Source organism: Equus przewalskii, chromosome 12, assembly GCF_037783145.1.
Source record: "Equus przewalskii isolate Varuska chromosome 12, EquPr2, whole genome shotgun sequence".
In the NCBI taxonomy this organism is placed as follows: domain Eukaryota; kingdom Metazoa; phylum Chordata; class Mammalia; order Perissodactyla; family Equidae; genus Equus; species Equus przewalskii.
The window spans coordinates 7,365,762-7,437,850 of NC_091842.1; the positions used below are offsets into that span (position 1 = coordinate 7,365,762).

General features: G+C 40.3%; 1 protein-coding gene across 5 annotated transcripts; it reads left to right on the forward strand.

Annotated features, from left to right (window-relative positions):
• Positions 1-21,408: 21,408 nt before the first annotated feature.
• Positions 21,409-58,469, forward strand: LOC103566374 (cytochrome P450 3A12-like). 5 transcript variants are annotated; one of them, XM_070567613.1, is made up of 15 exons: positions 21,549-21,719; positions 25,442-25,535; positions 27,444-27,496; positions 28,081-28,180; positions 31,046-31,220; positions 31,906-32,070; positions 32,227-32,340; positions 32,603-32,691; positions 34,029-34,177; positions 38,835-38,962; positions 39,982-40,048; positions 43,531-43,691; positions 46,156-46,382; positions 55,567-55,729; positions 57,930-58,469. In XM_070567613.1, exons 7-15 carry the CDS (start codon positions 32,248-32,250, stop codon positions 58,023-58,025), a joined length of 1,173 nt encoding a protein of 390 aa, XP_070423714.1. In that variant the 5' UTR covers positions 21,549-21,719; positions 25,442-25,535; positions 27,444-27,496; positions 28,081-28,180; positions 31,046-31,220; positions 31,906-32,070; positions 32,227-32,247; the 3' UTR covers positions 58,026-58,469. The 5 variants fall into 5 exon arrangements, with proteins under 5 accessions (XP_008540986.1, XP_070423714.1, XP_070423711.1 ...); XM_070567610.1 differs by lacking the exon at positions 31,906-32,070; XM_008542764.2 differs by lacking the exons at positions 31,046-31,220; positions 31,906-32,070 and having other exon boundaries at positions 21,409-21,719.
• Positions 58,470-72,089: the final 13,620 nt, after the last annotated feature.

Here is a 72,089-nt window from a genome sequence, read left to right on the forward strand (position 1 = left end):
GTACCAGGGGTTTTACACCCATTGTCTCATTTAGTCTTCACTCAAGCCATGAAATATGCATCAAATGTTTTAAATTTATGATTATTATTATTTGAGGAATATTAGCCTTGAGCTAACTTATGCCACCAGTCCTCCTCTTTTTGCTGAAGAAGATTGGCCCTGAGCTAACATCCATGCCCATCTTCCTCTATTTTATTTGTGGGATGCCTGCTACAGCACGGCTTGAGAAGTGGTGCTAGGTCTGCACCTGGGATCTGAACCGGTGAACTCTGGGTTGCCAAAGTGGAGCATGTGAACTTAACCGCTACACCTTTGGGCCACCTTCACATTAAATCTTTTTTAGAGATAAGGATGCTGAGGTTCAGAAAGGTTAAACAGATTCCCCAGGGTCACACAGTTAACAAGGGTATAACCAGGATTTGAACCTATGTCTGTGTGACTCCTAAGCCACTCCTATTTCTACCCTTCCAGGCAGCTTCAGAGGAAAACTCCTGGGTGGGGGTCAGCAGACCTGAACACTGGGTTCATTTCTTCCTGCACATCAATGTGTGACCTTGGGTAGACCCCTTGGTTGTTCTTTGTCTAAATCCCATTTGCATTCCCACCTCAGGGTTTTCGCACAAACTATTCTTTTTGCGTGAGGTATTTTTTCTCTAGTTTCTCTCTGTTCAGGGGTTTGGAAGACCCCCCTCAAGTTCAATGATTTGCTTAAGCCCTCACTGAACTCAGTAAAGCTTTTATGCTCGTGGTTATGGTTTATTCCAACAAAAGGATACAGCTAAAAATCAGCAAAAGTAAAAGTCACATAGGATCCAAACTTCTAGTTTCCCTCCTCCCATGGAGGTGTAGAGACAGGCCTTATTTCTCCCAGCAATAATGTGTTGAGAGCACATGAGGTATTTTTCCAACAATGGAAGCTCATGCAAACCTTGCTGTTGAGGGGTTTTATTGATGGTTGGTCATATAAACATGGATTGCCCATATGGTTGACCTTGCTTATTCAGCCTTTGGCCCCTCCAAAGGTCAAACTGATACAGCATGGCCCATGACCCCTAACATTATGTGCATTGTTGGCATAAACTATCTGTTATGGCCCATGGTCTCCAGGTATAAAAAGACACTGTTATTCAGCAGCATATTCCAAGGGCTTAGAGTTTATCTCCCTGAAACTGGTCAGAGTCAGTCTTTTCTTTGGAATGTGCAGGGTTTGGACAGCTCAGCCCTGCTGACTTAACCCTTTACTGAACACTCTCATTGTTCTTTCTTGTAGTTCAAAACTGCACACAAACGTCACATCCTCAGAGTAGTTTCTGCTGACTAACTATCCTGAGCTACCCTCCAACACTTCCCATCATTTTGCCTTGGTTTATTTTCCTCATTGCTCCTCTGAATGTCATTTATTTTTTTTAATTATCATCTACCTCTTATTTCTTGAAAGTAAATTCTCAGAAATTCAAGACTTTGTTGATCATTTTTTATTCAAATTCCAAGAACAGAGATTGACAAAGAGCAGGCACTTAATACATAGTATTCGCTGAAGGAAGGAATCTGGACAACAATAGACTTATTTGTAATCTCTTTTCTAGCCTTAAACCACCACTAATCCAGTTAACTGATTCACATTTTTCTAACTAGATTTTGAGTTCTTATAAGGAGAGATGATTTTTCCTATGGTTATACTGCCCAAAAGTTCTCAAGGCTGTGCTAAGCAAGAGCAATGCTTGTTGCATGCATGACTTCTTCCTTCCTCGAAAGCCCCACTCTCCTCCTGCTCTCCTGGGGCTTTCACTCTCCCTGTTTTGCTAATATAACTTGAGAATCATAAGCTTACCTCACCTGTATTTGCTCCCACTATTTCGAGCTCTTTGGTAATAAGCTGACACTTCCTGAGATGAAAATCATGTCTCTCCCTTAAGAGATGTGGCTCTCTGATGAGGTAAGTCTAGCAGGAAGTTCAGAAGATGCCCACTGGAAGTGAATCTTATTTGAGGCCCTTTTTCTGCCACAGCAGGTTTGGACGACGCTTGTAGTAGTGCCCTGGGGCTTCCATAGCAAATTACCATAAGCTGGATGGCTCAAAACAACAGAAATTTCATTTGAGTGGCAAAGTCAATAGGGGATGGATCATCACTGGTCAAAGCCAAACATTGCCATTATCTGCTTTGCCAGTGATGTTTCTAGGAGAGAACATGTGACCTAGTTCTAGCCAATGAGACATAAAAGGAAATCTCAGGGCTTCTTGGAAATATTTTCCTCCATGAGAAGAGGGAAGTGTGTGAAGAGAGAACTCCTTGTACCCCTGCCTTCTCTTCCTATGTTTTCCCATTGTCATATGAAGATGTGATGCTCAAACCTGCAGGAGACATCTTGTAGCTAGCAGGGGAGATGCTCTGAGGATGACAGAGTTGAAAGATCAAAGGAGTTTTGCCTTTGATGACTTTCTTGCACCAATCTTGGCACTACCTACCTCCAGAATCTTTATTTTGGGAGATACTTCAATGTACTTATTGCTGCTTACGTCACTATTGTTTGTCTACTACTTGAAGCCAGAGGCATCCTTTCCAATATAATTGATATTTTGTATCTCTTCACATTTGCATGTATCCTTGAAATAAACTTTCTTCACCTGGGGTCACCAAAGTCTATCTTTGTTCTTTGCACCTTGAAAGAGACTAACTACCACATATGTTTCTCTGTGTGTGTGTGGTGGGGGGTATGCATGCAATCTATTCAAGTTAGCTCAAAGGATTGAAGTAATAGAAAGTAGCAGACTGTGTTTGTCCAGCTCTGTTGACTTAGCCCGCTAGCTTTACTTGTCCCTTCTTCTGGGAACCACTCCTCTCCTACTCCCATTCTGTGCATTATCAAGAGATTGAGCCCCCTCTCCTTCTTCAGGATCAGGCAAGTGAGCCAGGCCTGGCGAATCAGCATCAAAATGATCCAGTGAGGGGTGAGCAAGTGCCCAATTTAAACCACATACATATTTTATATTTTCTAGTAGCCATATTGGAACATAAAAAGGAAGAGAGAAATTTATTTTCATATTACATATTATTTAACACAATATATCCAAAAGACTATCATTTTAAACACGTGATCAACATAAAAGTTAACAATGAAATGTGTCACTTTTTTATACTAAATCTTCAAAATCCAGTAAATTCATATAACACTTTATAGCAAATCTCAATCCAGAGCAGCCACATTTCAAGTACTCTATAACCAGTGGCTGCTGTGTTGAACAATAAAGGGCTAGATTTACCTGGGGAAGGAAAAGAAGCCCTAAAGAGAGTTGAGATTAGATCTGAGAAAAGAAAAGTAATGGTCAGGGGCTCAAATGGCCCTGGACTTAATGTCAAGGGTTTTGGGGCAATAGGTGAAAGTGAATGGAGTAAAGAGACTTGTGTCCAGATTTTCACCGCTGTAAATACTGCTGTGAAGAATATTTTTATGCAGATAGCAGTATGGTCTGGAGCACTTGTTCTAGAGTCCAATGGCCTGGGTTTGAGTCACAATCCACATAGACAGGCTGCGTGATGTGGAGCAATTCCTTCATCTCTCTAGGCCTTAGTTTTCTCATCTGTCAAATACTAATAAGATCCACCTCACAGAGTTATTTGGGGATTCAATGAGTTAGACATGTAAGGCACTTTGAATAATTCCTGCTTTGTAGTACATGTTGGCCAAAGAGTGTTTTGTTCCTGCAGAACCATCCCTGAGGCTGCACTCCTGGTGAGGGTTACTGGAGCATAAGCATCTTTGTGACTTTCCACAGGGGAGGTCACATCAGGTTCAGGCATGGTGATTCTGTTTTTGAAAGCTCCAAACGTTCCTCCTCCTATTAAGTTGCATCTCAAGTGAGTGATGGATTCTGAAATAACAGTGAAATTTTAAATTTCCTGCGCATATGTGACTACCTTGGGACAGCTGAGCAGCCCACTCATTCAGAGTGAAGAGAGGAAATGCCCTCCCGGGAGAACTGGGTGTGCTGGGCATCAGTCACTCTCATAGGTAATAGGTTCTATGAAAGCAGCCTGAAATCATCTGGAGTATCTTGAATATTGTCCCTAGCATTCCAGAATTTTGATTCATTCAACCAACATTGAAGTTTTGAACTCCTAATGTGTTCCAGGCACTATTTCAGTGTTGAGGATACAAGTTCAAATTAGACAGACAGGGTTCCTGTCCTTGGGGGCTCACATCCTATGGGGAGAGAGACAGCCAACAAGAAGGTAAACACTGTAGTTATAGCACTTAAGCACCAAGAAGGAAATGAAGGAAGTGTTGAGATTGCAAGTAACAGGGGATCCAATTACCCCAGAAGGTCATTTAGGGCTTCTCTGAGGAGGAGGTATTTTAGGCTGAGACATGAAGAATTAGGTGCCTATCCCATGACCAGAGAGGGGACGAGTATTCCAGTGGTAGAAACAGCAAGTGCAAAGGCCCTGAGGCAGGTAAGACCTTGTTTTATTAGACAAGGACACAAGGCCCATGAGGCAGGATGGTGGTGGGTGATGGTGGTGGGTGATGGAGGTGGTGAAGGAGATGAAGCTGGAGTGGTGGGCAGGTACCTCGGAGCTAATGGTGGGAGTCTGACTTTTACTGAGTGCATTGGGAACCTACTGGAGGGTCGTTAGCAGGAGAGGGAGGCAATTTTTTTCCTTGTAGTGGCAGTATGGAGACTGGCTGACAGGGGGAAGAGTGGAGGTGAGGGGCTGGTTGAGTTATCACAGGCATTCAGGTGAAACATGATGCCACCATGAGCCAGGGTGATGGCCATGGAGGTGTTGGGACAAGACAACCAAGGATGCATTTTGTGGGAGAAATGGACAGACCTTGATGATGGACTGAAAGTGGCAGTGAGTGAGAGGGAGGAATCTGGCTTAAGCAGTTTGTCTTCACTCACAATGACTTTCGTTCTAGCCTGTTTCGTACATACCTCCCATTCTTTTGGGCATGCATGTCTGATCTCTTTGGGTGCTCCATGGGCTCGTTGTGAGAGGTGAGAGCCTAGAAGAGTAGAACTGCAGGCCAGACACGGGAAGTGGATTGCACACTTCACTTCTTAATGTGCTTATTTAGCAGCCTCTCAGTCTTGTTTGGGTAACCTGAGCTCTTGGTGATTCTGCTTGCTTTCCCTGATCCTCCAAGATGGTGTCAGGGTGTATGGGGAGGGAGTTAGGACTAATGGGAATAGGAAAGTGGGCCTCACACTCATGCCTTGCTTAGGGCCTTGCAGGCCTCCATGGTTGAGGTGGAGTTAAGCTGGGATCTGCCCTGTGGCTTCCACCCTGGAAGCACGGTCAACAGGCTGAAGGGAAGGTGGGGTGTTGAGATCCCTTATTCAGATGTCTCGGTGTAGGAGGAGGTTGCTGTGGAGAGTGAGCCCAAGTCTACACAGGAATGTCTGAAGTGGAACCATACAAGCAGAGCAAGGTTTGCAGAAGGCCCTGGTGTCCTCCCATGCTTGCTTATAGGCACCTTCTGTTCCAACTGTGGTGACAAAGCTCCAGAAGTCTCTCTACATGGGAAAGAGAAGGGATCTGTACCAACTTGCTAGGGCTGCCATAATGAAGGATGACAGACCGAGTTGATAAAAACAGCATAAATTTATTCTCTCACAATTCTAGAGGCTAGAATTCTAAGATCAAGGTGTCAGGTGGGTTGATTCCTTCTGAGGCCTCTCTGATTGGTTTTCCTATGGCTGTCTTCACATGGTCTTCCCTTTGTGCATGTTTCTGTCCTAATTTCCACTTCTTTAAGAATGCTAGTCATACTTGATTAGGACTCACCCATATGACCTCATTTAACCTTATTTACCGCTTTAAAGGCCTTGTCTCCAACTGCGCTTACCTTCTGAGGTGCTCTGGGTTAGGACTACGACATATAACTTTGGAGGGGACAGAATTCAGCATATAACAGGATCTGAAGAGAGAGCCTATGGGATAGAAGGTGGCTGTCACAGGTGAGTTAAGGGGACCTTCAGGAGGGTATGTGCCTCTCATCAAGGCTAGTGGAGGGTGGGGCTGGACCAGGGTTCCAGTGAGAAGGGCCCAGTCAGCAGGGATGACTCTCAGGCCTCATAGAACCAGGAATGTAGCAGTGACCCCTTGAGGACACTCTACACAACCAGAGCAGGGAGCAGTGTCACCTGCAAGGCCCAGGGTGAGAGAAGACTCTAAGCCAACTTTCTCACTCACATAAGTTATACCCAAACATCCCAACTTAATCCTGGGAGGACCAGGGGAATGAGGTGGATCAGAAAGACCAAACTCAGAAAAGCTCGTTACCCAAAGGAGACCAAGAAGTTGTTTTCCGGTAACAAGAAACTCTCCCTCTTCAATCCTACCCCAGTTAGAGTCTTATGGGGTTGAAGATAACAATTATGAAAAGTTAACAAGCTACATTTTCTTTGAGTATCTGTGTACATTTTCAAATGTGCTATATCTTTCATTTCTGCAGTTGGTATTATAATACCGATGATTGATGAACAAAGATGAAATGAAAGAAGCAGAGAGTTGGAAGGAGTCTCAGAGTTCGAGTTCAAGCCTTCAATTTCACAAATTTATCATTTAAGCCTCCTAATAGCCATCTGAGGAAGCTTAGACACAGAGAGGTTAATGACTTGTCCAGAGAGGTGGAAAAGACGGAGCCCTCCAAACTTGCAGCCTAAACCATTATGCTGCGCTGTTTCCAAATAACCTCATTAGTCCCACTGCTAGGATGGAACCCAAGGCCCCTAAAGGGCAGGGGTGGCCTTGAGGCTAGTGTTTGCCCCACTGGTGTTACCTCAGGGCCCATAACACTGCTGAGCAGGAAGCCTCTTTCCCAGGCTTCTGGTCAGATGCACAGACATTTCCTGAGTATCACTCTGGCTCAGGCATGAGACTACACTAAACTGGTGGGGAAACATCAGATCCATGAAAACATGGATTCAATATGGTGAGAGGTCAGGTCCAGTGCTTTGAGAGCTCCCAGCCCCATTTGGAGACAAGTGCTACAAACGGGGTTGGGAGGAGCTGACCCCTAATCTGAGACTTTTAAAATTTATTTAAAAAAATCAAATTTATAGATGTACATCCTTTAGAACATGGAACTGCCCTATAATCCTAGAAAGTTTATAAGAAAACTGGGAGTGCCTTGTCCTACCTGATCCCCACTCTGTTTTTCCCTCCAGAATCCACTTTCAACGTGTTTAGTAGTTTCTTATTGGTGTTTATTGCTGTGTCATTAAAAAAACAGGCTTATACTAATATTTCTTGATTACTCTGGAAGATGAAAGTTTAGGTTTCTGAAATCTGCAATTGTCTCACACCCACTTCTTGCCTCCCCAAAAGAGGGATGGAGATTGAATTCCTAATCAGTGTCTGCCTCAGTGTAACTTAAATACTTATTATGCACAGTTGAGCCACACACATTTCTAAACTTCCATTTTTGTTTTTGACAACTTTTCATTTTCCTTAGAGTCAAAAATTCCTTTTCTTGTAATTTGATGAGTTTTCTCTGTCCCTATCATCCATTTCTTGCTGGAAGCATAACTCTGCTCTCTGCGAGTTCAAGTAGTCCATGACTCTCTCCTTGCTTTTAGTCCAGGCTGCTTACTGTGGTGGTATCTGTAGGGTCATGGTCCCTTGCATTCCACTCACCTCTCTGAATTGCCTATTTCTCTTTCTTTGTTTTCTCCCTGGCTTTGGTAGAAGGCATCTTCTTGTAGCTTTCGGAGATATGTCTAATGTGAGTGAGGAAATCCATTTCTGATTTTACCTAAATTTAATTAATTTATATTTAAAGTTAACTAATCACATATAGCTGGGGCACCAGCATAGTGGATAATTCAGTGCATTGGCCTTTGGTTTTGGGAAATTTTCTTGAATTATTCCTCTATTTTTTCTGTTTTCTGTTCTCTGTTCTGAAAACCCTATTGTTCAGATGATGGAACTTCTGGAATAATTCTTAGATTTTCTTAGCTTTTATCTCTCCCATTTCAATCTCTTTATTTTAATTTTGGAATGACTTACTTAACTTCACCCTCCTACCTTTCTGTAGAATGCTACATTCTCTGTTATATTTTTTTACTTCTAAGAGTTCCTTTTTGCTCTGTTCTGATTTCACATGAGGACAGCTCTCAGACCACTGTGGGTGTTCTGAAGCTCCCTTCCTCTTCCCACATTGCTTCTGTTCTCTGTTTGTTTTGCTCATTCCCTTGAATTAAGGCTGGTCCTTACCTGTCTACTGGTATCTAAGAGTGCGTGGAATTTATCAATAGTGGGCTTTGGTGTAGAGCCATCTGGCTAAAGAACCCCAAAATATCAAGATCTGTAAATCCTTTGGGCTGTGCACTTTCTCATGGGGGAATGGTGCCCTGGAGGTAGAGAGTGATGGAAATCTCAGGATCCCTCCAATTTTTACTCCACCATCCTCATCCTCTTATCTGCCAGGAGTCCCCTACCCAGGGTCTGTTCAGTTCAACAGTACAGAGAATAGTCCCCCAGTCTTCTGTAGGGTAGGAGAAGGGCCCATAACAAAGTACCACAAACTGGGTGCTTAAAACAACAGAATTTTATTGCCTCACTGTTCTGGAGGCTAGAAGTCCAAGATCAAGGTGTTGGCAGAGTTAGTTCCTACTGGAGGCTCTGAGGGAGAATCTGCCATGCCTCTTCCAAGCTTCTGGTAGTTGCCAGCAATCCTTGGTATTCTTTGGCTTGTGGCAGCAGAACTCTGTTCTCTGCCTCATCTTCACTGAGCTGCCTTCCTTATGTGTGTCACTGTGTTTCTTCTTATAAGGACACCAGACATTGAATTAGAGCTACCACTCTCCACTCTTGCTTATATCTACTTGCTAGGTTCAAATATTTGGCGGCTCTTGTCTCCTCTCTGGGTGTCTTTGTCCTTGTGGATTTATGCCTCTTAAGAAAGCCCTTTAGTGCATTTTACTGGGACTTCATGCAGCTTCAGAGATAAACGCATGTTTTCATTCCACCATGCTTAATTTTCTGAAGGAATCCTAAAGATGAGGAGGTGTTTGAGAGAGAAAAGGCAGGTGGAACAGCCTGAGCAAAGATGTAGAGCACCAGGTGTGCAGAGACCTGCAAAGACTCCAGTCTGATGCAGCGTGGGGTCTGAGGTGAGGCACTGGGGGCCCAGCTGGGCATGGTCACCTTTTACTATGGAAACACAGGCAGCACCTGACTGCAGGTGGGATAAAATTCAGGAGCACCCTGAGTAAATGTGCAAAAGTGGCCCTCTGTAAGGAGATCATCAAGGAGGCTGTGGTTATTGTCTAGGTCAGAGATGATGCGGGTCTGATTAGGGCAGGGGGAATGGGGAGTGAGGAGAAGGGCAAAGTTTGAATGACATTTAAGGTCTTAAAAAATGTTGCTAGTTATCGTTTCCCAAAATTTTATAATGACAATTCTTAAATACAGAAACTGTGAACAGAAAGATGAAAGAAATTGTTAAGTAACACCTAATTACCTACCATCTAGACCGAACAATTAGAATTTTGCTTTGTTTGCTTTATCACCTTCTCCACCCCTCTATCCATCAATGACCTGTTTTACCTGTTTTACATTTCGATGTAAGTTACAGAATGATAGCACTTCACCCCTAAACACTGCAGCACACATTTCATTCACTAGAGGAATCCTAGAGTGTAAGTAAAATTAACCTACTGATCCCATCTTTATTTAAAACTTTGCTATTTGGTCCCTCATAGATGTTTTTACATTAATATTGATTTTTAAAAATATTAATTATAGTATAATTTATCATGATTACTGAGATTTTTGGTAATTTTGTGCGCAAGAGGAATGCCTCACTCTTCTCGCCCTAGTCCTGGCCCTACCTGGAAGTCCTGATGGAATTTTATAAACACACTACGTCTGTGAAGAGGGAATTAGTTCTCCCTGCTCTTGTTTTTCGTTCCTTTGAGACTTGCCTTTTCTCTGCCTACAAAGTGTTCAACTTGGGAACTGTTTATAAACAGATTGTGCCCAAGGCTGGGATGAGGAAAGTGGGAGGGATTTCTACCAAGACAGTCTTCGAGATCCTACAGGGGTGGGGAAAGGGGAGACTGGTGGTCCTGCTCGGGACCCTGTGCTCACGCAGCTAGATAGACACCAACAGCCACAATTAGAATCAAGAAAATTGTCTCTAAATGTTTGTGACCTCTGTGGCTTCTATACAGCAGGTGGTAAAAAAGAGCTATATAAATACATGCAATATATAAATACCAGCCATAAGGAAAAAGGCAAACAGTCCACACTCAGTAAATTCTCCACTTTTCAGTTGTTTTTTCAACTGATTGAACTCACATGTCCTCTTCTCGATAAAAGAAAATACATTACACAATTTGTGGTTACTCTATAACTCTTGTCCTCTCCCAGCCACTAGTTGAGTTCATGAGTTCACATTGAGAGAACATTTCTGGAAAGCCTGCTGAGGGTCATGTACCTGGTTGGGAAATGTCACATTTCAAAGCCACCAGGAGCCAGACCTGCAGATCTACGCCCCAAGCCCTGGGTCATGGGCCAGAGATGGTCTGGTCTGGGCTCCTTTGGAAGGAAAGATGTAATTATTAATGCTCCTTTTATAGATTAGGCAACTGAGGCTAATCATGTTTACCTGACTCAAACAGGGCCTGCATGTCAGTCAAATTCTGTGGATCCTTACCTGCCTGCTGTCTACACAACAGAGAGCACAGATGTCCCTGGAGTCCGTAGAGAGCTCAGGGGCCAGCTGGGCCAGATTTCCAGCCAGATCTTTTCTTTGTCCCCTTCTAGCTCTGTCACGTTCTCTCAGATTCTTAACCATGTGGTTGCACAAAGTCAAAATCCCAGAAATTTAACTACTTTACAAGCACTACGATGGCTATAAGAAAAAAGGAAATGATAAGTTTTGGTGATGATGTGGGGAAATTGGAATCCTTGGACATTGCTGGTGGGCATATAAAATGGTGCAGCCACTGTAGAAAGCAGTTTGGCAGCTCCTCAAAAAGTTAAGCATAGAATTATCCTATGACCCAGCAATTCCACTCCTGGCTATACACCTAAGAGAATGGAAAACAGTTTCTCAAATAAATACATGTACTACATGTTCGTAGTACTACTAATCAAAATAATTAGAAGGTGGAAACAACGCAAATCAGTGGATGAATGTTTAAAGAAACTGTGGCACATGCGTACAGTAGAATATTACTCAGCCATGACAGAGATGAAGTACTGACACATGCTCCAACAGGGATGAACATTGAAAACACTATCCAGATACAAAGGCCACATATTACATGGTTCCATTTATACAAAACATCTAGAATGGGTAAATCCAAGAAGGTAGAATGTAGATTGGAGGTTACTAGGGGGCTGGGGAGAGGAGGAAAGAGAGGGGAGAAACTGCTTAATGGGCATGGGATTTTATTTGGTGGAATGGAAATGCATTGGAACTGGATAGATTTGGTGGTTGCAAAACATTGTAAATGTACGAAATGACACCGAATTGCTCTCTTTAAAATGGTTAATTATATGTTATGTAATTTTACATCAATAAATTGTTTAAACTCCCAGAAATGTACCCTAACAACTACAAGACAGATCACTCTGGTGCCTGCCATGCTTAGTGGCTTTTTCCAGACGCCTTGCATAGCCTCCAGCCTCCTTCTGACTGGTTCAGGGACAATCTCTGTTGGCCCTGCAAACAGAGGCTCCCTAGTTTGGCCTGTGAGCTGAATAATTCCTTTTAGCAGTAATAAAAGTTGACTGTATTTAGACACTGTGCTTTGCAACCAAGAAATGAAAAATACACTCAACAATGATAATGATGGTAAGCTGGGCCACTCTCACAGACCGAAATGCCCTCTCTCCCTGTCTTCTTCTGGCCAAAGTTTCCTATGTCCATGATGTGCAAGCCAAGAGTCAACTTCTCTGGGAAGCTCTCTCATCCTCACCAATAAGTGGCTCCAGATCCCACTTATCTCTGCCTTCACCGAGCTCCAGATGCCTTTGGAGGTATCTGCTCACAGTGGAGCATCCCATCTGGGTCCTCTGTGTAAGCACCCTTTGTGACAGTCTTGTTCACACTTTGCCCCTATGGTCTATCATAGCACCAGTACAGTCAAGACCCAATTCAGACTGATGGAGAGGGCCCCATGGCCTTGTAGACCACTGTATGATGGGTCAGAACAGGGCATCTTGTGGTAGAGTTCAGGAGTGGGCTGAACTTGGCTGGACTGGGCCGCCGGAAAAGTCACGGGGCTAGTTGGGCACAACGCTGACCCCTTGGAACTGCATGCAAAAATGACGAGTGTTTGTTTATTTTCTGGGTTTAGATGGTGCATTATTTCTGATTTTCACAGGAGCCAGTGTCCTAACTAGTGATCAGGAACTCCAGCTTGTGAACCTAGGTGATCAGCTGAATGAACCTCTGGCCCTCTCCTTTCCCTCCGGTCTCTTGCTGGTCAGTTTATACTGTCTCACAAGGAAGAAAAGTATTTAATTTTTCAGTGATTTTTGAACTGTTCACCCTGGAATCCACAGGCTGCATTCTTGACAAAAATAAGCCATGGCATTCTCCCCATTTATAGCAAAATTTAATTGATGAGATTTTCTTTATTTAAACAGATGTTACTATTTTTGGAAAGGCTATATGTGCACATGGTAGAACATTAACATGGAGGTAGAAGATTATAATGCTTTTATACTATGGAGATTGATATTTTCTTAGGTTTTTCGATAGATTCATCAGATTTAGGACATTCCCTGGTAGTAGAATTTTAAGATTTTTTAATAACATAATTGGGAATTGAATATTGTCAAATGCTTTCTCTGAAACAATTTAAGTGATATGACTTTTTTCTTTCAGTTGGTTAATATGATAACTGATATTTATATTTTTTAATTGTCAACCACCCTTGACTTCCAGGATTGAATTCACCTTGGCCATGGTTCATCATCGCTACTGCATTTGGTTTGCTACTATTTTGTTTAGTTTTCTTGCACTGAAGCTCATGAGTGAGACAGGCATTCAATCTTCCTTTCTCGTCCTGTTTTTATCTGATTTGAGTTAAGTTGATCTCATATAATGAGCTAGGCATGATGTGTTCTTTTTCAATTTTTTGGATTGATTTTATCAGACACTTCAGATTCTCCTGACTTCCTCTCCATTGTCACAGCCTCCAAGACAGCCATCAATGATCTCTGCCTCCCAGTAGTTATGCCCCTGTCTAATCTCCTCTCCTGGCATGGGCTGGATCAGGTGCTTTGAATGTGTAGTATATGGTAGAAGAGATAGGACACGACGTCTGAGATTAGTTTATAAAAAGACTGTGGCTTCCATCTTGGGTGTCCTCTTTCACTCATTCACTCTGAGGGAAGCCAGTTGCCATGTTGTGAGCTGCCCTATGGAGAGGGCCAGGTGGAGGGAGAACTAAGGGAGGCCTCTGGGAACTGAATCCTGCTAATGATCACCTAATTAGGCTTGAAGGTGGATCCTCCCCCAGTAAAGACTTTGGATGGGACTGCAGCCCAGCCTGAGAGCAGGTGTGTAACCTCATCAGAGCCTGAGCCAGAGGTACCAGCTAAGCCACATCTGGGTTCCTACCCCAAGACACTGTGACATAATAAATCATTGTTGTTTAAGTTGTTACATTTTGGGGTAATTTGTTATATAGTATTAATAACTAATTGACATAATCTCATCTTTGGCCACTTGGTTCTAGCCACCACTGCAGGGACCACCGTTGCATGGATTCCAGATTAATTTGCATAGGTATAGCCTGACAGTGCTTCCCAACCTACCAAACCATCTGTAATATAAAAGTTTTAGAAAGTGAATGGTCCATGGGAAGAACATTTGACTAATGGGAGATGGAAACCAGTGGATCTTTTCTTCCACCTTCCTTCCCTTGGATGGACAGACCGAGATGTAGTGGTCATATGGCCTCTCAGAAGACTGTCTCTGTTGATCAAAGAATGTATTGCTTTTGATATCAAATGTTGGCCAGGTTGGTGAGAAAACCTCATATAGGTTCTCCTTCCTTCCAGGCTTCATTCCCATTTTCCTTCACTCTTGCGCTCCTAGGATCATATTCCCAAATAAAACGGTGGCAGAAAAGGCCATGTCTCAGCCTGTCTGTTCTTGGGAAACTGAGATAAGAGCTATTTGTTCCTTGAAGTTGACTGTAAAACTCTTCTAAGCATGACATTTTCCTTGTGGGAAGATTTTGACTGTTCTTAAATTTTTTAGGAGTTTCTGTGCTCTTTATCTTTCTATTTCTTCTTGATTTGGTTTTGGTTGATTATGTTTCCTTGGGAACTAGCCTCTTGATCTAATATTTCAACAACTATTTTCACAATTCTTAGAAAAAGTGAATTAATAGGTATGATTTCCTTCAGTTTACATCTTGATCCCACAAATTAAAAAAAGATTACCAGTATGTGCCACTAGTTAACTGCTAGTAAGTGCTTGCATTTGACAAAGTGAATGCAAAAGAAGAAAGTGAATATTAATTGAACAACTGAGAAATGGCTGATTATGCTTTTTTCCTCATAAATGTATACTTGTGGGAATAACCTTATATTCCAAGTCACATGTCATAGTGATACAGTTTTTTTTTAGTATTATAATGTCATAGTTGGTAAGATAAAATTAAAAATATCTATATTTCATGAAAATAGACTCATGGCTTCTAGAATCAGTTGCCTTCTCTCTAATTTGTGGCCAGGACTGGAACCAGCCTTTCCCCCTACCTTCTCTGCAAGTCCCTGCTTTGAGTTTGGTCCACGTGGGAGCAGTGACAACAGACGTATCCAGGGACTCTCAAATGACAGTGATGATAAGTTTATTTTACGTGGGAAACTGTTCTCTTTCCTTACCTCTGGAACAAACAACCCCCTTAAAGAAATCAGCTTCCCTAAGTGGTGCTTGCATTTATTTTACCATGACTTCGCTGGCTGCTTCACGTGATCAGTCAGATCCTTCTTGGTCACTGCTCTCATTACTTGACTCTTTTTCAAGTTTATCTCACTCATTAGTAGCTTACTTGCTAGTTAAAACCTTAGGAGATGTTCACTTTCTAGCTTACCAGTGTTTTTTATTTGGAATTTCCAGGCTATTCCTTGCTACCTTCTCGAGTCTGATTAACCTGCAAATGTTTTGTTCATTCACTCAGGCTTTCGTTTATTTTACACATATATATTTAAATGCCTATGATATGCCAGGAAGTGTGCTGGGCCAGGGATTCAGAATCAATAAGACAAACTTCCTGCTCTCAAGGAGAAAATCCACGTGATGTGTACCCCATCTCCAACAGTGATTATCTTCTGCATGTTAGAGTTGCTTCGAGGAGAAAGGTTTTAATTTTGTTGTTGTTATTTTGTTTTTTAATGGTGCTTCTTTCCTCCTACTTCTAGATATTCTGGTGTCCCAGACATCTGTAAATTTTATAGCTCCCCATGCACATGGATTGTAATGAGCATTCTGGGCTGAGTCACTATGTGTTCCTCTATAGGAATTCTGAATGTGCAGAAGTGGGATGCTTCCTACCACAACCTACTGAGGCATTGGACAAGTGGTGGAGCAGATGATGCTCTGACTGACTCCTGGAGGAAGGCTAGGAATTCAACTAATGGAAAATGGGTTGAGCCCATTCCAGGCATAAGAATAGCCTGTGCAGAAAGAAAGAGACACACATGTCTCATTTGGGAAGCTTGGAGAGTGGCAAATCATATCATTTGCTCAAAACGTGGTGGATACATGGGCAAGTGGACTGAAGAAGCCAGCTATGGCAAGATAAACAAGCCTCCTGCATTGCTACTCTGAGGAGTTTAGATTTTATCCTGGAATTATGGGAGGGGTTGGAGGGATTTGAGCAATGGAGGAATGTTACAAGGTCTGTGTTTACCAGGCTCTGTCTAATGATTGAGTAGGGAATTCCTGGCTGAAGCCAGCTAAGGGTAAGCCAAATATGTTAGGAAGCCACTGCAATAATTAGGAGAGACCACCACAGTTTTTCCCCCTTTTCCAACACACCCCATGACACTCATCTTTTCCTTCACATTACACTTTTTGTTTCATTAATTCTCTTGCATGTGGTTTTCTGAAATTTGCCTCCCGTTCTCTGATTCCTCTTTTACTCATCACCTGGTTCATCACCTTTTATAATCTGCTTCCTGGAAACCTAAATGGTTCTGACTGTGATACATTAGAATTCTTTTCAACATCTCACCTCTGCTGTCATGACCAGATCAGTGAACACACAATTGAGTAATGTATAGAAGGATGTACTTGTTGTTTTTGTGGCCAGAACCACCTCTGTAGTATTTTTGTACCTACTATGGAAGTGTGGGAAGTAAATATATACCCCATGTGAGGCTGACACAACCTGCAGTGTTATTTCAGGAGGACCCTTGAAATCCAAGCAAGCATGCCACTGGCAAAATTCAGAATCACAAGTTTTCTCCATGCCCTGGATTCATGATTTAATTACTGGTGCAAGACTCTTCCCTGCCCTGAGTTACTGTTTCCATATCTGTCAAGTGTGAATTAAAATAATCCCAACACTGCATACATCACAGGCTTGTCTTGAGCATCAATTAAGAGAGACATGAAAGGACTTTATAAACTGCACAGTGAAGTAGAAGTGTTGGTGCTTAGTTTATCAAGATTGAGAAGATGTGGGATGGAGGAGAAAGTGAGCAGCCATAAGGAAGTCTTCCTCCTCCTCTCACTTTTGCTGTGATGTCTACAGAAGTGTTTCTGCTTCAGGACAAGGGGGCTTTCTGCATGGTGCAATGTGTGTGGGTCAGAATGAACATTCCCTTTTATCACACCGTTGTCCCAGCCCTCATCAACGAGCTTGTTAGGGGGCCTCTCCTTGTCTACGTGTTGGGGCAGAGCATTGGTCACTCCCCCCTCAGAAGGCCTGGGCTCTAGTGCTAGTCCCCCAACTAAGTCTGTGTGGCCTTGGGCAATGATGAGCCTGGTTAAAGATAAGACCTTGGGCTCTAAAGCTAGAAGATCTAAATTTGAATCCCAGCTTTGCTAGGAATTAGTGATGAGACCTTGAATGGTCACTTATCTTATCTCTGCCCAAGCTTGCTCATCTGTAAAGTAGGGATCATAACAATACCAGTCTCCTAAGATCCCTGGGTGGATTAAATCAGTTAATGAAGGTCAAGGACTCAGAACAATAAATATTATCTCTCATTGCCAGAGGTTATATCTTGTTCTGTGTGTGCTTGTGTGGCATGTGCTGCGCCTCTTTCTCTGAAGCAGTCCCAGTTGAGAAACCACTCTAGAATTTAGAGCTCTCGGCCATATCCATGGTTGTCTTCTCCCAGGTCCATCCTATTTCATCTTTGCTCTCCCTCTTGCCCTCAGGATACTTGGTTCCTGACTGGTTTGGGGGATTTGGGGGGCCCTAAATGACATATAAGGGAAGGAGAATAAAGGAGGGGGAAGGAGGATTTAGAAAATCCTAGGGGGACATGGAGGCTGAGTTAGGCAGTTAAGAGGTCTTGTGGTTGGGATAAAGTCCTCTTAGGTTGATTTTGGTCAATTCCATCACAGAGCGATGAGGGCACAAGCCCAGGCATGCCCGAGGTCACACACTTCCAATGTGGCAAGTCCTCTTGATTCTGTTTTGTTCATATCTTTCAAAGGAGGAGAGAGTTTAAGGAAAGAAGGGTCAACTCTGTCCAATAGTGCTGCTTCATAGTACGTGTCTCGATTTATAACTCAATATTTATTTCATGGTTATTTGTTTGATCTCTCTCTCCCTTCTGCCTTCTTGAGGTCGAGAATCCTGTGTCTTTTATATTCAGTCTTGGCCCATGGCCTGAACACAGCACACATAGAACCAAGCCAGCATACATACAATGACACTGGAGAGTGGTGCCCTCTCCTCCAATGCCAAGAGAGTATGTCCATGGACCTGCCACTTTCCTCACCACTCCTCCACCAACAGTGAGGGTCAGCCACCCAAACTTAGATACCACCTGCTTACCCTGAATTGGCAGATCAGTTTTCCCTACTAAGAAGAAAGGGGGCTTCAGAGCTGAGTTACAGATACTCAATCTTGCTTTCATTTTTTGCACACTCCAGATTGTGACCTGTGGAATTTGAATCTAATGCACAAATCATTTGAGAGCAACACTTTCTCCCCATGCCATGAGCACTTCTCTCAGCCAGTAGAAGTCAGGACAAGCTTCCTAGAAGAGGAGACACTTGGGCTAACGATACAGAAGGATGAAAATGTCAGGCTGATGGGTCCTTGAATCACTGATCCATGACAGGTTGTCCATCTATACTGATTTCCGAGCCTACTGCTTCCCTGAATGTTATTTAAGCTTCAACTTGTATTGTTTAGGAGACTGATAAAACAGATGAGCCACTCTCTGTTGAGGAGGACACTGTTTCTCCTACCTGTATAATTTTTACTTGGCTGTACTATAATTATCGATTACTTTGTCTCTGTCTTCAAATTGAATAATGTCTAGGTCTTAGTTGCACTTGTGTCTTAAGATTTAGAACAGAGATTTGAAAGTACACGATGAGCCCATTAGTACACAAATGAGGAGGTGAGAGACACAAGGTGTGTAGGGTATTCTTCTGACACACAGTGTCTTCCTTCACATATTCAGCAAAATTGTTATGGGATTCTCTTCATGTTAAGTGTTCCCTTCTGTGGAATGAAGAGGCACAGAGATCATGCCTTCTATTATTTCCACTTGCAGAAAAATGTCATTTGCATTGGTTATGACGTGGTGTTGGATACATTTTGGCCCAAGCAATGATGAGCCTATCACCCTTGGGATACATCCCAAGCAGCTGGACCAGGCCCTGAGGTGACTATGACAGGTGAATGGTCACATTAGGATTAGTTACAAAATTATCATTGCCAAGTCCTGTGTGCTAGTGTGGAGAAAGATGAAAGCACATTAGTTTTCACAGGGGTTTTGTTTCCAAGAAGAATAAGAAAGGCTTTGTGTCTAGGTGAGAGAATTAAGTTTTCAATAGTTGTCAGATGACACTCTAGTCTTTCTTTGTTTGGATGTATTTTGAGTACCACTCTGGTTGGGAGCATAGAGGGGAGATCCTACCCAACAATACCCATAGTATCTTCCTGACTTGCATCTGTCTTTGTTCCTGCTGAGATGAAGTAGAGTCCTTTGCTCTGGAAGACTCATGGGGGAGCTGCTCTGGGGGTCGCCATGGAGATAGGAACCAGAATTTTAACCAGTTTGCTCTTTCACCCTAGGTTCTCATTAGTCACCGTAGTGGCCCTTACCAGAAAATGGCAAACATTAGCATTTTAGAGCAGCACCAGAAATTTCAATCTCCCTTCCTATTAGCTTGTATATACTATGTTCTTGTGATCAATAGCTGTTGGGAAGCCACTTGCAGTCATAGAGCCTCAGTTTCTATACCTGTAAACTGGAGATGGTAGAATGACCTTATTTAATACTACCTGGGGAAGGCATCCAAAGGAGGCTGAAACATTGGAATTCCTTGTATTTTCTACCATCTTTTCCTGGGGATCATCTTCCAGCTTCCCATGTCTGTCCTTTGTTGGTGTTCAAGCTTGCAGTCACCTCTTTAGTTAATTCCCTCTGAGTAGGGCTCCATTATCCCAGTGATTCAAGAGGTATGCAAAATTCTCATCACTGGTATGTGTCTCACTCCTTTGGGAGGCTACTCCTGAAGAAGCGTACTGTATGTCTTCTAGTCCACAACCTGCAAAATAACTACATGTAATATTCGTCCACTTGGCCTTGACTCCATGCAAAGACAAATAGATGTATTCATGCATCACACTTTCCAGTGGCAGCTGTGGATTTTAAGGGCTGCCTCTTGAGAAAACTTTAACCCAAAGACAGAAAAGCGTGATGGTATAAATTTCCGGCTGCATGACAAACTCCCAAGTAAATAAAAGCAAGTGAGTGAGGTAGTTAAGAGTGACTGCATTTTACCAGTGAGACACCCACCTACTCAGGCTAATATTCGACAGCCCTTGGGACTAGCAGGTCAGTGGGTTGGAAACAGTTGGTGAGGGGTGAGTATGACTTTCTGCAGAAGAGCTGAAAGTGAGAAAAGATAAAGAGAGAAGGAAGTGCACAAATAGAGATTAAATGTCTTCTGTTTCTGTTGAGTTTTAACAGGTTTTATTTTTCACATGATCCACAGTTTCTCAGGCAAAGAAGACACAGAACATGGGTCAAATTGATGATAATGAGCTGGTATAATTTCCAGATGCTCAGTCTTTGGATCTTTCCTAACAGTATGTGGTGTGGGGCTCACAGGTGACAATGACTGCAATTACAGGCCTCCCCCTACCAGCTCCTCACCACTTATTAGAGAGTCTCCCATTATTCATAAAGCAGAAAGCCATCTACTGTGACCCTTTTGCCCCAGAGAAAAAGCTCATAGCATCTTTTTGGGGTCCTGTGTGCTACTGTATGCTGACTATGGTGACACTTTGGTGGCTAAAGTGGTTGGGGTCCACTTGACCATTCAAGCTACTGTTCTCCTTTTCACTCCCTTGACCTTCATTGTTCTTGGACATAAACTTTCCAGAGAGAGAGGAGGGCATTCTTTGGTCAAGGATCTGTCTAACTGTCTGACTACTGCAGGACCTTCTGATGGGGAGGACAGGAAGTAATATGAAATGATACCACTTGGTAAAGCCATCACCATCTTGTCCCTGTCCTGCCTCTCCTTCAGGGGCCCTCTTGTCACTAGAATCCTGATGGATCAGCCTGAACGTGCAGTGATGGTTGCCAAAGTGTATCCAGGCCCTTTTATTATGTTAACTATCCAGGAAAATGGTGTGGTCACTAATGAGCCACAGGGAAAGGACATGCAGGGGACCAGCAATCTCACCTCCACCAACTCAATGCCACCAACATTTTAGGACACCTCCTCTTCATTAAGCACTCTGTTACGGACTAGGAACATATCAGTGAATAATACTCAGACTGAGCCCTTGAGAATCTCTCAGTCTGAGAAGGACACTAGTTGTTGAAACCACCAACAGCGCTGGAGGGCAGAGAGAACAATGATAGAATTAGGGGCAGATAGAATTTGCCCAGTGTAGGAAGTACTTATATCTGTTCAAGGAGGTTGGTGAGGAAAGACTCTAACACAGGGGGTTCTTTCTAAGTTGAGTTTTAAGGATAGGAGCTTTCTAGGGGCACAGGGGCATTTCTAGGCAGCGGGATCTGCATGGGTAAAAATCTGAAGACCTAGCTTGTTAGAATGATTTCAAGTACTTTGAAGTGCATGCAGCCACAGAGTCAAGGGAAGCTTAGAGATTGAAAGCCAATGGCTTTACTTGTAACCTTTAGGCTCACTGACAACACTGATTGAGTTATTTATTGATTTGTCACAAAATATGACCTCAAAGGAGGTCAAACTGAGAGTGCTCATGACGCTGGGCCAAGTATCAGGCTGGAGAGAGAACCAACCTTTCGAGCGCAGGTGGCCTTTCCACTGGCTGCAGCTCCAGCCCTGCCTCCTTTCCCAGCACATAAATCTTCCAGCCTCACTGAATCTCCACTGGGAGAGAAGGGAAGCTCTTTACCCACAGGCTGCAAACAGTAGCACAGACTTCTGAAAGGCAAATTCAGAAGAGAGAATCTTAGAAGGAAAGTGGCCATGGACCTGATCCCCAACTTTTCTACAGAAACCTGGGTTCTCCTGGCTACCAGCCTTGTGTTCCTCTATCTGTGAGTAACTGTCAAGGCTCATGTCCTCTGTAACCTTGGGCTTGGGGAACTAATCAGCGCTGCTTTACCTTATCTGTTTTGAAGATGAAAAGAGTTAATGAAGGAGAAGCTGCTTAATTGTTGGGTGCTATAAACACATGAGGTATTATTATTGATCTGACCCATATCTGCTGAAGGAGTACCCCCCCCCCCTCGCACAACTACCACTGATAACTGCTGTAGGTAGGAGGGTTTAGTGACATTATTTGCTCCTAAGGGTGATCTTTTGATTGACTACCAGTTTGGACATAAACTAATCAACCAGAATTCAGCAGAGGCAGTTTGTAAACACCTGGTCCTGTGCAATGAGGTCCTCCTCCCTTCTCATGGTCTGAGGGTACTGGAGGCAGGAGGGACTGGCTTTCATTTTTGTCTCACTATCTTCACCTTCCAGGTTCTGCATCTACTGAAAAAGGCATGCAGCAAGACTGGCCTGTGTCACTCAGGTGGCTTCTGCTCTTCTCCCTCTCATGGCCCAGCATCAGTTACACAAGGCACCTGGTGCTCCCTGACTTTGCTAAGGCTGGAGATTGCTTACCCTTCTCTTCAGACTTAGCTCATCCTTCTTTGCTGTGCCCCTCCTCTCAAATTCCCTCCTAAGACTCAATTCCCCTATCCTGTAATATACAGAACTATTTACTCCTCAATGAGAAATCTTTACGGTGGAGAAGACCCTGCAGAAATTTTAAAATTGTGTTCTTCTCCTTCACCTTTTCCTTCCAGCCTCTGGGATTGTTAGCATCAGTATAGAGATTTATTTTCCCCCGGATATGAAATTTGCTAGCAGCCTGCAAAGGCACAAGCCCAAAAAGCCAATTTGGATTTTAAATATTTTTTCCTTTGAAGTTACAGTACAGGAGGATGAATCAAAACCATGCATCATAGGAATTCCTTTCAATGGTGGGATTCCCTGTATCATGGAGCAGGCTGGGAGAGCATTCTTTTCTATGTGTGAGTAGGAAAGGTCTCTGCATGTCACATTTGACCTCTGTGTCAATTTCACTTTCTGAGAGTAGGAAACCGTGAACACAGATGTCAACATATGAAATATAAATCTGGTTTTAATTCTTTGAAAGAAACGTTAGGAATTCCGGATATTGTGGGAATATATTTTCGGACTGATGACATTTTAAAATTAATGTGATTTAATTTCATTCTATTTAATAGTAGATTTTTTTAAAGGAAATAAGACTATTTCCAGCATATACTTTCATGCGGCATATACTTTTTATACAGGATAAAAGAGGGTTATTGTTTCAGTATTTGTGACTAGAAAAGTGCATAAATAACCTTACCCTTCTGGGATAAAGTCAAGAACATGAATCTAGGTACAAAAATATACTTCTATGACATAGAATGTATATGTGTTTTAAAATATACCTGTCCAGCAGGTATATTAATCTCTCAGTGCAGGTGAGTAAGGAAGACTTCGGAGCCAGTGATGATATGAGAGGCCTCCACGTAGGAGTCAGGATGAAGTAGAAGAATATTTCTCATCCCTTGGAGCTGACTTCTCAGAGATACTCCTCAGTCGTGGTCCCACAGGTGGTCCCTCACAGGGTAGCAGGGTTAGCATCTCATCTACTTGAAGCTTGGAGACAGGGATGCCATCTAAATCACTCTGTTTCTGGTCTGTCTGACAGTAGGACTGTCACTAGATAGTGTCGCCACTGAACCAACAACAGCGTAGCCTCAGAGACACTGGTGCAGCCAAGAGTCAGTTGCTGCAGAGTGGACAATGCCCTCCTTAAGCCAACATAATATAAGTGTAATAAATAATGAGTGGCATTGATGTTAGCCTCTTCATTTATACCAAAGGCAGCATTACTCTATTCAAAAGAGGGAAGTTGTAAAGAAACTGAAGAATTCACCCAGCCCACCCTCTGCCTTGATATGGAACCATATGAGTTTAGACACTAGACCAGTTCTTCCCTTGGGGATCAATGTTACGGACACATTCACTCAATTGCTTGGCCTCACTTGAGTGTTCATGTAAGACATAGAAAGTGTAGAAGCAGAAATTGATTCAATTGATTTGCCATAGTTGTGATGGCAAAGGAAGGAACTGGGGTAGGACTAACTGAGTCATACACATCTTTGGCAGTCAGTTCACGTGCTTCCATCAGCTCTTCTGGAGGAAGGATCCAAAGGCCCAGCTAGGCCCAGGATGAGATGCCTCTGCTGGGTCCTTAAAACACACATCATTTCATGCAATTTTTTCGGTTTATTTGATTACATATTAAAATATTTGTTGGATTTGTACTAAATGATTTGAAACTGTACTACCTTAAAGGCTAACCTTCAAAGAAGTGAAGAAAAAGTCTTAATTCAACTCTCAGGAACATTTTATAGTTACTCATTTTGTATTGCGTTATGCATCCTATACTATCAACTGGAAGAGCCCTGAAATTTGGATGGTCCCTTATCTTTTAGCTGAAAAGATTTGTAGAGCATATTGAACCATTTATAGATAACATGCTTTTCAACCATACTTTCCTAATTTGCCTCTAGGGAGTTAGCCTTGTAGGCCCAGCAGCTTCATGGTTAAAATGGTTTTCAGCAGCCTGTTCTTCCAGTGTCTCTTCTTCCCACTCTCTGCCACCTCTCTGTAACAACAGAATGGCGAGACTTGCAAGATCCAGAGCCCCTAGTTGTGAGATTCCACACATGACACATGAAAGATGAGATGTAGACAGTCCTGACGTAGGGAGCTCAAGCCTTAATGGTTTTTTTGAGATAGCTGATTCACAGAAGCAGTAAACTAACCACTATGTGACTGACCTTCTTGAGAAAACAGAATGTCCCTGGAACTGTGCTTAGCAGATGAGTATCACAGGTGGAGGATCAGAGACCACGAGGGAAGAATAGTCTGGAAATGGATTATCTAGTCATTGGTTCCTTTATATAGTATTATTCAGGAAGCATATGGGCCACTCACCCTTCTATCTAGCTCAAGTAAACCAAATTCCCTGACAACAGAGACTTGGGGGTAGTAGAGAGTCACTCGCATTTCTACGAGGCCAATGGCAGCTTGAACATGGTTTTCATTCTGTAGAAAGAGAAAACTGGCTGCTTCAATGCCTGCATGAAGATAGATTTAAGAAGGATCACATCCTAAAGTGAGGTCAGGGCGTAGAGGGAAGGAAAAGCATAAACAGCTCTGAACAAACCGTAAGAACAACATCATGTTCATGTGAGAACATAATGTAAGAACAGCAACAGCAACATGGCTCCCAGTAACACTCTTTCATTGAGTGGAGGCAATTAGGTTAAATATCATCAGAGTAGAAAATTTTTTTTTGCTTTCTATCTAGAATGAGAATCTCCAAATTATGGGAGAGTCAACTTATTAAATCGACCTAAGTGAATTTCCTGGAAGAATTCTAGCCTGAACCTCTCAGGAGCACTCAAGTTTAAAAACATTTATCAGCATTCACTCTAGGATTGACACCATGAATGCTTCAGCTGCTTTCAGCTGCTCATCATTACTTTTTGCAAGTCTCAGTGGAGGTAGGAAAGAAGATGATGATTCAATGTAATCATTGCTATCGGAGTTGTTGTTGTTATTTATCTCCTACATGTTACCTTCCTTCCTTGACTGTTCCAGGTCTGAGTCAGGGACTGGCCAGCCTCAGCATCTATTCCACAATCCCTGTGACCTGGCTTTCTCTTTCACTTTATAGATTTGGCACCTATACACATGGACTTTTTAAGAAGCTCGGAATTCCTGGGCCGACACCTCTGCCTTTCTTTGGAAATATTCTGAGCTACCGTAAGGTATTTTTTGAGCTCCCTCTCTTGCTGCTCATATTTGCAAATCCCAGTTTAGTTCTATAGTGAAAATGTCCCTGCTCTGGAGGAAGTTCTGAGGTTCCACACTTTCTAGAAATGATGTCATATGCCCCACCCAGCACGTGGCCAGGTTTACTCCAGGACTCTGTTTTCATCTGTTATGAGTCTCAGGTTTGCCTCAGTTGGACAGCCCAGCTCTCTGGCCGATTCAGCACAGTATGTGATGTTCCAACTTGTGAGTATTGTGAAGAATATTATCTTCCTGCCAGATGCAGATTCCCAGAAAGGCAAAATGGGTACTTAGTATTGGGAGAAGAGAATGAAGGGAGTCCCCGGTAGTGGCTCATTAAGCTCTGTACTCTAGAGTCAAACTTTCCTGTTTGTAACGTAAGCTCTGGGTAGTCATTTTTTTCCCCATCCTCCTGGAAGACTTTGAAACTTCAATTAGGCAGCCCCAGAATTCACCATTGGGTAATTTGCATATACTGAAATTCTCTTAAGATCTGCTAAACCCTGGCAGTTATATTCATGGATCTAACTCATACTTTGCTACCCATGAGACCTTTTGGGATTTGAGAGATGGAACAAGAACTTTCTGCTTTACTTCTCTGTCTTCAGAAGAGGGACCCTATGGGTGAGTCTGATCAGGGAATGGATATAAGACAAGATAGTGGTTGTCTATCGACTTTAGATATTTATCGACTAATTGAGTTGGGTTTTTTTTTAAACAAAGGCAGAATCACTTATACAAAACCACTAAAATGGAGATGATTTGACAACATTATTAAAAATCTAATTTAACAGAACGGAGTATTGGTGACACATGGACTGTGAGTTTTGGTGGCACCTTTGTGGTTAATCCAGCTCTGATGCCTCTCCCAGGGCCTGGCCACTGGATGGGAGGTTTCAAGTTCACATACAGACAGCAAGCAGGCACAGCCTTGCGTGGAGGCTCCTCTCTGCCTCAGATTTCCTTTCCCACAGCCTTGAGGCTTGTTTCTCAGATCCCAATTTTCCTTATTGAGTCTTTCAGTGCTTTATTACTGGCTAAGAACTTTCATACGTTTTTCCCTCTGAAAGAGCAATAACTTCATTTCCACCTTTCCCAGATCAGCTCCTTAGTAGATGCACCCCAACACCCACATTTCTGGGACCTTCTTTTCCAGAGTTAAAACACCACAACTAAATTTAATGATAAGAAGATTCTTTTTCCTTAATTTACAGATGTGGCAGCTCAGAAGAAGTGTTTTAATTTGTACTGTCCTACATGGACTGGTAGCATCTCCCCATCCTTTCCATATTAACCTGGAAAAGTGGAAGGCGAATCCACATTGTCATTCATTCATTCACTTACTCACTTTCTTACTCAACAAAGATGACTTAGATTTATTTAAATCTGCTGGACTAAAAGAGGTCACTGTAGTGTTAAACTTCCTAATTCTGTTAGAATTCTAGGGAGAGCTCATGAGATAAATGAAAAGGATCCTTAATAGGAGATCAAAGAGGGTACAGGCCACTCTCAGTTTCCCTCAGCTTCAGATTTCTAACATGTCCATGGAGGTAATAATTCAGAGAGTTATTTGATTTCAGAGACAACAGATGCACAAGTGAAAACACTTTATAAAGAGGAGGAGTTACTTAGTATTCATAGACATGGGTAATCACTTAGTATCTATGATACTCAGAGAAATTTCTAGAGTGACTTTAAATTCTCCAATTCAAATAGCTCCTCTATTTTCTCTCCTTTCCCCTGAGATGTTTTTGCATAAGAGGTCCCTCTCACTATCAATGAAAGATAGTAAGCCCAATTGCATGGAATTTGAGTCATTTTCTTCCAAGAGACAGGTTGGGTTCAATATATTTAGATTAATCTAATTTTTTTTCTCCCTGCAGGGTATTTGGGATTTTGACAAGAAATGTTTTAAAAAGTATGGAAAAACGTGGGGGTAAGTATTCTGGAAACTTTAATTGGATAGACTTGTGGTTATAATTATGTCCTCACTGTATGTAAGACAATCTCAGTCCAGAGACTCTTTTAGAAATTTTAGAAACAGGGGAATTAAATCATACGTTATCCTACTATAGCCTTTTGAGCATTCCAAATCTTTTTCCATTTGTAGACCATTTTTACATATTTATGATCAGTGTGTCTACAATTTTCATCTATTGTTATGTCATGCATTTGTCCTGTGTTGATGCATCTTCAAAATTATATTTTTTCATGACTGAGGGGGTAGACTTTCCTTAATTATTATTTCGTCCTTATGTAGTTTCATTTCCTTTACTTATTTACTAAACTTACTTCCTTTTTATAATGAAATATTTTACACCTAGAAAAATTATGGAGAATGGTATAGGAAATACCCATATACGTACCACCCAGACTTAACAAGTGTTCCAATGTTATTTCTAACCATGATCTCCGGGCGTATGAATTCTGTAATGTCAGGATGAAAATCTGGACTTCCAGGTATGGTAACAGCAGCAGAAGCCAGTTTGTTAAATTTATTCAGCTTTGTTTCCTCAACAGGTTTTATGAAGGCCGGCTTCCTGTATTGGCTATCACAGATCCAGACATGATCAAAACCGTACTAGTGAAAGAATGTTATTCTGTCTTCACAAACCGGCGAGTACGCATCCATTTTCTTTTAATTTAAAATTGCATTTATTTATTAAATTCTTATTTAGAAATAATTATAGATTCACAGAAGTTGCCAAAAAAAAATGGTACGGGGAGGTGCCATGTCACGTGGCCTTCATCCTGATTCTCCCAATGATAATAATTTGCATAACTATAGTACAATATCAAAGCAGGAAATTGACATTGGTACTATCCACAGAGTTTATTCAGATTTCATCAATTTTATGTGCACTCATTTGTGTGTCCGTGCATGTGTTGCTATATGAAAATTTATCATTTGTGTAGATTTGTGTGACAACTACCACAATCAAAATACAGAACTGTTCCATTGCTGTAACCAAAAGTTTTTACTCTTTGATCAATGTCTCTCTTTCCCCCTCCCTAGCCTCTGATAACCAGCCTTCTACTCTCTGCTACTATGAGTTTGACTTTTTCTTTTAGATTCCACAGATTCGTGACAGCATGCAATATCCGTCCTTCTGTGCCTGTCTTAATTCACTTATCATGTTGTCCTCCAGGTTCATCCATGTTGTTGTAAATGGCAGGCTTCCCTTCTTTTTAAAGGCTGAATATATATATATATATTTTTTTAATATATATATATATATATATGAATATATGAATGTATACATATATATACACACACACACACACTGCATTTTCCTTATCCATTCATCAATCCACTTACATTTAAAGTAATTTTGGGTAGGTCAGGACTTATTATGGCCATTTTGTTCATCTGGGTGTTTAATATCCTTTTTTCCTATTTTCTCTCTTCTTCCTGTTTTCCTTTGTGATTTGACAATTTCTATAGCGACATGCTTTATTTCATTTATCTTAATCTTTTCTGTATCTATCACATGTATTTGCGTTGTTGTTGCCATGAGGCTTCTAAAACATTTTACAGCTATAGCAGTCTATTTTAAGCTGCAAACAGCTTAACTTTGTTCTCATTCAAATGTTCAATGCTTTTACTCCCCTGCACCCCTTTTTTTGTTTTTTATTTATTTATTTATTTATTTATTTTGAGGAAGATTTGCCCTGAGCTAAAACCTGTGCCAATCTTCCCCTATTTTGTTTGTGGGTCCCTGCACAGCATGGCTGATAACTGGAGTATGTCCACACCAGGGATCCGAACTTGTAAGCCCCAGGTTGCTGCAGCAGAGTGCACCAAACTTAACCACTGCACCATGAGGCCAGCCTCCCCCACCTTTTTTATTTTTGATGTCACAATTTACATCTTTTCATATTGTGTATCCGTTAACAAATTAGCTATAGTTATCTTTAATTCTTCTGTCTTTTATCCTTTACACTAGAGCTGTAAGTGATTTGCACACCACCACTACAATATTACTGAGTTCTGAATTTGATTATATATTTACATTTACCAGTGAGTTTTATACTTTCATATGATTTCATGTTACTAGCTAATGTCTTTTCTTTTTAGCGTGAAGAACTCCTTTTAACATTTCTTTTGAGGCATGTCTAGCGGTGATGAACTCTTTCTGATTTTGTTTTTCTGAAAATGTCAGTCTCTCTCCCTCATTTCTGAAGGATTGCATTTCCAGGTAAAGCATTCTTGGCTGGTAGTTTTTTCTTTCAGCACTCTGAATATATCATTCCACCTTCTCCTGGCCTTCTAGGTTTCTTCTGAGAAATCCACTCATATCCTTATGGGGATTCCTTTATAGCTCTCTGTTGCATTTTTTAGTTCAATCTCTGTAATCTAGCTTTAAAATTTCTTTTTGGTTCTTTTTTACATTTTATATCTCTTGTTGAATTTCATTTTCTTTTCATATTTTTTTCCGTTTTGGTTAAATTGTTTATCTGTGTTCTCTTGTATCTCTCCGAGCTTCTTTAGAACATTTACTTCAAATTCTTTTCAGGAAATTTGTGGATCTTCATTTCTTTGGGGTCAGTTACTGGAAGTTTATAGCATTCATTTGATAGTGTGATGTTTGTCTAATTCTCTGTGATCCTAGTTGTCTTCCAATGGTGTTTGTGCATTTGGAGAAGCAGTCACCTCTTCCCGACTTTACAAACTAACTTGGGTAAGGAAAGACCTTTGTTGTGGGTTGAGGCACACCAGAGTGTGCTGTGGCCCTCAGTCTAGTGTTTTGGGGTGTGAAGCGTGGGGATGTGGCAGCTCCAGGTCCAGGGAGGCATGGTTGGCTTGGGTAGCTGGAGTCCACACCATCACAAACTGCAGGATTCTCAGCAGCAAGAGTTGTGGAGGGTCCACAGTGGCTGTGAGGGCTATTGGGGTCTTCAGCAACACCTCCAGGTCCAGAATTGAGGGACCAAGGCAGGCACCAGTGGCCATAGTTGGTGGTGTGCACATGCTCATCTGTGGGCGCTGACTGCAGGCACGTGCACTGCAGTGGGAGCTGATGACTAGAGTTGAGGGTGGCAGAGTGCAGGTGTATGGCTGCAGGAGTTAGCTGTGGGCACAGCAGCAGTTCAGTCCACTGACAGGAGTCAAGGCTGGCTCTAGGAACCTGAGCAGCTGCAGGGGCCTGGTCTGTTGTCATGCACACACCCAGCCACAGAGACTGGGGCTGTCTTTTGTCACAGATCACAGCGCTCAGGGAGTCATTGGTGGCACTGGCTAGGGCAGCTCTGACTGGGGAGTAGTGGCACAGGGCAAAACTCAGGCAGTTGGAGTCTGAGGAGATGAAAATCTGTGGGATTATCAGCAGCAAAATCTATAGGGTGTCCTCAGAATTGAAGCTGGTTATTGGTTTCCTCAGCAGCAAAGGCTCTGGAGTCTTCTGCAAAGCAGGCCACAGAGAACTACGTCATTCCTGCCACATGGCTGATATTGGCACTCTCTGCTCTTCTTTATCGTTCCTAGGTGTCTCAAGACATGTCAGCTATGCCACTCTCTGGGTGGGTTGAAACCAAAGCAGGCCATTTGTGCAGTGCCCTGAAAGACTGGAGAAACTATTCACTTGTCCCACTGTCCTATTCCTACCAAAGGAATTCTCTTGGCCCTGATCAGTGCTGGTCTGGGGCATGGGATGATGCAGGCAAGTGAAAATACTCTCCCTACTCATTATGTGCAGTTACACTCAGTGTTTTGCTCCACTGTGTTCCTGAAGCTTCTTAAGTAGAACCTTGAGCCCTCCTGGATCTATTTTCATTCATGGATGGCTGTCTCACTGATGTTCTTTGCCGGGGCGGGGGGGTGTCGGAGGCTGGAGTTTTCTACTTGGCCATCTTAGTGAAGTCAGTCCAGTCTTTCATCATTAAGCATCATGTTAGCTGTAGGGTTTTTTTTGTAGATGCTGTTTACGAAGTTAAGGAAGTTTCCCTCTCTTCCTAGTTTTTGAGTTTTTATAGTGAATGGCTGTTGGAGATATGCATTTTAAGACAAAATAGTTTGGAAGATGAAAGAAATTCTCAAGCAGTTTGGCTTGGTAGGCCAGTCCCAAGCTGAGAAATAGAATTATCACTTTCTTTTCTTTTCTGTCTGTGGAGAAAAAATGTAATGGCAATGGATTTCCATATGATTGTACGATTTCTTCAGAATAGTAAATAGCTTACAAATCTTTTAAGTAATAACTACTATTTTTTTTAAAGAAAATCACCATATCAAGACATGTCTCTTGTTGAGTTGCTTTTGCTGTAGAGATTTGTAAAGATGAAACTGGTCTGAGGCAACATACATTTTACCAAGTCTATCTTTTACCAATCCCTTTCTATTCTGTGCAGCCCTGGAGGACGTAGTAAGTGTTATTCCTATCTCTTCCTCTGGAACAACAGTTTCCCTACCACATGAGTCATTTGCATTTAAAAGGAGATTGGAAAACAAAGGCTGGACATCACATCAGTTGACTGGGTGTCTCCTTCACCCTCACAGGAAGCTAGGCATTTGTGGTAAATATTTATTGAGCATTTATCATAGGATCTGCTCCTAAGATGACAGTCACTAAATATTTGATAAATAATTGCTGCCCATTTAAGAAATGCTATGTAACTATTGAGACCTCCAAAACTTATGTAGGGCAAAATGTCTTTTGCTTTTGAGTCTAGACTTTTGGTCCAGAGGGATTTATGAAAAATGCCATCATTCGGTCTGAGGATGAACAATGGAAGAGAATACGAACTTTGCTGACACCAACCTTCACCAGTGGAAAGCTCAAGGAGGTAAGAAATTAAGAGGGCTTTTAATTAGAAACTTAAAGAATGCATCTGGTGTCAGGTAGAAAATAAGATTGTAGTTCCTTTCCAAGGGGTATTTTGCTGAATTTGAACTCCCTAGAAGTAGTCTTTTGTTTTTGTGCCCTAGAAGAGATATTATAAGATTCATTATAAGATATCTCTTACTGCCCCATGCTTGTGAAAGCCAGGTCTTTCTAGAACGCAAGTCTCCCCCATTTAACTTTAGTTGGTGTTGTATATTGTCTAGATGTTCCCCATCATTGGCCATTATGGAGATGTGTTGGTGAGGAACCTAAGGAATGAAGCAGAGAAAGGCAAACCCGTCACCTTGAAAAAGTAAGTAGGAGTGCACCTGCTGGGATTCTGAGTTCTGTCACAAGACCCTCCAACTGCCTGCCATGGAACCAAAATTCCCACTTTTCAGTTCCTCTAGTGACTAAACAAAAATAGGTATGTGGTGTTACCCCTCAGTGGGCTACCCAAGAAGGAGATGTTCACCCAAGAAGAAGGGCGCCAAGAGATGAAGGGTCTTCTCATCTGTGTACATGAGCCAGGATTAATTTATCTGGTTAATTGCCACCTTGGATATTCTGGAAGAAAAAATTACATAGTTTATAAAGAAGAAACATGATCATACCAAGGATTTGAGTGTAGATGATATGGAATGAAAAGAAGGGGAGGTACTTGGTACCTATTGATGCGCAGTGGGTGGGGCAGGAAAGTTACAATGTGGAACCTGGAACAACTTATACACCTTCATCCTCTGCTGAATATACCAGCAAATACTAGATAATAAATCTTACCACCAATTCTCCTTCCTTCAGTTTCAAAAGAGAGAAGTCCCTATATAGGCTACAGGTAGGGTGACCATGTCACATATTCTCTAAAATGGGATTTTTAAAATTTTTTCAGGAGCAACTGGTGTAAACTGGGACTGTCCTTGGAAAACTAGGGATACGTGATCTCTTAGCTATAGTATCCCCAATTCAATTTTAGAGTGATTTGTTATTACTATTTTTTAACTAGGAACATCCACAGTTTTTATATTTGTGGAAATGAGTCTACCCTCAGGGCAACCTGAGATTACTAGAGTTGAGGAAGACTGTCTTTCAGGAGCCTTAACAGGGGTATAGAGAAGGAGAGATGACATTCCTGGCAAGTCAGAACAGGCTGCTGCTATTCTGTAATATACAAAAAAGGAATCAACTCTGAGTGTGGATACTGTGGTGAGGCAATACCAGATCAATTTCAGCTTTCTTGAGTCCTCTAGGAAGAGTCACTTATTCTACCCTTTGTTCTGCTTAGACACAGTGCTTATATACATACTGTTGCCCATACTCATAACACAGTACAGTAATTTGTCTTATTATGGGTGTCTATCCCTCTGTGACTCAGTTCCTTGAACTCAGAGCTGGGTCTAACTACCCTTAGTGTCCCTATCACCATTAGCACAGGGACAGCTGCATCAACGGCACCTGATAAACACCTTATGAATGAGTGTAATGGTAGTATAGACTCTTTAGATGATCCAACAGAAACTTCTGATGGTGTGTGGCTCTTTACCTGTCTTGCCTGTGTTTATGAATTTACATGTTCTTCTTGCTGCATATTTTGTATAAGGACAGTAAAGAGGTGATGATTTTAATTTTCCATGTCTTTCTTTCTCTCCTCAGCATCTTTGGGGCCTACAGCATGGATGTGATTACTAGCACATCATTTGGAGTGAACATAGATTCCCTCAACAACCCACAAGATCCCTTTGTGGACAATGCTAAGAGGCTCTTAAGACTTGATTTTCTTGATCCACTCATTCTCTCAATAAGTATGTGGACTACTATTTTTCTTTACTTTCCTTCCTTCCTTCTTGACTTCATTCCTTCTTTCTTTCTTTCTTTCTATAATGGCTTTATTGAGATATCATCAAATACCATAGAATTCACCCATTTAACACATACAATTCAATTCTTTTTACAACCTGAGTATTCATCCACAGGTGAATGACCAAAGAAAATGTTGTGTAAATAGGATGGAAATCCTGCCACTTGTGACAAAATGGATAGACCCTGAGGGCATTATGCTACGTGCAATGTCAGGCAAAGGAAGACAAATACTGTGTGATCTCCCTTACATGTGGGATCTTAAAAGAAAATAGCAACTAAATTCATAGAGAAAAGAAGTCAGATTTGTGGTTACCAGCTGCTGGAGGTAGAGTTGGGGTTGGATGAAGGTTGTGAGAAGATGCAAACTTTTGGTTATAAGATAAATACGTACTTGGGGATGTAAAGTACAACACAATGTCTATAGCTAACACTGCTGTGTGCTATATTTGTAAGTTGCTAAGAGAGTCAATCCTGAAAGGATGCCCTCTGCAGGCTGTGTTCTCACGGTAGGCATAGAACACGGCCCTTGTCCTCAATTCTGTGTTGGAATAGCTGATGCTGTACTTACCACATCCTAAGAGTTCACAGGGAAAAAATGTTTTGGAATACATACAATGATGAATGTTAGCAAAATTAATTGTGGTAATCTTTTCACAGTATATATATGTCAAGTCATTATGCTGTACACCTTAAACTTATTCAGTACTGTATGTCATTATACATATGAATTATAGTTCAATACAACTAAAAATGATTTTTATTATATTCTAAAATACGTGCAACAATTACTAGAGTGAACTGTTAGAATATTTTTGCCATCTCAGGAACCCTGTATGTTTTAAATACCACCCCTCCCACTCTTAGTCCTAAGCAATCACTAATTTACTTTCTGTCTCTATAGATTTACCTAGCTTGGACACTTTATATAGATGGAATCATAGAATATGTGGTCTCTTGTGACTGCCTTTCTTCATTTAGTATAATGTTTCCAAGGTTCATCCATGTTGTAGCATATATCAGTACTTCATTATTTTCATGGTTGAATGATATTCCATTGTATGGGCATATTACGTATTGTTTATCCATTCATCAGTTGATGGACATTTGAGTTGTTTCCACTTATTGGCTATTGTGAATAGTGCTCCCATGAACATTCATGTACAAGTTTTTTGGGTTTTTTTTGATACCTGCCTTCGGTACTTTTGGGTATGTACTCAGGGGTAGAATTGCTGATTATATAATTACTCTTTGTTGAACCACTTAAGAAACTGCCCAACTGTTTTCCACAATAGCTATACCATTTTATATTCCCACCAGCAATGTGTGAATGTTGTAATTTCTCCACACGTTCACCAACACTTGGGCAACACTTCTCTATCTTTTTGATTATGGTCATCCTAGTCTGTGTGAAGTGATATCTCACTGCAGTTTTGATTTGCATTTCCCTAATGCCTAGTGCTGTTGAGCAACTTTTTACATGTTTGTTGGCTAGTTCTATAACTTCTTTAGATAAATGTCTATTCAAAGTGTTTGCCCTTCTACAGTTGGGTTGTTTGTCTTTTCATTCTCAAGTTGTAAGAGGTCTGTATATATTCTAGATAAAAGTTCCTTTTCAGATATAGGTTTTGAATTTTTTTCAGTTTTGTAGGGGTCTTTTCACTTTCTTGGTAATGCTTTTCAAAGCAGAAAATTTTAAATTTTGATGATATACAATTTGTGAATTTTTATTCTATTGCCTGAGCCTATGGTGTTATATCTAAGAATCCATTGCCAAATATGAGATCATGAAGATTTATCCTTGGTTTTCTTCTAAGAGTTCTATAGTTTTCTTTGCTTAGGTCTTTGATCCATTTTGAGTTTATTTTTGTATATGAAGTGAGGTAACAGACCAAATTCATTCTTTTGCATGTGACTATCCAGTTGTCCCAGCATGATTTATTGAAAAGAGTAATTTTCCCACAGAATGGTCTTGGAATCCGTCTCAAAATTTTGTTGATAATGGACATGTAGGTTGATTTCTGGACTCTAAATTCTATTTCATTGATCTATATGTTTAATCTTATGTCAGTATCTCAATGCCTTGATTATTATATCCTTGTGGTAAGTTTTGAAATTGGGAGTGTGAGTCCTACACCTTTCTTATTTTTTCAAGATTGTTTTCACTATTCTTGGGCCCTTGCAATTCCATACAAATTTTAAGTTCATCTTGTCAATTTCCATAAAGAAGCCAGGTAGGATGCTCATAGAGTATGTGATAAAGCTGTCAATCGATTTGGGGAATTATTGCCATCTTGACAATATTAAGTTTTCTGATCCATGAACATGGGATGCTTTTCTATTTGCTTAGGTATCCTTTTATTTATTTCAACAATATTTGCAATTTTCAGAGCATAAATTTTGCAATGCTTTTTAAAAAGTCTCTTTCTAACTATTCTGTTCTTTTTGTTGTTAATATAAATGAAGTTCTTCATTTCACTTTTCAATCTTTTTTTTTTTTGCAATGTATAGAAATACAATTGATTTTGTATATTGACCTTGTATCCTTGAATGCTGCCAAACTTGTTTATTACTTCTAATAGGTTTTTAGTGGATTCCCTAGGATTTTCTGTATACAAGATCATGTTATCTGGTAATAGAAATAGTTTTAATTCTTCATTTCCTATATAGATACCTTTTATTTCTTTTTCTTCCTAATTGCCTTGGCTATAAATTCTAGTACAATGCTGAATAGAAGTGGTGAAAGAGGCATCCCTGTCTTGCTCATATCTCCGGGGAGAACATCCAGCCTTTCGCTATTAAGTACAGTGTTAGCTGTTTTTTTGGTGGATTCCCTTTATCAGGTTGAGGAAATTCCCTTGTACTCTTAGTTGGTTGAAGTTTTTTCTTTAACACAAAAGAGTTTTGGATTTTCTGAAGTTCTTTTTGTGCATCTATTGAGATGATCATGTGTTTTTTTGTCTTTTGTTCTGTTAATGTGCGGTATTATACAGCCTTGCATTCCTGGAATAAACCCCATTGGTTACCCTGTGTGCTTCTTTTTATGTCGCTGGATTGAGTTTGTTATTATTTTGTTGAGGATTTGTGCAAACATGTTCATAAGACATGTTTGTCAGCAGCTTTTTTTTTTTTTCCTGTGGTGCTTTTGTCTGGTTTAGTATCAGGATAATACTGGCTTTATAGAATTAGTTTGGAAGTATTCCTCCCTCTTCTATTTTTGGGAAGAGTTTGTGAAAAATTTTTCTTACTTCTTTTAAAAATATTTGATAGAACTCCTCATTTAAACCGTCCAGACATAACTCACTCAATTTTCTTTTACTCATTACAGGTCTATTCAGATTGTCTATTGTTTTTATTGGAGTCTCAATGGTTTATAGCATTATGCAAATTTCAAAAGTACATCATTATGTTTCAACTTGTTTATAAACAGCATCATGTTCACCACCAAAAGTTTGGCTGCCATCTGTTACCATACACATGTGCCCCTTTACCCCTTTTGCCCTCCCCCTTCCCCACTCCCCTCTGGCGACTACCACATATTGTCTATTTCTTTTTCAGTCAGATCGTGTAGTTTGTGTTTTTCTAGGAAATTTTCCATTTCATCTAAGTTTTCTGGGCATTCAATTGTTCATAGAATTTCTTCATAGTGCTTTTTGTTTTTTAATGTCAGTAGTAGTGTCCCTTTTTTCTTTTCTGATGCTCTTAAGTTGATTCTTCTCTCTGTTTTCCTTGGTCAATCTACCTAAAGGTCTCTTTGAAGCATCAGCTTTTGGTTTCATTGATTTTCTCTATTGGTTTTTATTCTCTATTTCATTAGTTCCTCCTCTTGTCTTTATTATAGTCTTCATTCTGCATGCTTTAGTTTTCATTCTTTCTTCCTTTTTCACTGCTGTAAGGTAGAAATTTAGGTTATTGACTTGAGATCTTAGTTCTTTTTAAATGTAGAAATTTGTGTTCATTAATTTTCTCTGAGCACTGCATTTGCTACATCCAGTAAGTTTTTTTTTAAACTTAAAACTTTAAAAACTTAAAACTTTTTTAAGTTTTGGTATAACATGTCTTCACTTTTAGTTTTCCCAAAGCAATTTCTAATTGCCCTTTGACTTCTTCTTTGACCCGTTGGTTATTTAGGAGTGTATTGTTTTATTTCCATGTATTTGTGAGTTTCCCAATTTTCTTTCTGTTATTTATTTCTCATTTCGTTCCATTGTGGTTAGAAAACCATCATGTTTTATTCCTCTCCTGACTCCTTTTATTGAACAGCACAATTAATTAAGGTAGCAGACTATGGTCTGGTTTATCCAAAGAAACTCTAGTCCGATAGATAAAAGGTTAAGTGGTCAAGGAATTTAATCTTGTTCTTTTTGTCACTTCAAAGATGCAAAAGGGGTCATTGATCTCACTGCTATAGTGATGGCCCCTATGTGTGGACTTTCCCTTGCTTAGCCATTAGCTAGGAAGTCTGAGCAAAGATGATGGAGGAATTGGCTTATGGTTGAGAAGCTTGGTGTCTTTTACTCTTTTGATTGGTAAAGCAAATTACAATTGCTCAAGGTGAAATTTTCATTTTCATCATGCTTTCTTTTCTCTTTTTCCCTACAGCTCTCTTTCCATTTCTTCGCCCAGTTTATGAAGCATTAAATATCAGTGTGTTTCCAAAAAGTGTAACTGATTTTTTCATAAAATCTGTAAAAAGGATGAAAGAAAGTCGCCTCAAAAATAAGGAAACGGTAAAATATGGTGGTAGTTACACGAAGCTATTCACTTTTCATAATGTATTGAGCTGTACTCAGGATTTGTGCACTTCGGTGTATTTTTTTTCTGGTGGGGAGATTTCTAGGTTTTAGGACAGGAGAGTTCTAATATTTTCAGGAAAATGAATAAGGTGGAGGATGGGGAGGGAGATAAAAAAATGAATCAGAGGGCAATGTTTAAAATTTAATAATATGCATGACAATTAGTATGTCACTGCATGAATATTGATGAGGTAAAAAATTTATCACTTCCTTTCAATAAATTATCAAAGGCTAAAAATTTCTGTTTAAAATTATTTATACTTAAATTACATTACAATTTTCCCAGATCTTATACTGGGAAAAAAAATCACTTTCATTGCAGGCCTCTTATTTTACACATTCTTTAATGGAAGCCCCCATCAGGCTACCTGGTGGAGTATAGTCTATGTTATATTTGAGCCCCCTCATAGTGGACAGAAGTCTTCTCTGGGCATTGAGGCTGCAAGATGGCTAATCCAGCTTTGCCTTCATAAGGCCTGGAGTTCAACACAAGGATGTCTACAGGTCAAGGAGAAAGGGCTGGGTACCCCCAGGATGTTACTGAAGACCATGTAGTGTTCTGAGAGGGTGAAGCATTTGAAGATGCTGGCATAAAAGCTTTCAATAAACTCTGCAAATATCAGAGAATTTATCTATGTGGGCATTCATTAAAAATTAATGCTGAAGAAAAACAGGATTGAAGTCAGGGCCTTTTTCTTGAGCAAGCAGGCATGACAGGAGCAGGCAACTCTTTGGCCAAGAAGCTGTTTTCAAAAGCCAGAAATGCTGAAGCAACATCCTGTTCCAGATTTTTAGCTGGATGTTTTTGTTTACTGGTGACTCAGGCAACACTAATCAGACTCCTGGACTTAAAGGGCCATATTTTCAGGAAACAGGTTAAGCACTACATTCCTGATATATTTCTGACTTCACAAGTGTCTTTCTGTCATTGAAATGTCTCTTTCTGCTTCCAGAACCGAGTGGATTTTCTTCAGTTGATGATTAACTCCCAGAATTCCAAAGAAATGGACACCCATAAAGGTAACCAAAGAAGGCTTCAGAGGACCACTGACGGGGAAGTGCAGGGGGAGGGAGTGGTTCTGAAAACATGAAGGGAGTTTTCCAGACAAATGACTTTTTAAACCAAACTGAAGAAAGACACATGTTCAGACATTAATAGTAGCCAGAGACACTTTCTAGAAGCATGTAGGCAGAATTTTCTTCAACGCTTGGAGGGCGACCTTATACAAGTATTTCATGCCCCAAAGTCAATCAGTGGTCTGTGGATCACCTACATCAGAACCTCTGGGGAGTTTGTTTCCTTGTCAATTATCAGGACTCGTGCAGACTCACTGAATCATAACCTTTGCCTGGAATTTGCATCAAGGCTTCAGCACAGCTGATGCCCTTTGCCCTGGTGTTGGTGACCTTAACTTGGACTCTTGGTTGAAGTTGTGTTCACTAACTTAACCTATTGTTAAATTTTATTTTTCCCTTTTTAATTAATAAGTATCTTTTGGAGGAAGCCTTTGAGAACATGTTAACATTCTGTTCCTCTTCAAATTTCACTTAGGACTTTTATCAGTGTAGATGTTTTTTGACTGAAACCATTATTACTGCAATGGTTGTTAAATGATGCCTTTCTAATTCCATCCTTTTTTCTACATTTATGAGTTGATGTTCCCTTGTAAGGGGAGATTTTCATTCTCTCCTTTACATTTGTTTGTACATTTATATCAATATGATCTCATATATTGCTAATTTACTCTCTTACACCTCTTCCTTCCTTCCTTTCTTCCTTCCTCCCTTTCTTTCCTTCTTTCTTTCTTTCTTTTTTGGAAGACTGGCCCTGAGATAACATCTCTGCGTGTCTTCCTGTATTTGTATGTGAGAAACTTCCATGGCTTGGCCTGATGAACTGTGTGCAGGTCTGCACCAGGGATCCGAACCCATGAACCCTGGGATGCTGAAGTGAGATGCACGAACTTAACCACTATGCCACTGGGGTGACTCTCCATCATTCTTGATTTTGATTCTCAAATTCTCTCAGGTTTGTCCTCTGGAAGCCCTTCCAATTGGGCTCCTCTGTCCTTTCTTTTTTCGTCCTTTTTTTAAATTTTATTTTTTCAATTGATTTTATTTTTTAGACTACTTCTAGATTCACAGCGATATTGAGTGGATAGTACATAGATTTCCCATTCAACCCCTGCTCCTTCCTCTATGATACAGTCTCTATACACCTTCTTCCACTATAAAAATCCCTCGCCAGAGTGGTACATTTCTAATGATGTATGAATCTATGTTGACACATTATTATCACCAGAAGCCCATAGGTTACATTAGGGTTCACTCTCAGTGTTGTGCTTTCTATGGTTTTTAAGAAATGTATAATGATGTATACCCATCACTATGGTATACAGATTATCCTGTGCCTTTTCACCTATCATTTTCTGACCACTGCCTTGCTTTCTGATGGAAGACATTTGAGGTTTCTCTTCTATTTCCTGTGACTAGCCCTGGAATCAACCATTTCTCCAAGGAACTCCACTTCCTTTTAGTGTAATGGTACTTAGATACCCAAATCGGGTGTCTAGGAGTGCTCATTGCTACTAGGGTTTCACTGCTTCTAGATCTTCTCAGTGGACAAAGCTAAGAACATCAAATATATTTACACAGAACTGATAAACATAAATATTTCTATATCCACCCATAACCAGTAATCTAAACATACTCTGCCTCCCTAAAACAGGACTTGATTTATAGTTTATTTCCATGACATGAATATTCCCATATAGTTAATTTAAAGCTACCAGTTGTTTGACAATCATCTCATATAATTTCTGAATATTTAATAATTGGTACTAGAGTGCAAGTATGATCTGAGTCCAGCACACTGCTATAAATACATCTATATCTATGTCTACATTTAGTTCTATCTAGCTGTGTATTATCTATCTATCTATCTATCTATCTATCTATCTATCTATCTGCCTATCTATCTGGTCCAATGCAACTCTCTGCAATGAAGAAAATACTATATATCTGCACTGTTCAATGCAGTAAACACTAGATACATATGGCTATTGAAACTTGACATGTGGCCAGTGTGAATGAAGAACTATATCTTAAGTTATATTTATATTTAAGTAGTCAAAATTTAAATTTAAATTTAAATTTAAATAGACACATATGGCTACTATATAGGAGAGCACAGCTCTAAACTTTGAGTATCATGAGGTTCATGTTAACCGATGGCAAGTTTTTGATAGTTGAATTTACTGACAACAGCATCACAGAAATCATCATTGGGAGATCAGAACTCTGTAGACCTTTTTTACAGTCATTTTGTAGTGTTTTAGTTGTAAAATACATGTTTGGGGAAGGTACCATGCTTATTTCAGTATTCTGGGTGTCTAAAGGTCCTAATCCAGTTCCAGTCAAATCGATTAGACCCTGACCATGCTTAGTTTCTTCCAGGAGAAGGTCAAAAGGGAAGACAACTTCGTATCTCAAGGACCATTTACTGAGCATAAAGTAGAGCCAAACAGAGCCTGCATGTGCTGAGGAAGATGACAGTCAGGCCATGATTGAATAAGTATTGTAGTTCCACACAATGGATCATATTTTTCTATGTCTTATGCTGGTTAATGCCGTCTATTGACACCATTTGTCTTCTGCTATTTTAATGCCATTGGTTAGACTATGGTCAATCACCACTCTTCTAGTGTTTTTTTTTTTTCTGTCTCTGTAGCTTTGGTACATATCTTGGATCTTCCATTCAAAGACTTTACCCAGGTCTTCCATTACCTGATGCCTCTCAAGGTGCTATCCATGCTTCTCAAGCTAGGTTGTACACACAAACCACCATACCTTATGAAAGTTCAGATTTTGATTTGCTAGTTCTAGGGTGGGCGTTGAATTTCTGCATTTTTAATGAGCTCCCAGATGTTGCTGATGCTGCTGTGCCATGGACCACACTGAGTAACAGGAGTTTATCTGTAGTCCAACATTATTCTCTTAAATTCCCTGAAACATGTTTAGAGGCAACATCCTTTAGTTTTCTCTACAATTAAGCCTTAGTATTGCAGACTCTCTTAAAAGAATTCAAACTATATTTTATCTAGCATAATTTAAATTTTTCCTGGGGGAGAATGCTACCCTACATTACTTGTAGCTAAAGTACTTTTAGGATTCTCCAAGGGACTTACTAATATCAGTGTATATGTTAGATAGGAATGGTATCTCTTGGAAATTACCCAGCTGTGTTGGTGGGAGTGTGGCATAACCAGGAGAAAAGACCAAAAATACTATAGACCCTTGAAAAACTGGATTAAGACCATTTTGGCCTTTTCTTGGTTGTGTTAGATAGACACCAGAGTGCAAACCATTCCCAGTTTGACTCAGAACTACTTTTCTATTTTTTTCCCTAGGGGTTGGGGAGTTTCATTTGGATTTCTAATCATCTGAACTGTGATGTTTTATATTTACATAATTTACTTAAAATAACTTTCCTCTCCTTTTAGCTCTGTCTGATCTCGAGCTTGTAGCCCAATCTATTGTGTTTATTTTTGCTGGCTATGAGACTACGAGCACTTCTCTCTCCTTCCTTATGTATCTTTTGGCCACTCACCCTGATGTCCAGCAGAAGCTGCAGAAGGAGATTGATGTGACTTTCCCCAATAAGGTGAATGGATGTTACTTGGAGTGGGGGGGGGGGGAGGTGAAGCCTTAGCAAGAATGTCTCTTTACCACTTCCTAAGAGAAATTTGCAAAAAGAGTGTGTCAATTCTTACACGTGTGCTCTTTAGGAAGTGTGTAAAGAGACAAAAAAAAAAAGGGGGGGGAGAGAAATCTAAGTAATGTATGCTACTCACATAAATATAAGATCTTTGAAAAAAGTGCCGGTCCTAGTGTTCCCACAATAATACCAAGTAAAAATCACAAAATCTCGGTGGCATCTAACAATCAGCATTTATTTGTCAAGTTTCTGGATAGTTATCTGTGTTGATGTTGGCTGGACTTGACTTGTTCTGGCTATTGTCTGATCTATGCTGGCCTTAGATAAGCTGGATAGGCTGACTCAGTTCTGCGTGTGCCCCACATAGTTCTCATACTCCATAAAATTAGCCCGGACCTGTTCTTCTTAGGGCAATGGCAGAGTGCAAGAGGAAAAAGCACAATTATATGGGTACCTTTCAAAACCGTGCTTGCATAACAGTTCGCCAACATTCCATTGGTTCAAAGCAAGCTACATGGCCACCCCAAGAGTCAGAATTGGAGGCCCCACAAAGTTAGGTGGCAAAGGGCATGGACACAGGAAGGGGTGAATTGGGACTATTAGTGCAATCTACCACGATGGGTAAACTTTGCAGACTACGAGAATCCTGGTATACAGGGAAGAGCACAGTGTAGGAAAAGGAAGACATGACTTTCCTGAGTGTGGTTTTGGACAAGTCTTATGATCTTTCTCAGTCATAGGTCCTTCAGATGTAAAGTAAGGATACAGTTTAGGGCTTACCAAAGTAGAGATTCTTTCTTTTATCTGCTTAAGCCCATATTGGGATTCTTTTCATTGCAATATAATGAAAAGTTCACTTAGAGACGGAGACGAGCTAAGCATTTTGTTCTCCCTTTTTTATAGTAATAATTACAAGGACAATAACAACACAAATAGCCAACATTTGCTTCTTAGTATACATGTCTCTTTTAAATGATTTCTATTTATAAATGAACTTAATATTCATAAAATGCCGTATTAGTCTGGATAGGCAATCTTATGCCTCACTAAGGGATTAGCCCTCAATATCAGTGGATTTACATAGCAAATGTTTACTTCTAACTCACATTTACATTTCCAACTGGACCCCAGTCGAGGATGGGAGTGGGAGTCTCTGCCCCACATAGCACTCAGAGATACAGGTTGTACATCTCTACCTTCTTATAGCTGGTTATATGGAACATGAGGCCTTCCTATTGGCTGAGGAATAAAGAAGTAGATTGTTGCTCACTGGCTTTTCAAATGTTTTTTCCCTGAACTGACATACATCACCTCGGCTCACAGCCCATTGGCAAATGTGATTTCCCCCAAGTTCAATGGGCTGGGAAATGTAGGGGACACATGAATGTTGGATAAGCAGTGATGTCTCTGCCACACCACCTTATGAAATGTCAGCTCTAATTATATCCATAGAAGATATCAGAAGACTGAACTACAGAGAAATGAAAGAACTTTCACATGCTAGTCATATAACCAATCATTTAATAAGGTGTCTGGCTCCTGAGCCAAACTCTTAACCTCTACAATATTCCATCTTCAATATAATACCAGGTGATAGCTCATATTGTCCGCACTGTCTTAAGATCTCTTCCCAAACTGAATTTCTTTATGATGAGAAGAGACCTGGCGGAAGTGGGGCTGAAGTGTGTTGTTTAGATTTTCAGAGTTTATAGTCAAATCCTGAAGGGCCAACCAGGAAACCGTTCCAATACCAGAGGGTAGGGCTGAGAGTAAAGTTCTTGTTACACCTTTTCCTAGAAATGAAATTGTGTGCCATGGTATCACCCATCTTAACCTTTTTTGGGTCATGTTTGGTTTAGAAAGGAACAGGTTTCTTCCCAAATTACTTATAGAGTTTTTATATAATAGAGCACATATCTTAAAATTTTATATATATAACCTAAAGAGTTAACAAGTAGTATTTTTCAACTAAAAAACCTTAAGTTCAATAGGGAATTGCCTTTTTTATACATTCTCTTTCCTTGGTGCAGGTGTGTGGTCTCTCTTTTGAAAGAAAACAATGACTTGGGCATATTTCACTTAAGAGTAAATGTTATAGTACATTAGTCACATTTGTTCACAAGAGAAAGAAGAAAAGCCAATCTGATAGACGTGCTAATGTGAGGGATTTCAGGCCTTGTATAGAGGATTGTCCAAATGGTCTTCCATAGTCAAAAATACTCCACACATCTCAATGGGCCACTGAACAGGTCAAAGGACATGTAGATATTAAAATGCCTAGGAATGCTAAGGTACTTTATCAAAATAAATTAATCTTTTGTGCACCTAACACTTTCAATAACACTGTAGAGCCTGCGTGGAAAGTTGATCCTAAATCTTACTTTATCAAAATCTGTTTCTTTTTTCCCAGGTACCTCCCACCTATGATGCCCTGCTACAGATGGACTATCTTGACATGGTGTTGAATGAATCTCTCAGATTATTCCCAGTTGCTGGTAGACTTCAGAGGATCTGTAAGAAAGATGTGGAACTCAATGGGGTGTTCATTCCCAAAAGGACACTGGTGACTGTGCCAACCTTTGTTCTTCACCGAGCCTCAGAGTTCTGGCCAGAGCCTGAAGAGTTTCGTCCTGAAAGGTACAGGGCCCCTGGAAAAGGGAACCCGCTCTGATTCAGTCTGGTTTCAGCATATTCTGACATCTTAGTATAGATGACAAATTTGTAATTGTACAATCATTTATTTGTACATCTTTTTATTTTAGGGAGGTTTTTTTATTACAAGAGTGGTTATTATTTGTTTGCAAAATTCTACAAACCGTAGACTAGAAAAAAGAAAATTATAGCTGTCCACAGTCCCAATACCTTAAGATAGGCCTTGTTAATAAGGTGATGCATTTATGTATGGAATTTTTTTATGCATATATAAATTTTTTAAAATATGGAATGATATTATATTTTATTTTGCTTTGAACTGTTTACCTTATTTACCAGTAAACTATAACCATCTTATGTTACTCTATATATGTATATGTATTTACATAAATATATATATATATATTTATGTATGATTGCATGCATTTGCCATAATTTATTGAGGCAGTATCTGATTTTGGGAACATAGGTTCATTTTTCCTTTACATTCTTCTGTGCTATTTGCTTCACCTCTCTGAATTTACCACCAACATTCCTACATTCCATATTTTTAAACATTCGCTGCCATTTCCTCTAGCATTCTTGTAAGTGTGCAGGTAATGACCAGAGAGGTCCTCATCTCTGATAGTTTAAGCAACCTCATCGAGGATGGAGGTAAGCACAGGTCCCTCAGTGCTGTTTGTGGCTGCGGTCCTGTGCCGACTCCCTTCTACTCTTACTATTGGTTGACAATTCCAAAGCAAAATGTCTGCTCTCTAGATGTCTGAGACATCCTCCTTGGAGGGGTCTTGAGGATGCTTTTCTGGGAATTCAGAACCAAGATCCGACTTTGGGCACAGCTTGAACTCTGGAAAGCATTAATGCTTTCCCACTTATTTTATTGTGAGCAAAATTTGAAACAAAATTTCTAGGGCTTTGGCTTGGATCTAAACTTTTATTAGCCCCTGAGGATAAGCTCCCTAATGGCAGGGACTTTTCTTGTTGGCCATGGTGTCCCTAGTGCTGGCATAGTGTCTACATGTGCTACTCATTGAAAGAAGAAGTCAGAGTTGGCCAAGTCTTCTGTTTCTGGACCAGAGGACCTCTGCGGTTCCTCCAAGCTCAGCAGTTCCCCCTCCTAAACTTCTTGACCATAAAACCACTAACTGTACTTCTCTTTGATTCATTTACTCATCAAATAGACGGAGAGTGCTTGTTGCTTGTCAGGGACTGGGTCAGGCAGTGAGAAATACAAACGTTAAAAAATGCCTAACATGAGGAATTTTGACAAATACACAAGTGTATGTGTATTTGACATATATACAAGCATATCCCATAGACATAAGTCTATGGAATACTTTTAATGCATCTATATGTGACCACTACCTGTCCAACATCCATAAGTCCATGTCAGCTGCCTCATTCAGACACCACTGCTATCTTTTTCCTAATTCCCATATTATTTTAAGACATACCATGTATAACTATCCCATCATGTTCTCCAAAATATAAGGACTCTTTAAAAAGTACATGCAACAATACCATTATCACTTTCCCCAAATCCACAATATTTCTTTTTCTTTTTTGTGAAGTTGGATTTTATTTTTTATTTATTCATTTATTTACTGTATTGTGGTAACATTGGTTCACAACATTACATAAATTTCAGATATACATCACTATATTTCAATTTCTGTGTAGATTACATCATGTTTGCCACCCAAAGACTAAGTACAATCCATCATCACACCTGTGCCTAATCACCCTTTTTGCCCTCGTCCCTCCTCCCTTCCCCTTTTGTCAGCACCAATCCAATCTCTGTTTCTATGTGATTGTTTGTTGTTTTTATCTTCTGCTTATGAGTGAGATCATATGCTATTTGGTTTTCTCCCTCTGACTTATTTTGCTTAGCATGATACCCTCAAGGTCCATCCATGTTGTCGCAAATGGCTAGATTTCATCTTTTCTTATGGCTGAGTAGTGTTCCTTTATGTATATTTACAACATCTTCTTTATCCATTTGTCTCTTGATGGACACTTAGGTTGCTTCCAAGTCTTGGCTATTGTGAATAATGCTGTAATGAACATAGGGGTGCATGTATCTTACACATTCATGTTTTCATGTTCTTTGGATAAATACCCAGCAGTGGAATAGCTGGATCGTATGGCAGTTCTATTCTTAGTTCTTTGAGGAATCTCCATACTGTTTTCCATAGTGGCTGCCCAGTCTGGACTCCCACCAGCAGTGTATGAGAGTTTCCTTCTCTCCACATCCTCTCTAACACTTATTGTTTCCTGTCTGGTTAATTATTGCCACTCTGACTGGAGTGAGGTGGTATCTCACTATAGTTTTGATTTTCCTTTCCCTGGTAGTTAATGATGAACATCTTTCCATGTGCCTGTTGGCCATATATATATCTTCTTTGGAGAAATGTCTGTTCAGATATTTTTGCCAATTTTTAATTGGGTTGTTGGGTTATTTTTGTTGAGATGTATGATTTCTTTATAGATTTTAGGGATTAACCCCTTATCAGATATATGGTTTGTAAATATCTTCTCCCAATTGTTAGGTTGTCTTTTCTTTTTTTTCATGGTTTCCTTTGCTGTACAGAAGCTTTTTAGTTTGATGTAGTCCCATTTGTTTGTTTTTTCTACTGTTTCCCTGACCCAGTCAGACATAGTAATTAAAAGTATCCTGGTAAGGCTGATGTTGAAGAGCATGCTGCTTATGTTTTTGTCTAGAATTTTAATAGTTACAGGCCTTACATTCAAGTCTTTAATCCATTGTGAGTTCATTTTTGTGCAAGGTGTAAGATAATGGTCTATTTCCATTCCTTTGTATGTGGCTGTCCAGTTTTCCTAAAACCATGTATTGAAGAGATTTTCCATTCTCTATTGTGTGTTTTGGCTCCCTTATCAAAAATTAATTGTCCATATACGTGTTGGTTTATTTATGGGTTCTCAGTTCCATTCCATTGATATGCGTCTCTGTTTTTGTGACAGTACCATGCTGTTTTTGGTACTATAGTTTTGTAGTGTATTTTGCAATCAGGCAGTGTAATACCTCCAGCTTAGTTCTTTTTTCTCAGGATTCCTTTGGCTGTTCAGGCTCTTTTGTTCTTCCATATAAATTTTAGGATTCTTTGTTCTATTTCTGTGAAAAATGTTGGAACATTGATTGGGATTGCATTGAATCTGTAGATTGCTGTAGGAATTATGGTCGTTTTAACTATGGTAATTCTTCCAGACAAAGAGCACAGAGTATCTTTCCATTTCTTTGTTTCTTCTTCTATTTCTTTCAACAATGTTTTATAATTTTCAGTGTACAGACCTTTTACCTGTTTGGTTAAGTTTATTCCTTGATATTTTCTTCTTTTTGTTGCAGTTGTAAACCCGATTGTATTTCTAATTTCTCTTTCTGTTACTTCATTGTTGCTGTGTAGAAATCCAACCTATTTTTGTATGTTGATTTTGTATCCTGCAACTTTGCCATTCAATTTTTATTTCTAAAAGTTTTTTTGTGGATTCTTTAGGATTTTCTATGTATAATATCATGCAATCTGTAAATAGTGATGGTTTCACTTCTTCCTTTCCTATTTGGATCCCTTTTCTTTTTCTCGCCTTATTGCTTTGGCTAAGACATCTAATACTATGTTAAATAAGAGTGGTGAAAGTGGGCAGTCTTGTCTGGTTCCTAGTCTTAGAAGGATAGCTTTCTGTTTTTCTCCATTGAGAATTATATTAGCTGTGGGTTTGTCATATACGGCCTGTATCATGTTCAGCTACTTCCTTTCCATCAGATTTTATTCACCGTTTTTTCATGAATGGATGCTGTACCTTGTCACATGCTTTCGCTGCATCTATTGAGATGATCATTTTATTTTTATTCTTCATTTTGTTAATGTGGTGTATCACATTGATTGATTTGCAAATGTTGAACCATCCCTGTATCCCTGGAATAAATCCCATATGATCAGGGTGTATGATCTTTTTAATGGACTGTCATATTCAATTTCCTGGTATTTTGTTGAGGATGTTTGCACTGATGTTCATCAGTGATATTGACTTGTAATTTCATCTTTGGGTTGTCCTTGTCTGGTTTTAGTATCAAGGTAGTGTTGACTTTGTAGAACCAGTTAGGAACCTTCCCCACCTCTTCAATTTTTTGGAAGAGTTTTAGAAGGATAGGTATTAAGTCTTCTTTGAATGTTTTGTAGAATTCACCAGGGAAAGCATCTGGTCCTTGACTTTTATTTTTTGGGAGGTTTTTGATTACTGTTTCAATCTCCTTACTGGTGATTGTTCTATTAAAATTGTCTATTTTTTCTTGACTCAGTCTTGAAGGTTGTATGATTCTAAGAATTTATCCATTTCTTCTAGATTATCCAGTTTGTTGGTGTATAGCTTTTCACAGTGTTCTCTTATAATCTTTTGTATTTCTGCAGTATCTATTTTAATTTCTCCTCTTTAATTTTTTATTTTATTTATTAGAGACTTCCCTCTTTTTCTCTTGGTGAGTCTAGCTATAGGTTTGTCAATTTCGTTTATTTTTTTTCAAAGAACCAGATCTTTTCCCTTGATCTTTCTTTTGTTCTTTTAGTCTCTGTTTCATTTAATTCTGCTCTCCTTCTACTGATTTTGGGCTTTGTTTGTTCTTCTTCTTCCGGTTCCTTTAGGTGCAATGTTAGATCGTTTGTTGAGGTAGGCCTGTATTGCTATAGACTTCCCTTTTACAACCACTTTTGCTGCTTCTCATAAGTTTTGGAATGCCATATTTTCATATTCATTTATCTCCAGATATTTTTTATTTGTCCTTTGATTTCTTCATTGATCCAATCATTATTTAGCAGCATTTTGTTTAATCCCTAAGTATTTATCTCTTTTCTGATTTCTTCCTGTAGTTGACTTCCTGTTTCATACTATTGTGGTCAGAAAAGATACTTGGTCTTATTTCAGTCGTCCTAAATTTAAAGAGACTTGTTTTGTGGCCTAGTATGCAATCAATCCTGGAGAATGTTCCATGTGCATTAAAAAAGAATGTGTATTCTGCAGTTTTGGGATGGAATGTTCTGTATATATCTGTGTAGTCCATCTGGTCTAATGTGTTATTTAAGACCAATGTTTCCCTATTGATCTTCTGTTTGTATGATCTGTCCATTGATGTAAGTGGAGTGTTAAAGTCCCCTGCTATTAATACATTACTGTCTATTTCTCCTTTTATGTCTGTTAATAATTGCTTTTATATATTTAGGTACTCCTATGTTGGGTTCATAGATATTAACAAGTGTTATATCCTCTTGCTGGGTTTTATCATTATGTAGTACCCTTCTTTGCCTCTTGTTACAGTTTTTGCTTTCAAGTGTATTCTGTCTGATATAAGTATTGCTACCCCAGCTTTCTTTTCTTTGCCATTTGCATGGAGTATATTTTTCCATCCCTTCACTTTCAGTTTGTGTGTGCTGTTAGGCCTGAAGTGTATCTCTTGTATGCAGCATATACATGGGTCTTGTTGTTCTATCCATTAAGCCACCTTATGCCTTTTGATTGGAAATCTAGTCCATTGACATTTACAGTAGCTGTTGATAAGTATGTACTTATTTCCATTTTGTTACCTTTTTTCCTGGGTGTTCTAGTTCTTCTCTATTCCTTTCTTCTTCTCTTGCTTTCTTCCCTTGTGGCTTGATGGCTTTCTTTAGTATTATGTTTGGGTTCCTTTCTCTTAATTTTTGTGTATTTATTATAGGCATCTGGTTTGTGATTACCATGAGGTTCACATACAACAACCTATGTATATAGCAATCTGTATTAAGTTGATGGTCTCTTTAGTTTGCACCTCTTGCCAAAAGCCCTAGTCTTTTACTCCCCTCATCCCACTTTTTATGTTTTTCATATCATATCTAACTTTTTTTTATGTGTGTGTCCATTACCCTCTTACCATGGAAATAGGTAATATTTGTACGTTTGTCTTTGATCTTCATATTAGTTTCATAGTTTGTTGATCTGCTACCTTTACCGTCTTTTTGCCTTTACCAGTGATTTTATTGCTTTTTTTGATAATTCTTCTTATTCCTATTTGTGATCTTCTCTTTCCCACTTAAATAAGTACCTTTAGCACTTCTTGTAAAACTGATTTCTTGGTGATAACTCCTTTAATTTTTGCTTGTCTGGGAAACTCTTTATCTCTCCTTCCATTCTGAATGGTAACCTTTTGGGGTATCATATTCCTGGCCATAAGTTTTTTCCTTTCAGCACTTTATATATATCATGCCACTCCCTTCTACCCTGTCAGGCTTCTTCTGAGAAGTCAGCTGATAGCCTTATGGGTTTTCTTTCGTATGTCACTTGTGCCTTTCTCTTGTAGCTTTTAGGATTGTGTCTTTGTCTTTAATTCCTCACATTTTAATTATGATGTGTCTTGGTGTGGACCTCTTTGGTTGTGTCTTGTTTGGTGTTCTCTGTGCTTCCTGTACCTAGATGTCTGTTTCCTTCCTTAGGTTAGGAAATTTTTCAGCTATTATTTCTGCAAATAGATTCTCTGTTCCTTTGTCTCTCTCTCTCTTCTCCTTTTGAGACACCTATTATATGAATGTGAGCTCACTTAATGTTGTAGCAGAGGTCCCTTACATTGTTCTTGTTCTTTTTAATACTCTTTTCTTTTATCTGTTCAGCTTTGGGGATTTTCTCTATTCTTCCAGCCAGCTCGTTGTTCCATTCTTCTGTATCATCTACTCTATTTTTGAGTCCCTCTGGTGATTTTCTCATTTCCAGTATTGTATTCTTCATTTATGACTGGTTCTTTTTTACATATTCCAGTTCTTTGTTGACGTTCTCACTGAGTTCATCCAACCTTCTCCAAAGATCAGTGAGCATTCTTATGACTTTTTGTTTGAACTCTTTGTCAGTTAGATTATTTATTTCTATTTCATTTAGTTCTTTTCCTGGGGTTTTGTGCTGTCCCCTTACTTGAAACATATTCCCTTGCTTCCTCATTTTGCCTCTTTCTCTGTGACTATGTAGTTTTGTGTCACCTATGTATTAGGTGAGTCAGTTACGTCTCCTGACCTTGGAGAGGTCTCCTTATGTAAGAGAAGCCTTATGAAGCCCAGCAGAGTGCTTCCCTCTAGCCACCAGTTCCAAATGTTCCAGGAGTGACACTTGTGTGGCCTATGTGTATCCTTCTGTTGTGGCAAGGTTGCTCTTATTGCAGATGCCCAGTGAGGCTAGGCTGTCCCCCAGGCTGGCTGGTTGTAATGCTCAGCTGCCTGTGGCTGCTATGGTCTCTGCAGTCATTTTTTCAGGCAAGGGGAGACCCAGCACAGTTGCCTACAAGGTCTAATAGCACATTTCTGTTGTGGTTTTTCTGCTAAGTGAGTAGACCCCCAGTGTGGCTGGTTGCAAGGCTCAAGGGCTTACAATTGTGTAGACATCTGGCCTGCAAGGCTATTGTCAGCTCTCTTAGGACTGCAGCTGATTCGGGCTGGCCACAGCCACATAGAACCCAATTGTTTCAGGCTTTGGAAGGTGCATCTGATCCCTATGTGGCTGTTTGAGAAATACAAATGTTCTGCAGCTGACTAGCCCCACTTCCCACAGGGCCACACACAACATCAGCACAGTCCTGTCCTGTGCACACAACCTGACCTCCTGAAGCAGAACCAGTTCCCACACTGCAGAGGCCCCACACACTCCACCTGTTCCTTATGCATGCCCCACCCCACAGAGGCAGACCCACTTGCCTGCCTGCAGATTATCCAGGCACCCAGTCAATGCAGGCCCACAAGTTGCCCAAAGGCTTGCTGTTGGATGTGGCCAGTGCCTCGTGTATGATGTTTGCCCTGGTGGAGTTGGATTAAATCAGTACTCTAGTAGGTGGAGGAGACCCTGGGCTAACAGGCCAATGGCGTTTGCCAGCATTTGTGTCAGCACATCTGTACTAGGCTGCAATGATGGCTGCTGCCAATGTATCAGTCCCTGGAGAGGTCTCACCTTCTACCAAGATGCACTGAGAGCCTACTGGGGGGTCTCTTTTCACAAAAGGACTGTGTACCTTTCTTTCTGCTGATTTTAGGTTGTTCTCCAAAATGGGTGAATTTGTCTGTGGGCCCTTTAAGAGGTGGCCTTTTTTTCCTATGTCTTATAGCTTTTCTGGGGGTATTCCCTGTTGTTGTTAAGAGCCAGCAAAGCTAGATATTATGAGACTCGTCTTGCTTGTGCTGAGTCTAATAGATGCTTATAGCAGTAACTCTCCCCTGCTCAGGTCCCCCACTCCTCCAGGTAAGGCTGCATACCTTAGGATTGCTCCCAGCAGGCCATGATGCCCCACAGCTTGCAAATGTGGATTTTTTTCTCTGCATAAGGCATTTATGCCTCTTCAACCGCAGTCATGACTGTCCCTTGTTGTGAGGGTTCTATTTAACCAGTTTTCAGTTCTCTCTCAGGGCTAATTGTTCCAAGAATAGTTGTAAATTTGTTGTGTTTGTGGGATGAGGTGAGTTCAGAGTCTGCCTATGCCACCATCTTGACACCTCTACCACAGGTGTTCTTAATGTAGTCACATATTGAGGAATCAAATGAAATAAAAATAAGTCTAACGTTCAAGGAGTTTATGGCTTAGTGGAACAGAAAGATAAAGAAATCAGTGATTATACTATAGTAAAGTAGCATCATATGCCCATGTAAGTCTTCTGAAATGAGCTACTCTATGAGGAAGAAGGGAGAGAGAGAGAGAGGGAAGGGAGGAGAGAGGGAGGGGAAGGAAAATAAGGAAGAGAAGGGAAAATAACGTTGTAAATAATGGGAGGCATTTCTCCTTCTTCCTTCCTGCATGTGCACATGACCAACATAAGTGACTGGAGGCAGAGACTTACTTTTCCTTGAATCACTCTCATCTCTTTTTGTGAACATCTCACCACCCTGAATGTAGTTTTCCTGTTTAAAGATAAATTTTCTTTTAAATGACATTCATCTCATCTCCTCAACAAGACTGAAAGCTACTATAGGGAAGAGGAATAGAAATGGTCTGTAACTTACAGTTCTTACAGCAAAATAGCCATAGCTGCATGTCAATGACTAGCCCACAACAGTATCCTGTGTACTACTGATTGAGGAGGCTAAGTGAGAATTCCAAACCTGTAGCTTTTGTGGTTTTTATGTTTCAATAACTTGCTTTCATCTACTTTTGTGGATCCAGGTTCAGTAAGGAGAACAAGGACAGCATAAATCCTTATATATACCTGCCTTTTGGAACCGGACCCCGAAACTGCATTGGCATGAGATTTGCTCTGATGAACATGAAACTTGCTGTCGTCAGAGTGCTGCAGAACTTCTCCTTCAAACCTTGTAAAGAAACAGAGGTTGGACAGTCAAGTTTCTTCACAAATAACGTTTTATTGGGAGGGGCTTTTTTTTTTTATGTCAAGGGGTCTGTGTGCGTGTGTGTGTGTGTGTGCATGTGTGTGTATAAAAGATTGTATTCTATCCAAAGGTAAATTTATTCTATTAGCTGAAGAATCTATTTGGAGCCATCTGTGACCTTTAAGGCGCTTAGCTCTGTATTGCTAAGTCTGTGACTTTATAAGATCCAACTATAAAGATCATCTGGAGCCAATGCAGTTAGTGTGACAGGATTATGCCCAGTACTTTGGACTTGAGTAAAATTTTAAATTTGGTTTCAAGTCCACTGGAAGGAAGGGAAAATCTTGCACAGTTATTAAGTGCAGTGATCACCATGTCATGACTGTTGAAGGATGGTCTTCTCCACCAAAACTTACAGAAGATTCATGACAGCAGTTCTCTACTGCTGTCTGTATAAGGAAATCACCACGGATCTTTAAAACTCCTGATGCTTAAGAAATCTCAGACTTTAAAATAATTCACCTAGAGTGTGGCTTAAAAGCACTCCTATTGTACCTTATGTGCAGGCAAGGTTGAGAATCACTAATTTAAATAATTTCTGCCAGATGTGAAAGACTCGCGCAGTCTAGGTCCTTCCTACCTATTTGATCTCATATTCCAGGAGCCCTGCTCTAGTAAAACTGGGTGCCTTTTACATCCTAGTAATAATTCCATGAATGTTCTTCTCACTCTCCTCCTCATTCTGTTCTCATCCTTCAAGTCTTAGATGAATCCCAAAGCCCCTCTATGGGGCCTTCCCATCTAGTCCAGAGCCCATTCTTTCCTCTGCTCTATCAGTTATTGCAGGCTGGTATCATTGGTCAGATCGCCTAACTTAATACTTTGTTATTCAACCATCCAGTTTGGTTTGTATGTTTTCTTTGTGTCTATGAATGTCTTTAACTCCTGCACCTCATTTATTCCCATCATAAACTTCCATCGGTGTCTTGTAGTCATTCAGCAAATGGTTAAGGAATAATTTGAAGTTTATTTAGAGCTCTTGGATACAAATTTTGAAAAATTTTAACTATAAAATTTTAACAAATGACATTTTTGTATGTGCGTGTTGTGTGTATGTGTCTGCAGGGGAGAAGTATGCATACCATATATAATCATAAAATAACAAGGTTTTAAATTTATAGAAAGATATGGAATATCTCTTCTGAATACGTAAAGAACTTTAGCCTTTGATTCCTAACAAATCAGGCCCTATAATAAGGTTTATTTCTAGGACTCATGCACGTAATGTGCAGCTCCTCCCCTTAAGTAGGCTCCCTGCAGGGGAGAGGATAGAGATGGATCCCATCTTATTTATGATTTTAGGGTAGCTGTGTGGCAATGCTGTAAGTATGACAAAAGAGATTCCATAAAGAGAGAAAGCAGATCTCTGGCACACCTGGGATGGTACAGACACTCCCTGTGAACTCCTAGTCACCCACAGGCTGGCACTTCTTACTCTCTATGATACTTTGCTTACGCTTCAGTCAACTGAGTCCCAAAGCCGATTCTGCTGCTGGCCTCCCCAACACTTAAGGAGTGACTGGGTGAGAAAGGGGCGAAAACTATCAGTGAAAGTACTGTATTTCAGAAGTTCACCATTTGCACTCTTCAAGTGATCCAAGAGATGTTGGAGAGCAGGAATAATATTCTAAAGAACCTTTCCAGTCATGAAACTGGATGGCTTCCACTGGGAGAGGTGACTGAATTCTAGAAGTTGAGGATGAAGCAATATAATTAAAATATGTAATAACACTCTGGATCACCTGATAAGTCCATCATAGACAAAATTAATTCTATATGGCTTTTCAAAATAGTTTCCTATAATCCATAAGAATCTGGTTTTAATTGTAGAAGTTCATACTTTTTACTTAAAATTTAAATCAAAAAGGAATACAAGCCAACATGAATTTGTCTCCATCCTGGTCCAGAATTGGTGCTCCATAGATATTTTCTTGAATGAATGGATGGATGGATGAATGCTTTTGCTATTTGGTCTTGATGCAACTTACAGACTAAATATAAAGAATTAAAGTTATGTGATGTTAAAAGTAGTTTATATGTTTGTAAAACATTGTCGTTCTTTATGTGTCTTGTCTACTTTGTTCTGTTATTGGCAGTGCTACCTCAATCAGTTCTCATATGCTTGTTTAACTGTTGCAGATACCCATAAAATTAGGCACTGAAGCAATTGTGAAACCACAAAAGCCCATTGTTCTAAAAGTTGAGCCCAGAGATGGGACCATGACTGGAGCCTGACTTTCCCTAAGGACTTCCACTGTTCTTCAAGGAAGCTGTATCCCAGAACACCAGAGATCTTAATTTACTTTGTGAATACAATTCAGAATGAAGGTGGGCTTAACCTACTGCATGTGATGGATGCCTGAGGATTCTTACATTTATTGATTTTCCAAGTGTCTATGTAGAGTATTACATGTTATGTGATATGAAGCAGGGGACAAGTGAGTGCCGGGTATGTGAACTCAGCTTGTCTGGTTCTTGCAGGATGATATCCATCCTCCCACACTTAGTACTATCTACTTCTGCTGAACACTGATCGAGAATAAAATTTCTCAACAATTTTTAATGAACACAATGATTATTGTGGTGACTGTAGTAGAGACATTTATATCACACATTCATTTTGAATATTTTATAAAATATTATATTGAGCAAATCAATAAACTTCTCCTTACAAAAGTACTTTTTGATGCCTTCTTGCACGTTAGGGGAAATCTATAGAACTGAATCAGTGAGAGTCAGTGACTAAACGTTTTTAACCATCACAATGACTGAGTGGGTGGGCACTTTTCAGAGCTTTCATTTGATATATTAAGACAGGTGAGAGTTAATCTACTGTGACTTTGCCTGTTTCTTAGAAAGTGTATTCATACTTTAGTGCTCCCATTGTTGGAGTGCGTATTTTTTGTAATACTCAAATGAGGCACTCATTATTATAATATTAGCTTTGATTTAGTTTTCATCTCATCTCCCCTGACGTTTCTGAAAGGTAGGAAAGATGTTTTATTATATGTGTTTATACTCCTTCCTCAGCTCCCAACTGTCTTAATACAATGGAGATCAAATTAAAAAAAAATGATTGATTGATCATTGGTTGGGCAGACAGGCTACAAATTTCATCAGTTTTGTTTGGTTTCAGAAGCTACATAAGTTTTTCCTTTTCCTTTTCTGCCACTTCCCTTTAATCTCCATCCCTTCCCTCTTTCTTTCCTGGATAATTCTGTCCTAAAGCCAATATGTGGGGAACAGCAAGGTGGGCAGCCATATTCTTATGGGCATGAAGAGAAGGGAGTCACAATGGCTCCATGTCTGAGACAAAGTAGGATAGTGAGAGCGTCCACATGAAGGGGAAGCCTGTGTTGGGTTTGGGAGCCCAAGAAAGGTGAGAAGGGGTTCCATGTAGAAGAGTGGCCTGGGTAGAGCAACCAGAGCCTAAACTGGTGTGCAGGAGCCTAGTAGGATGAGGAGGGCATCCGTGAGTAGAAAGGGATTGATCACATAAAGGGGGATTGATCAAATAAGTCAATATATTAAGGATGATGGGAGCCAGGTTTCAAACTGTTGGGAAGGAAGTCACTGATAAGGAGAGAAAATGCAATGAACCCTGTGGAGTCATAGATTTGAACTTAATGTATCAGTGTAAATTCATTCTTTCTATATAGTAGATGGTTGATAGATAGATAGATAGATAGATAGATGTGTGGCTGTGTTGTGTATGTAGATATAAAAACACATGATCTCTACTTGTCTCCACTGTTAGAGCTTAGAAGCAATGACATCCTAACAGAAATCAGCATACCTAGTGCCCAGATCTTGGTTTAAACATGCCATTTTCCACTAAAAGGAGCCATGGCTCCTTGGAGAAATGGCTGACTCCAGGGCTGGGACTGGGAAAGTACAAGATGAACCTGGAACATCTTGTTGTACTAGAAAGCAAGAGAATGCTAAACAGGGAGGGGGCATGTCAACAGGACACAGAAGCCAGCCTGTGGGGCTTCTAATGAGCAAATCAGGAACAATTCGACCATCATAATAGAAAGACAGTAAGACATGATGACCCATTGAATAAACTAAAAAACTAAGTAAAGAAGTAAAACATATATATATATATATATATATATATATATATATGGATAAATTGCAGTTTGATGAGTATATTTACACAGTTTCAAAGTGCTGTTGCTCCAAATTCCAGTTAATTACAAGGGAAAAGGATAGCTTCACAGTGGAGAAACCTGGTGGACACCCCCTTAACCAAATGATAAGAGAGAGCATCACCAGAAACAGGATAAATTGACTGCATCACCTGATGGCTCACAGTAAGAAGACCTCAGTGCTACCTCTGTAATAGTCCTACCAAGGAGACAAACCTGAAATAAATCCTGAAACAGTCATGGAAACCCAAACTGAGGAATATCTACTCCTGGTTTCTCATTGATGTGTAATCTTCAAAAGAGTTACGGTTGTGAAAGCTAAAGACTGATGAAATGTTCCAGATCGAAGGGAGTATAGAGAGGTGACACTAACAACAAGTGGGCTGGGCCCTTCTGCTGTACAGGACATTATTGGGACAACTGGGAGGATTCGATGGGGTCAGAGGGTTAGATGGCAGTAACGTAGTGGCATTAACTTCTTGACTTGGATGGTCATATTGAGGTAAAATAGGGAAATATCCTTGTTTGTAGAAACTACAGGGTTTATGGAGTATCAGGTCAGCAATTTACACTGAGATGGTTCAGAAAAATAGTTCTTGGAACAGACTCTTCTGTAAGTGTTTCATCGTTTGCTGGGAAAGAGCCACAACAATACTTTTTGGCTTACACAGCTCTCTCCCTCTCACCTTAGTATTACTTGTGTTATTTTAATGTAAGTAGAGTGCACCACACAGTGATTGAGAAATGGGGGGCTCCGAAGCTGGAGCTCTTGGGTTTTGAATCCAAGCTCAGTCCAGGGCTGAGTCTGGACCAAGCAGTGGTTTTTGGAAAATGCTTGCAACTTCCAGGTGAAGTGGCTTTAGTTTGGCCAATGGTGATTCTCTAGAGAATGGGGAAGCTGTGAGGTAGCAACAGCCAGCACTCCCAGCAACTGTGGATGGGTGCGCAGCCTAGTCAAAGGGATCTGGTGCCTTCCAACACTACATACGCTTACAAGTAAAACCTTGAACACGTTACTAATACCTTTGTAGCTTAGGACTTAGTGCCTCAGAGTCCCTATCTGCCAAATATGGGGATAACAAAGCACCTATCTCAAGTGATGATGGAATCAGATGATGTGTGTGAAGTATTTAGGACACAGATCACTGAGCATGATGTGAACACTTAATAAATATCAGCTATTATTTCATCAAAATATCCTCGGTCCTCAGGAAACCAATATTGGTTTTGAAATTTGGGCTCCAGCATTATCAACTCCAGCTTCATCAACTATTTTAGAAAATAAATACACACATCTCTCACTGAGGTTTAAGTATGAAATCATTGGTTTCAGAGCTGATGCTGTTCAATAAGTTCCCTAAGAACAACAATATAAACATCCCCATTCTAGGAGTACGTTTGTCATCAGAACTAAGCATGGGCAACCTTGAGGCAGATGCGCTGGAGTGACTTGAGGGAAACACTCCCACTGCATTCATGTGGGCAGTCTCCTTCTTTCCCTTAGGATTACTTTTCTGGTCCCAGAGTTCTGACAAGTCTTTCTGTCATGTCCAGGCTGTGTAGTGTCGAGGATACATGAAAAGCTAGAGTGAGACAGGTTTATCCCTTAAGGGCTCAAAGATAGGCAGGACTGAGGAATTGTTGTGTTAACATTGGTTAATTCAGGGATTCACTTCCTCTCTTGTGACAGACTGGCTGAGAACGTCTGCAGAGTGGGTGATTATCTATGGGACTGGAAGGCCCTCAGTTGGGTATCTGAATTTCCATATTCACCTCTTTAGGCCAAGAAGTGTCTTCTCCATGGAATCTTGTTTGAAAATGCAAAATATATTTCTAAGTGTCATAGTGTAAGTCTGTCTGTCTGTATATATCATTCTATCTATATCTCTCAATAGTCTATCTATATTTACCTATTTACATATATATCATTTACATCTATCTATCCATCTATCTATCCATCTATCATCCATCTATATCTACTTTGCATCTATCCACACCTACATGCATCAATATCCATCTATTTATCTATCATCTGTCTACATTCATCCAACTATACCCATCATCTACCTATCTCTATTGATGAATCTATGTCTATCTATCTATTATCATCATCTATGTATCTATATAGAAAGACAGAAATGTCTGAGGAGACCCAGGGATTCCAGCCCCTAGCTGTTTGAGTCTTTCCAGCCAGATATGTGAAGAGAGCCTTGGGATGACCCTCACTCCACCCCATCTATAACCATATGAGAGAGGCCAAGGGAGAGCTGCCCAGCTGAGTCCAGCTGCTCCATATTCAGGAGCAAAATAAAAGACCATTACTAGTTACTCTTTTGGGGTAGTCTATTATGCTACAACAGACAAGTGGAACATCCATCCATTTCAGATAGAGTAAGATGTATAGGACCCAGAAGAGAGATGAAAACTGAAGGAAATTGGAGAAAATAGTAAACTTTTAAGTTACTATGAATTACTGGAAGCAGAATGGGGTAGTTGCTCAGCTCAGAGGGAGGAGTTTTAAGGTCTAAGCAGAGCTGAGTCTTGGGGTCACATGGTTCGGGAGAACTGAATTTATTGACCACCTACCATGTGCTGGGTCTACTTGACACCATGCCTTTGTGTTACCACAATATACCTCTCAGTAGGGCACACTGTGGTTGTAGGCTGTGGTAGCCAGTTTTCAAAAGTACCCTCAATGATTATTTCCTCCTGGAATTCACACCCTTATATAGTCTTCTCCCACATGAATAGAGTTGACCTTTGAAGCCACTAGGATATTTTGGGCATGGTGGTGTGGGTCTTCTGTGACTGAGTCATAAGAGACATGGACACTTCTATCTTGTTCTCTCTTGGATCACTCACTCTGGGATAAGCCAACTGCCATGTTGTGAGGACACACAAGTTTCCACTTGGCAAAGAAATGAGACGTTCTTCCACAGTCAGTACTGACTTTCCTGGCCCATGAGTGAGCCTCCTTTTAATAGATTATCTAGTCCATTCCAGTTTTCAGATGATGGCAGCCCCAGACAACAGCTTGGCTGCAACCTCATCAGAGACTCTGAGCCAGAACCACTCAACTAAGCTACTTATGAATTCCTCACCTACAGAATCTGAGATAATAAAATTGTTGTTTTAAGCCACTAAGCTTTAGGGTAATTTGTTATAGAGAAAACTGTAACTAATACAGAGACAAAGGAACTGAGACATCATCTCGGATGGCTGCAGCAGAGAACTCGGAAGACTCTCCAGTGGCATGACTGTCAGCTGGACTTTCTGGGCAAGGGAAGGAGTTGGTGTTAGTGGTGGTGGTGGTGTGAGTGTGTGTGCTTGTGTGTGTACATGGGTGTATGTAAACACATATGAAAGAGTAGGGATCCAGCAGTTTTCCTGAGGGAAAGTAAAGATTACTGTTGCTAATAAGATGTAGTGGTTGACGAGGCACTAGGTTGACTGGATCCATTAACACACTCTACTATTTACAAGCTGTGGGATCTAGTTATTTAACTTCGGTGAGCCTCAGTTCCCTCTTCTCTGAAGAAATAATGATAAGATCACCTATGATTGGGAGGTTTAAGAAAGTTAAGAAAATTGAGAGCCTGAGAATGATTCCAGGCATATGGTGAACCAAAAACAGTGCTGCCCATTGTTATAAAGATTTATATTTATGAGCTGCAGAATTGATGAAAGCAGCAGCATGTGCCACAGATCAATTTGCTGGAGAGGCAATTTGCTGAGTGACTTACTCACTGGATTCCTGAGGATCTTTCTGAGGCTTCAGTTCTTCTCCCACCCCCAACCTCTGCTGTGTTGCACTGTGATGTGAAGAAGTGGGTTTTCCTGTAAAAACACTTTCATATTTTTATTCTGGACTTATGTCCTGACCTGATGTCTGCCCCATCCCCTTCACTGTCCCTTTCTTTGGCCCAGCCTGCTGCCCCTATTTAACGGGCATAATGGTGAATTTGTGGGCTTTCCCTTAAACCCAAAGGATTGTATTCTCTGTTTTTGTGTATTTATGTCTCTGTCTCTGGCAGAAAAATGACATTGACAGAATATCTTATGTGTTAATGTCTTACAGTTTTGGTGAATTGACTTACCTTGTATTAACTTCAGTTGAAGGAAGAGAAGCATGCACTGGCCCTAAAACCAGCTGCTTCAGGTGCCGTATTTGCCCAAAACTTTACCCTCCCTATACCAAGGACTTGCAAGTGTCTTATATCATTGCACACCATGACTCTCGTGTTGTTCCATGAGCGCTGGTACCAATGATTAATTAATTAGTCTATTTACAGAGTGATGTGACCTCTGCACCCTCCATCTTACTAAAATTTGAAAATAGTTGTGCAAAATAGAGATGATTCTTTCATTCATGTATTCATTCAGAAATCACCATCCAGCCATAGCACTCTCAGCCCTCAGGAATAGAGATATGAATAAACTGAAGTTCCTACCAGGAAGAACTCATAATTTAGTTGGAGAGATGGTAACACAATTGTACAATCAGTGTGCCCCTAGACACACTCTGCTCTGGTCCATGAGGGAAGGAGAAGGAATTTGCATTAATTTACTATGGTTGCCATAGCAAAGTCTGACAGATTGAGTGGCTTAGTCAACAGAAATTTATTCTCTCACAATTCTAGAGGCTGGAATTCTGAGATCAAGGTGTCAGCAGGGTTGATTCCTTCTGAGGCCTCTCTGAGTCTCTCGTGTATGCCCATCTTCTCCCTGGTCTTCACATGGTCTTCCCTCTGTTCATGTCTGTGTCTCAATCTCCTCTTTTTATAAAAACTCCAGACAAATTGGATTAGGACCAACCTAAATATGACTTCATTTAATCTTACTTTCCTCTTTAAAGATCTTATTTTCCAACTGTGGTCACATTCTGAGGTGCTGGAGGTTAGGACTTCAATATATAATTTGGAGGGGACACATTTCAACCTATAATATGATTTGAGAAGGGAGCCCATGGGTCCACAGGTGGCTGTCACAGGAGGGCTAAGAGGACCCAAAGCAGTGAATGTGTACTCTCATCAAGGCTGGGTGGAGGGTGGTACTGGTACTTGGGTGCCAGCAAGAAGGGCCCAGGTTAGCAGGGGTGACTCTCAGGCCTGATAGGACCATGAATGCAGCAGTTAATACTAGAAGACCCTCTTCAGAGCCAGGGCATGGAGCAACTGTCACCTGCAAGGCCCAGGGCAGGAGGAGGGTCTGAGCCCACTTTCCCATTCCCATAAGTTATACCCACAAACATCCTGACCTCATCCTAACAGGAACAGGGGAACAGGGGGGCAAATTGGAAAAAACAAACTCAGACAATCTCGTTACCCAAATGAGATCGACAAGTTCTTTTCTGGTAACAAGAAATTCTCCCACCCCAACCCCACCCCAGGTAGGGTGCCATGGGGAAGATGCTCTCAGTTATGAAAAGCTAAAATGCTACATTTTATTTGAGCATCTGTGTGAAGTTTCAAAAGCACCGTATGTCTCATTTCTACAGTTGTTACCATAACACAGTTGATTGACAAACGAAGATCAAATAGAAGATTCAGAGAGTTGAATGGAGTCTCAGTGTTGGAGTACAAGCTTTTAATTCTACAGATGTCTCATTTAATACTCCTAATAGCCCACTGAGGAAACTGAGGCCCAGAGAGATTAATGAGCTGCCCAAGGTGAGGGAGCTGGAAAAGACAGAGCACTCCAGACCTGTGGCCTTTACTATTATCCATTTCCGAATAACCTCATTAGTCCCACTGCTGGGATGATGACCAGGAGGCACACAAAGGGCAGCATTGGCCTTGAGTCTAATGTTGGCCCCAATGGTGTCCTCTCAGGGCCTACAATGCTACTGAACACATAATAGGCCTTCAGTGAATACATCTCATGGCTTTTTGTGAAACACGTATTGGAAACACCACGTGGATTCCCACTGGCACCCCTCATTCTTATGTCATTTGAAGACTTCCCAACACCTGCTATCACGAGTGTCACCTGAACATCAAACACTCCTGGAAGGTCTGTAGGAAGGTTCTTAGCAGGGTTCTGTTTAGATCCACAAACATTTCCTGAGAGCCACTCTGGGTTAGGCATGAGTAGTGCTCAGTTTGGGGGGAGGAAATTCAGATCCATAGTAGGCTAATTCAATATGGCAGGAGGTCAATGCCAGTCTTTCAGAGCACAGAGATGGAGCACTTGTCCCAAGGGAGAAGCTGACGCATGATCTGTGGCTTTTAAAACATTGCTTTTAAAAATCTAGTTTATATATGCACACATTTTCTCTACCTGATCCCCCACTCCAGTTTTTCCCTTCAGAATCTGCTTTCAACCTGTTTTCTAGCTTCTTCCAAGTGTTCACAGCTGTGTCATTAAATGGCATGCTTATACTACTGTCTTGATGGCTCTGGAAGAGGAGAGTTTGGTCTTCTGCTATCCCCCTTGCCTCACATCCACTTTCTATCTTCCCCAAACAGGGATAGGAATGGGATTCCAGTTCAGTGTTTGCATCAATATGACTTAAATAGGTATTATTCACATTTGAGCCACGCACACTGCTATCCTTCTATTTCTGTCCTTGACAACTTTTAATTTTCTTTGAAATCAATAGCTCCTTTTTGTAATTTGATGAGTCTTCTGTGCCCCATCATCTGTTTTCCACCAGGAGGGTAACTGCTGTCTGCAGGTTCAAGCCCTCCTGAGACTTTCCCCCTGCTTCTGTCCAGATGTCCAGATTCTTGCTCTGGTGGCTTTTGTAGGTTGATCTTCCTGGGCATTCCCCTCACCTTTCTGATACTCTGAATTACCTGCTTCTGGATCCTGTGACTGTCTTTTTATTAGTTTTCTCCCTCATTTTGTTAGAGGGCATCTTTTTGTAGCTTTATGACGAACAATGCAGAGGAGTACATTATGTTTTTAAGAACTAGCCTGTCTGAATAATTATCTGTTCTACCCTCATATTTAATTGAGAGTTTGGGAACAAAATTCTAGGCAGGCTAGAATTTCTTCTCTGAATTTGAAGAGATAGAGTCTTGCTTCTAATATTACTGTTGAGAAATTTAGTCTCCTTCTGATTTCTGAGTCTGTGTGTGACCCGTTCCTTGCTCCCCTCACACTTTCTCATAGCTTTTGGGATCTTCGTTTCATCTCTGGTGCTCTGAAATTCCATATCTATGTGCCTTGGTGCATCTGACTTCATCCATTACTCTATACCAGAGCTGTCCAATCAAACTTTTTTTGACAATGAAAATTCTCTGTATGTCTGTTGTCCAATGTGGTGGCCTTCACCACACCAGGCTATTGAGCATCTGAATCATGGCTGGTGTGCCCAATGAGTTGTATGATCTAATTTTAACAAATTTATGTTTAAATTTCACTAACTACATGTGTCTAGGGCTACTCTGTTGAACAATGCAGTGTATTGGCCTTCATTTCTGGGAAATTTTATTGAATCCTTTATTTTGTTTTTTTCTATTCTGTGTTCTGAAACCCCATATTGTCATATGATGGAATTCCTGGAATGATTCTCTAGTTCTGTTATTTTTTTCTCCTATTTTCCATCTCTTTGTTTTTCTTTTAGGGTGAGCTACTTAACTTGATCTTTTCACATTTCTACAGAAAGATACATTTCTGTTATATATTTTTTTATTTCCCCAAATTCCTTTTTGTTCTCTGCTCTTATTTCACATGAGCACAACTCTCAGCCCACTGCAACAGTTTTCAAATCTCCCTTCCTCCGCCTGCATTGCTTCAGTATGTCTGAGCTCTTTTCTCTTTTGCTTTTGTTCTTTCCCTTGAATATTGGCTGGTCCTTGCCTGTCTACTTCAACTTGAGAGTGTCTGAGATTTGTCAGTGGTGGGCTTTGGTGTAGGGTCGTCTGGCTGGAAATCCCCTAAATACCAGAATCTGCAGATCCTTTAGGTTGTATAGATTCTCATGGAGGAATTCGCTGGTCTTCTGCCCAGGAGGTGGAAGTCTAGCCTTATGGCTCGGTAGCAGAGGATGATGGAAATCCCTTTGTTTCTCCTGCTTTCGGTCCAACATCCTACCTTCTTTCTGCCAGGTGTACCAATCCAGAGTTTGTCCAGTTGAACATGTTCAGAGAAGAGTCTCTCTGTCTTACGCATGATAGATGAGGTGGCTGTAAGAAAGTAAAAAAAGAAACAAAAATAAAAAACTGAGTGGCTCAAACCAATAGAAATACATCCTCTCACTATTTGGAGGCCAGAAGTCCGAAATCAAAGTGGGCACAGGGTGGGTTCGTACTGAAGGTTCTGAGGGAGAATATGCTTCATGCCTCTCCCTAACTTCTGGGGGTAATCAGCAATCCTTGGTGTTCCTTGGCTTGTGACAACATCACACCAATTTCTGCCTCTATCTTCACACAGCTGGATTCCATCTGTGTGTGTCTCTAAGTCTTTCATCTGAGAACACTAGTCATTGAGTTAGGACCCAGAAACCCCAGTGTGACCACACCTTAACACAATATGTCTGCAAAGACTCTATTTGCAAATAGCACCACATTTAGAGGATGCTGGTGGATGTGAATTTTGTGGGGGACACTATTCAACCCCATAAAAGGAGCAATCTGGAAGTCTCTTTTTTTATACTTTTTTTATTGAGTTCATAATAGTTTACATCAATGTGAGATGTCAGTTGTACATTACTTCTTGACTGCCACCACATAAGTGCTCCCCATCAACTACTGTGCCCCCTCACTCCCCTTCCCCTGGTAACCACTGAACTGTTTTCATTGTCCCAATACTTGTTTATATTCGACATATGAGTAAAATCATCTGGTGTTTGCCTTTCTCAGACTTGCTTATTTTGCTTAGCATAATTCTCTCTAGGTCTTTCCATATTATTGAAAATGGGATGAATTTGTCTCTTTTCTGGCTGAGTAGTATTACACTGTTACTATATACCACATCTTCTTTATCCAATCATCAGTCAATGGGCACTTGGGTTGCTTCCATGTCTTGGCTATTGTGAATAGTGCTGCAATGAACATAGGGGTGCATATGTTCCTTTGGATTGTTGCTTTCAAAGTGTTTGGGTACATTCCCAGTAGTGGGATAGCTGGGTCATATGGTAGTTTTATTTTTAGTTTTCTTAGGAATCTCCATACTATTTTCCATAGTGGCTGCACCAGTTTGCATTCCCACCAGCAATGTGTGAGGGTTCCCTTCTCTCCACACACTCTCCAGCATTCATTATTTTTAGTCTTAGTGATTATAGCCATTTTAACAGGCTTAAGGTGGTATCTTAGTGTAGTTTTGATTTGTGTTTCCCTGGTGATTTGTGATGTTGAACATCTTTTCATGTGTTTATTGGCCATCTGTATATCTTCTTTGGAAAAATGTCTGTTCATCACCTCTGCCCACTTTTTGATCGGGTTGTTTGCTTTCTTATTGTTCTGCTGTGTGATTTCCTTATATATTGTGAAGATTAACCCGTCAGATATATGATTTGCAAATATTTTCTCCCAATTGGTGGGTTGTTTCTTTGTTTTGATCCTAGTTTCTTTGTGTTGCAGAAGGTCTTTAGTCTTATAAATTCCCACTTGTTTATTTTTTCTTTTGTTTCCCTTGTCTGAGAGGACATGGTATTTGAAAAGATCCTCTTTAGTTTGATGTCAAAGAGTGTACTACCAATATTATCTCCCAGGAATTTTATAGTTTCAGGTTGTATCTTCAAGTCTTTGATCAATTTTGAGTTTGTGTGTATGGTGTGAGATAGTGGTCTCCCTTCATTCTTTTGCATGTAGCTGTCCAGTTTTCCTAACACCATTTATTGACGAGACTATCTTTTCTCCATTGTATATCCTTGGCAAATTATTGATGATTAGATGTCCGTAGATATGTGGTTTTATTTCTGGACTTTCAGTTCTGTTCCATTGATCTGTGTAGCTATTTTTGTACTGATATCATGCTGTTTTGGTCACTATGGCTTTGTAGTATATTTTGAAGTCAGGCATTGTGATACCTCCCGCTTTGTTCTTTTTTGTCAGGATTGCTTTAGCAATTTAGGGTCTTTGATCACCCAATATGAATTTTAGTATTCTTTGCTCTGTTTCCGTGAAGAATGTCATTAGGATTCTGATAGGGATTTCATTGAGTCTGTAGATAGCTTTGGGGAGTATGGACATTTTAACTATGTTTATTCTTCAAATCCATGAGCGAGGAATCTCTTTCCATCTCTTTAAGTCATTATCAATTTCTCTCAGTAATGTCTTATAGTTTTCATTGTATAAGTCCTTCACCACCTTGGTTAAATTTATTCCTAGGTACTTTACTTATTTAGTTGCGATTGCAAATGGAATTATATTCTTGAGTTCTCTTTCTGTAAGTTCTTTATTGGAGTATAGAAAAGGAACTGATTTTTGTAAGTTGGCTCTATACCCTGCAACTTTATTGTAGTTGTAAATTATTTCTATTAGTTTTCCGATGGATTTTTTGGAGGTTTTCTATATATAAGATCATGTCATCTGCAAACAACAAAGTTTCACTTCTTCCCTCCCTATTTGGATTCCTCTTATTCCTTTCTCTTACCTAATTGCTCTGGTCAAAACCTCCAGTACTGTGTTGAATAAGACTGATGATAGTGGACATCCTTGCCTTGTTCCTGTTCAGGGGGTTGGAGCTCAGTTTTTGCCCATTGAATATAATGTTGGCTGTGGGTTTGTCATATATGGCCTTTATTATGCTGAGGTAATTTCCTTCTATCCCCATTTTGTTCAGAGTTTTCATCATAAATGGCTGTTGCATCTTGTCAAATGCTTTCTGTGCATCTATTGAGATGATCATGTGGTTTTTTTTTTTATTAATGTTATGATAGATTACAACCTTGTGAGGTTTCAGTTGTACATTATTGTTAGTCATGCTGTGGGTACACAACTTCCCCCTTTGTGCCCTCCCCCCAACCCCCCTTTTCCCTGGTAACCACCGATCAGATCTCCTTGTCAATATGTTAACTTCCACCTATGAGTGGAGTCATATAGAGTTCGTCTTTCTCTAACTGGCTTATTTCGCTTAACATAATACTCTCGAGGTCCATCCACGTTGCTGCGAAAGGGCCAATTTTGTCTTTTTTTATGGCTGAGTAGTATTCCATTGTGTATATATACCATATCTTCTTTATCCAATCACCAGTTTCTGGGCATGTAAGTTGGTTCCACATCTTGGCTATTGTAAATAATGCTGCGATGAACATAGGGGTGCAAGGGACTCTTGGGATTTCTGTTTTCAGGTTCTTAGGATAGATACCCAGTAATGGGATGGCTGGGTCATAGGGTATTTCTATTTTTAACTTTTTGAGAAATCTCCATACTGTTTTCCATAGTGGCTGTACCAGTTTGCATTCCCACCAACAGTGTATGAGGGTTCCTTTTTCTCCACAACCTCTCCAACATTTGTTGCTCTTGGTTTTGGATGTTTTTGCCAATCTAATGGGTGTAAGGTGATATCTTAGTGTAGTTTTGATTTGCATTTCCCTGATGATCAGTGATGATGAACATCTTTTCATGTGTCTATTGGCCATATTTATATCTTCTTTTGAGAAATGTCTGTTCATGTCCTCTGCCCATTTTTTGATCGGGTTGTTTGTTTTTTTGTTGTTAAGCAGTGTGAGTTCTTTGTATATTATGGAGATTAACCCTTCGTTGGATAAGTGGCTTGTAAATATTTTTTCCCAATTAGTGAGCTGTTTTTTTGTTTCAATCCTGTTTTCCCTTGCCTTGAAGAAGCTCTTTAGTCTGATGAAGTCCCATTTGTTTATTCCTTCTATTGTTTCCCTCAACTGAGGAGTTATAGTGTCCAAAAAGATTCTTTTGAAACTGATGTCAAAGAGTGTACTGCCTATATTCTCTTCTAGAAGACTGATTGTTTCAGGCCTAATCTTTAGGTCTTTGATCCATTTTGAGTTTATTTTGGTGTGTGGTGAAAAAGAATGGTCAATTTTCAATCTTTTGCATGTGGCTGTCCAGTTTTCCCAGCACCATTTGTTGAAGAGACTTTCTTTTCTCCATTGTAGGCCCTCTGCTCCTTTGTCGAAGATTAGCTGTCCATAGATGTGTGGTTTTATCTCTGGGCTTTCAATTCTGTTCCATTGATCTGTGGACCTGTTTTTGTACCAGTACCACGCTGTTTTGATCACTGT

Bases quoted from the DNA above. Each gene is read 5' to 3' on its own strand.
- LOC103566374 (XM_008542764.2), top strand. From the start codon at position 21,649: ATGGACCTGATCCCCAACTTTTCTACAGAAACCTGGGTTCTCCTGGCT. The intron at 25,536-27,443 runs GTATTTTTTGAG...TTCTCCCTGCAG, and splicing joins ATATTCTGAGCTACCGTAAG to GGTATTTGGGATTTTGACAA. The intron at 28,181-32,226 runs GTACGCATCCAT...TTTTGAGTCTAG, and splicing joins CTGTCTTCACAAACCGGCGA to ACTTTTGGTCCAGAGGGATT.